The following is a 72,089-nucleotide window of genomic DNA, read 5'->3' on the forward strand; positions in this document are numbered from 1 at the left end:
GCCCCACCCCTGGATCCGCTAGTGGTTGTATCTTCTTATATTTTTCCCTTTTAAAGGACTATTTAATTAAACTACAGGTTTCCCATTGACCTTGAAGCTGTTTACGAACGACTTGGAAAAGGTTGGTTTATCGTCAATTTGCTGATGGATAAAGGTTTGCCACATTCCTGTGCTCAGTACTGAGTTTTTGTTTTACTTTCCATTGTATGATTGATTACGGTTTGAAAACTTTTACGTTTAATCCTTGTAGAACTTTCTTTCAGAAATTAATATTACATCTCAGTTCGGCCAGTTAACATGGGATCCTCTCCTGACAGGAGGCCGGGATATTAAATTCTTAATTTTAGTGCATGCAAGCGAATTCTGAATCCTGTTATGTTAATGGCTAAAAACCTTGAATTCGTTTCTTCGTAGTGTGCTTTTACGCAGAAACAAACAATTTTTTTGTTAGAACTATACTTTTTTCAACGGCAGGCATTCCTGCGCAAAAACACTGTGACATCTTTAGCGCCTGTGTGAAACGAGTGAAAAAAGACTTATAACCCACATCCAGCTTTTTCCAACTTGGGAAATCGATAGGTCTCTGCATGCGGAAATATCTGAACAGAAAACAAAATGATTCGTTTCTCGAATCTTCTTCAGTTGTTCTTCTTATGATGCCAGTCAGGAAATTTAGCGTAAAGCACGTGCTTGATATTGGGGAAAAATGGTATTCATTAAAAGCTAAATGTCTGAAGTTTTTAAGAGGTAAATAAGATGAACAAAGATGCCAAAGACAAAGGGGATGTTCTGCTGAGAAATAATATGGCCGAGCCATTCTCCTGATTCAACTTTGTTGTTGTGTGAAAGTGCTCCTGAGTTACGCTTCTGAATAAATGATGTGTACAGAACATTGTATTCAACACTCGTGATTAGATATTATCATTATTCCAACAATAAACAGTCTATCTTGAGAATGGTGTTTTAAGAGGAAAAACAAGGCAGTGGCGACAATGTCTCCCTCTAATTCTTGATCGAAAGGTGAACATCCTGCGTAAGAGAAAAGTCTCCCCGTGGACGCACATGCTCATATCATTACTGAGAGCACGGCGACCCGTATCCCACACCATAATATGTCACTGTCTTGCACTTGCTCTCTCGATCATCCTGGGTATTAATTAATGCTCAGTCACTCTAATAACACTGCTGCCACTCCGATACATTGTTTTCTGTACCTTCTTCTTCCTCAGAGGACGTCCAGTGCATGCTTTCAGTTTTGTCAATAACATTAGATCTCTTATTTTTCTCGCCGCGATCAACAGCTTCAAAACACTTCATCATTTACTTCCCGAGACACTCGCATTCTATTCTAAACTTAGAACAGATAGAGTTTAGGCCGAAGGCCAAGCGCTGGACCTATGAGGTCATTCAGCGCTTAAACGAAAATGGTCATGAAAAGGACTGAAAGGTGTGACAGGAGGAAAACCTCGCAGTTTCACCATGAATCAATTGTTAGGAGAGAGTGGAAAGTAAGATGGAAGAAAGAGAATGCGAACGGAGGCGCAGTAAACAGAACGAAAGGGGTTGCAGCCTGGGTGCCGAAGGGACGCTGCAAAGAACCTTAAGTAATGCCTACAGTCCGCCGCATGAGGTGCACTGATGGCACTGTCCCTTACGGGAATTCTAAACCTAGAAGAAATTGATAAGAATATTGTCAGACTGCGTAAACCAGTCGGTTAGTCTTTTCCAAAATCCTACTTCCCTTCCTGATTCTGGTACTTATTCTCTCATTTGTTCATCAGCCGTAGCATTTGCTCATTGATACGACATGAGACAGCCATTTCCATTATTGAACTTTCTATGCTAACATTTATTATTAACTGTTCCTACTTGTGATCTTTCCAATGCTAGCCTTCACTTTCAGCTTTCTACTTTTGCAGTTCTCCCTAAAGTCTGTCACCAGCCCCTGCAAATTCTCGTCACTGTCATCAACAAGCAATAAATGATCACCTACATTAACCATTACATTTTCCATTTATTACCTATTCTTTTAATGCCATAGTTTTGCCCCTGCATCTATAAAAACGACGACCAGACTTCACCATTTACTCTTGATTATTTCAATCACGTATCAACTTGATCCACACACACACACACACAAACACATGTCTTTCCCACTCTAAACATAAACGGATTTTTCTTACTATTTCACTTTATCAAAACCATGCCACACACATTTCCAAATATAGTAAACAAGTGTCCTTACAATCCTAAACTCAGCATCTGTCGCCTTTCTTATGCAAAAGGGTTATACAACCTAAAGACCGAATCCGGCCTTTAAATCATTTTTGATTGGGCCTTTGATTGATTTTGGGCCTAAACACAACGTGGTCTCTTTGCCTTTAATGTAGTCAGTGGCTGTATTATGTGCCCTGTACTGATGAAAGTAATTTGAAGCTACTTATAGTTGTTTATTGCTGTTGTTACATGATTATGTGTAAGAAGTTAGATCAGATATCGGAAATCCAAAATGTATCACCTCTGTAATTTCAGATAAAAACTTGCATTATACAAGAGGATCAGCTCTTTAGGAATATCTCCTGCAGAGCAAGTACCTCTCCCACCCTAGTCAGTCACTGAAATTAAAAGATCGTATCACCTGTATCCCAGTTAGAGTGATCATGTTCCATCTTCGGACTCTCCCCACCTTTCCGAACTTCCCAGAAACCAATTTCACGGCTATTTTTAGTCTCATAATCTCCTCCAACTTGTGCAGTATCCCATCCTTCTTCTGTTATGCATTTGCAACGAATCTTCGAACTACTCCATTCGTTGACATAAAACAAAATGCTTTTCTGTGAGGATATTTTCATGTCTTTTGTTTTCCAGGTTCTCAAAGGCATTTTTCTTATCTAAACTCTTACTCAAGATATTTCCCAAAACTTCATCGGCTCCCTCCATTACTCTGTTTTCATTATTTGTCCATATATTTCATAACAATCATATTGCATCATTCTTACCAACAATCCATATATACTAATCTTCCATTTAGCTATTATTATTATTATTATTATTATTATTATTATTATTATTATTATTATTATTATTATTATTATTATAACTCCAATCTTAGTGTATACTTACTATTTTACCCTTACTTTTGTTTCTCTCCGGAATCTGACCTTGAATGACCCCACCAATTTCAAATATAAAGCTTCGAAATTGGAAGCACAATAGAACTACAATAGGGAACCAATTCCTAGGGTGCCACCTCTGTCGCTGGACCCATCCCGTAACCCCAACCAGTAAAGTACCCAATGAATCACTTTCATTTTCTTCACTTACCTAGAGTGCAGCCCCAGACGCCAAAGTTAGATTTCCATTTGTCTAAGTGTCAATTACCAGTAATATTTTAAGGGTCGAAAGTGGTAAGGGTACCGAAATAGATATCTATTATTATTTTATTATTTTTTTTTCTATCAGTCATCCTATTCGACTGGGTGGTTTTTATAGTGTGGGGTTCCGGGTTGCATCCTGCCTCCTTAGGAGTCCATCACTTTTCTCACTGTGTGCTGTTTCTAGTAGCACACTTTTCTGCATGAGTCCTGGAGCTACTTCGGAATCTAGTTATTCCAGATTCCTTTTCAGGGATCTTGGGATCGTGCCTAGTGTTCCTATGATTATGGGTACAATTTCCACTGGCATATTCCATATCCTTCTTATTTCGATTTTCAGGACTTTATACTTATCTATTATTATTATTATTATTATTATTATTATTATTATTATTATTATTTATTATTATTATTAGTGGTGATGCGTTTCATCAGAAAAGATGGCTGGATCCTTTAGTAACGTTGGAATACAGGGATGTGTAGTTTTGCTTTTCTGTACCAAAATTCTAATATACAGGTAAAAAATGGAAAGAACAATAAGATTATTACCTAAACTGACGAGTCACTGATGTCAAACACTAGCTTTAAGGAGCCGTTTCGAAAGACTGCATTTATTTAGTAATGAATTTCCCAAATTCTCTGGATGACTAAAATGTCTTTCTGACTTGACAGCATTATATAACTTTAACGGCCTTCGGTCAAGTAAACCACAGCGAGTTTTCAGCTATGTGTTAAATCTATATCATGAATAACTGTTTTTAAAATAATTTTAAAAACAAAGTAATTTTATATAGTCTTGCTTAGGCGTTTGTTATTACATATTACAAAATCATATTGCTTTTAGATACACCATTATTATAATTACTATCGATATTATAGCATGTATAACTATACGACATTGTTTATAAACCTTCTTATTCATATCCCTGTTTATTGACAACTATTCCCAATTAAAATGTTGCGTCCTGAATAGTGCGACTGTAAGATCTTTGATGTTACTTCTGTCACCTCAGCTCTCGAAGCTCCGAGGAATTCTGTTGCGTAAGAGGAGTCGCTGTCGCCTCCGCTGTGGGCCGAGGGACTCCTGGGCAAGGCGGCTTTTTGGTCCCATGACTCAGCCTTCGCTGATAATATTATTGCCATCTCTATTACTCCGCAACACAAGGCGAAGTGCTCAAGTGATTACGCTCTCCTCTGTCAAGGTTCACTTCTGAGTCCGCTTCTGTTTTAGTCTTCTTGAAGGGGAGCTATTTGGCGTCGCTTGCCTGATGACAGAGCGAGCTATTACGTAGCTGTTGTCATGAATCTTTTTCAGGCGTGAGTGTGTTTCGTGTGTGTGAGTACGAATACATAAAATTAAACCCTGTAGGGCTGTAGTGCCGCCAGTGCACCTCATGTAATGCGCTGTTGGTTGCTTGCAGAGTTCCTTCGGCCCCTTGCTGCACTCACTATTCAACCTCTTGCTTGGCCTCTGTTCCCACTTCCTTTCTCCCATCTTGCTGTCCAACCGCTTTAACTCTCTCTTTTTCATTTTAAGAACTGAATGGCTGAAAGTGCCCGAGTGCTTGGCTTTATAGCCAAATTTTGCATAATTCAATAGACACAGAATTAAATCCTTATACACACGAACACAAATATCTGAACGATTCTCGCTAATACACGATTTTACTATCCTCTGAGCCAGGAATGGAGCCATGGGTATCGGTCTATGCTCAGGTTTGCACGTCTGCTGGGTTTGTGGTTCGCTTCTGGCATATCGTCCTTCAGCAGCCAGCCCAGCTGTAAGTGGGTACACGCGTCTGCTAGAGTCAGAAGGAAATTAGCAGGGCCTGCAACGTTATCCCTAAAGATTTGATAAGAAACCAAATAGCTTTACCCTTTAGGTGCCCCTTCTCCAAATGAGAACAAGATATATACACACATATATATATATATATATATATATATATATATATATATATATATATATATATATATATATATATATATATATTATTTGTGTGTATATAAACTGTACACATACACACACATATATATACAGTATATATATGTATGTGTGTGTGCGCGTGAGTGCGCGTGTGTGGTTTCTTGGTGAAATTTTCTAAAGTTTTACTGAGGTATTGCAAGTGCAGTTCTCACCTGATTTAGATCTTGTCCTTCAAATTTTTAAGTTTATATATATAGAGAGAGATATAGATATATACTTAAAAATTTGAAGGACAAGATCTAAATCAGAGGATAACTGCTCTTAAAATACCTCAGTAAGACTTTAGAGAATTGCACCAAGAAACCACTACCGAGCTGATACGGACATTACTTACATGCACCGTCACACCTAATGCTCATGCTTGCCCACTATTTTCTCATTTTTTGGGGACTTCAGGATAAATATATTTCATAAACAAATATATACGCAGTTACATAAAAATTTACAAATATGAATGAAAGCACTTTTGTTTATATGCATGAAAACATTCTTACTCTGCTCTTTGGTTTCGGTCTCCGTTAAATCACAGCTTATGCTCAGCCCTCCATACGATTCGAACGCGGTCTCTGGGAATCTCGGACTGCCATTCGTCGAGGACCAGGAGCCTGGCAGCCAGGCGTCCGATTTCGTCGCTCGACTTCGCCGCCCATCGATTACCACCGAGGGCCACCCCGAAACCCTCGGTTATAAGGTCGATAAAAGGCTCTTCGTTCGGCGTGTGAGAGGTTATGCAACCATCTCCTGACACGGCTTCTACTTTCAGACCTGCTGGGTAAAAAGCGTCATCTGCACTGCAGCGTCTTTGTGAAACTGTTGTTATATTCTACGTCGTATTCTCCCGCCATGGCCATGAGCTAATCGTTTTGTGAAAAATCTTAATGTTATCAATTGTCTTTATGAAACTTCTTATTATATTCTGCGTAGCATTCTCCCGTCATGGGGATGAGCTAAACGTTTGTGAAAAATCTTAACATTATCAATTGTCTTAATGAAACTGTCGTTATGTTCTACGTAGCATTCTCCTGCCATGGCGACGAGCTAATCGTTTGTCAAAAAAACACTATTACCAAATCCGTTCCGATTACGCAGATTCCAAATCAAGAATGAATAATAAATCGGGAATGCAAAAAAAACACGAAAATTGTGGTCTTTTGATATTATGAAAGGCAAATAATTAAAACTGTGATCTTCCTAGTAACGTTTAATTAGAAAAACTGAATAAAAGGCTTTCCTAGATCAACAGGATAGCCAACAGAGAGACTACGATCCCAGTCAGAACAGTCTATCACATAACTGACATTGCAATCAGTCTGTTATCTAAATCTAATGATAAGTCACTAAAAAGGGGAAAAATCCACAATTAATTTTGTTTTTTTTTAAATCTACAAAAGCTTTTATTCTAACTAATCATTGCTTTGTCTCGCCAGTCACTGCTTTGCCTTCACAATCATTGCTTTGTCATCCAAATTACTGCTTTGTATCCCGATCATTGCTTTGTCTGCCCAGTCGCTGTTTTGTCTCCCCAATCATTGCTTTATCTTCTCTATCATTGCTTTGTCACCAAAATCATTGCTTTGTCTCCCCAATCATTGTTTTGTCTTCCAAATCCTTGTTTTGTCTCCTCAGTCATTGCTTTGTTTCGATGGTCAATGCTTTGTCTTGTCAATCACTGCTTTGTCCCCTAAATCCTTGCTTTGTCTCCCCAGTCATTGCTTTGTTTCGATAGTCAGTGTTTTGTCTTGCCAATCACTGCTTTGTTCCCTAATCCTTGTTTTGTCCCCCAAATCCGTGCTTAGTCCTCCAAATCCTTGCTTTGTCCTGACAATCCTTGGTTTGTCTCCCCAGTCACTGCTTTGTTTCTCCAATCATCGATTGTCACTAAAAACGTTGCTTTGTCCCCTCAGTCATTGCTTTGTCTCGGTAGTGATTGCTTTGTCTTCTCAATCACTACTTTGTCACCAAAATCATTGCTTTGTCTCCCCAGTCATTTATTTGTCCCCAAATCCATGCTTTGTCCTCCCAATTCTTGGTTTGTCTCCCCAGTCACTGCTTTGTGCTTGAGGAAAAGAGACTAAAATTAGTCAGCAAAAGTGAAGAACGGATAAACGAGACTCAAGCCAGGGATCGCATCGTAAAGCTTTATCACTGATCAGGGTTTGGTAAGAAGGATCGCGAAAAATTTTGGAAGTGGAGATTCATGTCTCCTGTCCCGTAAAGACGACCACTGACTAAGGATTGGTGGGTTAGATTTAAGTCAGTGACCGTCGTTAACATCCCATGCAATGGTATTGTTCTTTTGGATCATTACGGACAAAGCAGTTTTATTTAAAAATATTCGTAGGCTTTGCGTCGTCTTGTAATCAAGGCAGTTAAGTAGAAGCTATGTTGAAAGCAGAGCCACTGAGCAGAAATAAAACGCAGGGCTTCTGAACGAATAAAGTCACAGATAAATCTCACATTACTAGAAAAGTAAATAAATAAAGTGAGTTCAACTTCAACGCCAAACAGAGAAACGAAAAGATGTTTTTAAACTCCACTAAGATTTGAGGCTTAGTCACAAATTAAACCTATTAGAAATAAAGAAAAGAAAAAAACACGAAGACTGACCTGGAAGCAAGCTCTTGAGAAATTCGGCCAGTCTGGGCACGCCCTCGGGATGACCCCTGGTGATAGCGTACCATTCACTGATCTCACTCCGCGTACTGATCTTCTTCTCGTACTGACGATTGTGACCAATTTTCAGGTACCAGTGGCCTGGTACATCGAATCTTCATGTCAATGGCTTAACGTATACATTGGAAGTATCAACTATTAAAATTTGCTTAGCAGACTATTACAAAAATTCTCAAAAACAAAACATATTGAACATAAATTTTTGTGATATGTAAATGAACTGCTGCTAACTAATAAATATCGAAATGTTTCACTAAATGTTGCAAATTGTCGAAAACTTCGAAAGCTGTAACAAAGGGACAAAACCATCTGAATCTAAAGATGGCGTACTTACATTAAAAAAATCATCTATAGGAATGATATCTATATCAGATTAAATTTACAGCTTATTAGTGAAAATTAAACCTGGAACACAAAACTGATGCGTACCATCAGGGTATTTTATAGGTGGCAGTCCATAAGCACCGTCAAGATTTTCAAAGGCGTCGTTAGTGAAGAATGTGGGCATGTCTCTGAGAAAGTACAGAATGAAAGAAAATGATGAGGTGCTTATCAAGTCGTTTTTAACATGTGATACAAACACACACACACAAACACGCACACATATATATACCTAATAAAAGTAACTCACAAATAAAACTGTTTCTCCAACTGTCAGTTTTATGGGCTATCTTTATTAGATGGAGCGCTGTTTTAACAAAAACTATTTTGTAGTCACACACACAAACACACACACACACACGCACACACACACACACACACACACACACACACACACACACACACATATATATATATATATATATATATATATATATATATATATATATATACATAGAGAGAGAGAGAGAGAGAGAGAGAGAGAGAGAGAGAGAGAGAGAGAGAGAGAGAGCATTAAGTCCCCAACAAGGAACAGTCACGAGCTTGATTTTCGAACGAACAGGAACGCTTTAGGCAATGTCCATTACAGTCTGTCTCCGCTGACCTCAGCAGAGAATTGGGTACCTGCCTACTGGCGATTGTGAAGAACGTTGGGATAGCATCCTTATACCAATGGGCTTGGTGAGAACTGAGGGCGAATACCCTTAAATACGCATACATACACGCCTAATATATAGACACACACATACATACATACATACATACATATATATATATATATATATATATATATATATATATATATATATATATATATATATATATATATATATATATATATATATATATATATTTAAAAACTTAACATATACGACTAGTCATCAGAGCATCTGTCCTTCCACAGAAACAGGGGTCAAGGACCTCTCTCATTTGTACACTAAAAGCACTTTTGTCCTATGTTCCGCCAAGTCTAACAAGTTTTGTCTCAATACGCTCCATTCCGTCTTTACTCTTTTTTACTCATAGCTTCTTTATACAAGTATTTTGTTCGCCATTCTCTCATCGTGAACTAATTACCCAGTTCACCCTGATCTATCATTTTACCCATACTAACTTTTTACTGTATCATCTTTGCATCTTAACATTAACCCTTTTTTTCTGGCCGTTCTTACTCCATGTCCACCTATACTAGTACATAAATAATGCGTCTCAGCTGTTTCCACCTGCCTTCCCTTATTTGTATTTAGCATTCCTGTTCCACTACGATAAAGTAGGTACTACATCCCAACTTTTGCTTTTTTAAACACTCTCCTTTTCGAGAAATTTTTCAGAGATAGTGCTACAGTACTTTCCTGGCTGCACATATTGACCATATATCTGTTACATTTTCTCCCAAACATTTATAAGGTGAGACCACTTCCAATCTTCCTCCTTGCATGCTAACATTCTTTGGTTCCTGGCTTCTATATACCTCCTCCACAACCTTAGTCTTAAACCAATTGGTTCTTAGCCACGTAAAATAAGCCTAATCCTTCGGGCCAGCCCTAGGAGAGCTGTTAATCAGCTCAGTGGTCTGGTAAAACTAAGGTATACTTAAAATATATTCTCCCTATAGAAACTTTCAAGCTCTTCTGTCAGTCTCTGAAGCTTTTCCTCACAGTCCTCATGTAACAATGTATCATCTATAACCATCAAATCCACCACATGGAACTCTCAGTCCTTGTCTTATACCACAACTTGACCTCCATCTTCTTTTCTTTCCTTTAATTCTCTCAACTCTTCTTATACGAAGTACAGAATAAGCTCAGAGTCATAACCATTCCCCGACCGTCTTTCACATCTGACCTGTTACTCTGCCATCTAAATATTCAAATACAAGTTTCTCCTTCGCCCCATAAACTAATAATCTCTCTTAACCCTTCTTCAACACACATCCCAACATCTCTCACATTGCACCTCTGTCAGTTCTATCATAGACCTACTCTGGGTTCATGTACGCTAGATACACCAACTAAAACTCCTCTTCACTCTTATACTTCTGATACGTTTGTTTCGTAATAAGTGCTAGATAATCCCACCCATTTCCTTGCCTAAGCCCACGCTTATTCCCCCTTTCAATACTTATTATTTTTTATCTGTTTTAGTTTCCTTTTAAAACACTTCTAGGTACTTGGCCAGTCCAGTTCTGTAGCTACCATGTTTTCACTATTCACTTATGACGTAGCTCCCACTTTCTATGCGAACACCAGCAAGGTTTCCAAAAAGCACAATCCACCAGTGGCTATTTTCATGCTTCATTCATCTTCAGTTATTCTTTCCTTTAACACTTCAGAGCATGTTCTGAATCTGTCTATGGTATATTATTTTTTTTTTCATAGAGTATGGCAAAAGATGTTAATGGAAAGTCTAGAAAGTTCATGGGTTCACTCCTCATTCCTGTGAACTTAGCTCTAGATCTGTGTTGATGGGGCAACTCCTGCCCCCTTTTTCTTTTCCGATGTTTCTCAGTGTTTTGCTCTCTCTCACTCTCTCTCTCTCTCTCTCTCTCTCTCTCTCTCTCTCTCTCTCTCATATATATATATATATATATATATATATATATATATATATATATATATATATATATATATATATATATATATATATATATATATATATATATATATATATATATATATATATATATATATATATATATATATTTATATGTCTATGAAACCTCATTCGAATAACCTTTCCATCGGTCATTTCTCATTCTAAGAGTATATCTGGATAAAAAAAAAAGCCATAGTTTCGACAATCCTGAAGTTTCATTGTGTGTGTTTTTTTTTTTTACTTATTTCTTATTATTATCATCACCCCAAATTAACAAACCTTCTTCTGTAGTAAGCATCAAAGGTCATTCATTTGCAAAGATTCCCGTAAAATAGAAAGCCCGCACTTAGAAACAGAGAAAAGAGAGAACAGGGAACGCAAACAAAGCGATGTTTTGGTCAAGGATGTTGAACCCAGAATAATCCTGACATGGTAAGCACAACATGTATCACCTGTTGTTGCCATTAAATGTACCTGTGACAGGTGTGAAACCTTTCTGAGAGCAAAATAATACGTCTGGAGGACTTTTAGTAGTAATTTCTAATGTTCCCAACATTATTTCATATCCATCCGTAAAGAATTCACTCAAAATTCTTTTCTTTATACCGGAAAAATTAATTTCTTGAAGATGTCACCTACGTTTAAAAACTGAGGACGGATAGGACACCTGGTATTCATTAATTGGCGAAACAAGGACACCTGCTTTGAAAATGCTCTTCACAAGATCCAATACAAGCAAAGACTTCATAAAAATTTCAGCAACAAATTTGGCCGATATCATCACAGAGTCCGTACCAAAACACCTCACCGAAGTTCCTAACGAACTAACAAATCTTCTGACGAAAGTGATGAATTCGAGCTAAAATTCTTGACTCTCAACTCACTTGGATATTTAAAGGTGCTTGCTAAAACAGTAGGTAGGTTCACCAGGATTCCGTCCACAAATTCGGCCGCTATATTTGCCGAATTCATATCATTACCTCTCACAGAAAGTCAAATAATCTCACAAATAGGATCCCCCATTACTGCGGTGTTCTCTTTCAAAAAGTCATTTGGTCATTCAACGATGCTTCCTTAAACAAAATGCTAAAAACGATTACTTTTACTCTACTGTCAAGAGAGCACATTGGCACTGTATAGCCTTGGAAACAGGGCTCTGAAATATCTAGGGGCTAATTTAGCTTTCAAAAGGTTGCACGTGGTACTGATATTTCACAGCAATTTATTTAGATTTCTTGTTTTCAGTGTGTGTGTGTCCTCATTTTCGTAAATATTCCACCCTGACAAGAATTATACAAAGAACGAAAAGGTTCAGACAAACAAACAACTAATTGGTTAATATTTTAAGGTAATTTATAAGTAAATGAAATATCAAATATCGAAGTGTAAGGAAACCCATTCAGGAGAAGAATTTAATGTAAGCTTCTAAGTCATCACCTACAGTACTAAATTGAACTCTCTGGAGGTGGATTCGAAATAGATAACTTGGTTACCTATTCCTAATGCAGAATACGGACTTCGCATTATATGAAAATAAATGTTCTTTCAGTACATGAAATCTGCAAGTAGCTTTCAGAAAAGAGAGCTGAGTTTCAAAGGCTGTTTGTTTATAAGTACGAATTGATTTCATACTTTGACAAGGCAACGCTCCCCATATACGTAACTTCATATGCTCGAGACGATCACGAAAACCGGGACAATTTATTCCATTTTGTTGGAATTTACAGACACAACTAAATCCTTTTTGAAGAGAAGTAGGACGTCCGACCGAACTGGACGAAATAACTTGCATTAAGAGCTGTTGGCGATCCTAGATTTTCTATGCGTTTAGGATTTCATATGGATGGGGAATCTCTCCACACTGAAGTAACGCATGAATCAGACTATTCTCTCCACTTTATAGCGCTTGTTTATTATGCAGATAATTCAGACATATGATAGTCGTTACCTATTAAGCACAGTTGTTTTCTTCCACTAGACCAGACTGCCTAGAAGATCCTTGCATTTCATGATCAAAAGTACTCCATTTACAACGCTGTATCCCTGCAATTTGACTGAGGCACATAGATGCAACCATAGTTCATAAGTGATTGTCGTCTCGACGTAAAACTGGATTTCGTAAATTCGACTTTCATTCACACATTACGTTTCATATTATCGAATGGAATCCTAGCATTAAACTAATATTCATGCTTACGGCAGGATTCACACATGAAATCAAAGTTCATTAACCTAACCAGACCCCAAACTGCGCAATGAATTTCGAACATTCTTAAACTTCAAATGACCGAATCTTAATGAAGAAAATAGAATAACAATTTTGAGGGACAAATCATAATTCACAAATAGTTTCTGCGTATCACTTTCCCCTTCAATGTGGACGCCGTTGTCTGGAAAAGAATGCAAGGTCTTGAAACTGTTCGTGCATTATCCTTTGATCCTCGAACTTGTGGTTTCACTGTACTGACCTGGCAGGATTCCTTACAGGAACCTGGAAAGCACTATCCGAAGGGCTTACAAATGTAAGTGGAATTTATAGGAATTCATTCAAATCACTGGATTTTTATTTTAATGTTTTCAGTTCACAGCCAATATGCTTTTGCTTTTAATGTCTTCCCGCAAATGCAGATGTCTTGTTCGTATTTTGATTTTATGTCCTTCCTTCATTTCATGTATTGAATCAGAAAGATATTAATGTTAATCTATTATTAACGTAAGTTATGCGCAGTCCTTGTATGTTATCACACGGTTACATGCAATTTGATTTCCTTTCATTATTGTAAGTAACAAGCGAGATACGTTCAGCTTTTGATCTAGAACTAAGTACAAACCACTTGTCTTCCACTAACACGTAAAGAAACGGCACATGCTGCATTTACAAATAATGGCTTTCACTTTTCTCAAATAAAAGCGATATCTGTCTGTCTTTTCAGATCAAGGTGACAAGCATCACCTGTTTGCCTCGTCGGAGTCACAAGCAACGTCTCGTGTCTTCGAGGTTAAGTGGAATAAGTGTTGATTTTCATGTTTTGAATATGCAAGAGATGTTTATATGTCAATAATACTCTCTAGATTTTCCAGAAACTCGTTTAAGAATCGCAGGCTTAGTCCCATTTCTTATGCGCAAATACACACTCTTATATATTCCATATGTATATATATATATATATATATATATATATATATATATATATATATATATATATATATATATATATATATATATATATAAACACTGCCAAGGATTGCCTAATCGTACACACAGACACAGGTGGAAAACAGCATCGTAATGCGTGACTCATTCATGAAGTTTATACTCATTATCAACCAATTAAAAGCTTCAGCAGATGCCACGGTGTTCATCAATACTGAGATCATAAACAAAAAGGTTAAAATGATCTTAAATCTAAAAATAGTATTATAAATAGCAATTACAATTATAAGCAGCGTGTCCGGAGAAAGCAGAATCTATAAGCTATTATAACTTGATTTTTTTTTTTTTTGTAAAATGCATACGTTTAATTTTATAGTCAACTGAAAATAAGACCTTTTCGCAGGTGCGCACTAAGATCCTGAGACAAGTGGAACGTCTAGAATCTGCTAATCGATTTCCAAGGTAAATGTTTCGGCATCAGAAGAGCAGGTCTGAAGAGAGAGAGAGAGAGAGAGAGAGAGAGAGAGAGAGAGAGAGAGAGAGCGGAGATGTGTTTGTTACACGTGGACGGAAACTAGCAGTTTGCACGCAGTTTTTAAGAGCTGTAAGAAAAGACTCCTAGTTCTAAAATACGCATACACCCGGCTACTTTCTGTTCACGTGTACATCTCTCTCTCTCTCTCTCTCTCTCTCTCTCTCTCTCTCTTTTCTTCGTATCATCACTACTTTACTCTGGAAATTTTCTGTCAGTTTATAATATTTTTCAATGTTTTTCTAGTTGCAGATCTTTCTCTACATTACTATAATCTCAATAGTGTTGGAGTTTTTGCTATCAAGGGCGGCCATGATATCTCCTGAGGTTTTTCCTAAGGTGATGATAATTAGAAATCACATTTATTGATGCTCTTTTCCTCCAGTTTTTCTTTTTGTGAGCTTTGTGATATCAGTAACGGGGAAGTTCCATTATCTAGTCCATGGTAGTGTTTACGTACGTACGTACATACATGCATACTCGTACTATTAAAATGCTATCAGCACTGTTTCATCTAAGAGTATTGTTATTCTTCCAGATTAAATGCCACTACAAAATGTTCACAGGAATATCTAAAAATGTCCTCTTTCGCATTATTGTCTCATCAACCATTCAGGTGCCTCCCTTATAATAATTTCTTTTAAAGATGCAAAAGAGGTTTAAGATGTTCAAGTTTTAAACGGCAAAATACAGTTCTTTAGAGATATGCAGAATGCCATTTTAAAAAACTGCGCCCTCTTAACGTAAGTAATTAAGTAATTTTCTCGTAATTAAGATAAATTTATTTTCATTTGCCATTTTCACTTTCAGTTTTCGCATTTTACTCCGTAGAGTGTCGTAATTGTTAGTTACAAGTTCTAATTCCTAATATTTAGAAAAACTATTCCTACATATTTCATTTTTTTATTCACTTATTTCGACTTTTTATGTCAAATTTCACTTCACAAAATATTTTAAGGGTTTTATGGAGTTCTTTTATACTTATTTATACTTATTTATCCCCATTTCCAATATCCATTTTTTCACACTACACTTGGCTACCAAAAATATTCTAGAGATACTATCAACCTTCTGATGCCTATGATTTTTTTTTTTTTTTGCAGATCCACATTCATAAAATCATTCATGTGTCGATTTCCCACTCCCTTTTATACATTTTTACGTCTTAACAATGTATCGATCACGGTCCGTCTAAATCAGCCTTGGTATTAAAGAAAGGTTCCTGCCCAGGGTGGCATTTGCTTAAAGAGGAACCGGTGTGATCCGCATGTCACTGACCTTTGAGTCCACAAGAGATCGGTGAGGGGGTATTGATCTCAGCGTATCTGAGTGTTATCTTCCCGATAAGATATCAAGGACGCTGACAGAGGTACGGCTTTAATAATCAATGGAAACTTTTGCATTTTCTCGGTCAAAGAGTCCGGTATAAAGGGCTATTTATAAAACTGTTTGTAAAACTAAAATAAATAAATAAATGAATGGAAAAGTGTTGTGAAAACATACCTCCCCTTTCCAAAAGTTATCATACCCTTCGTCATTGTAAAACCAATATAAATAAATCAATAAACAGAAAAGTATTATGAAAACAAACTGCCCGTTTCCAAAAGTTATCATACCCTTCGTCATTGTAAAACCAAAATAAATAAATCAATAAATGGAAAAGCATTGTGAGAGCATACCCTTTCCAAAATTTATCATGCCCTTCGTCATTATAAAACCAAAATAGGTAAATCAATAAACGGAAAAGTGTTGTGAAAACATACCTCCCCTTTCCAAAAGTTATTATACCCTTCGTCACTATAAAACCAAGAACAAATAAGTCAATAAATGGAAAAGTATTGTGAAAGCAAACTTTCCGTTCCCAAAAGTTATCATACCCTTCGTCCTTATAAAACCAAAATAAATGAATCACAAGTCAATAAATGCATAAACAAAAGTTTATCCATTTATTGACATGATTTGTTTATTTGGGTTTTATAATGACGAAGGGTATGATAACTTTGGAAATAGGAAGTATGCTTTCACAATACTTTTCCATCTATTAATATATTCATTTGGTTTTATACTGACGAAGTGTATGATAAATTTTGGGAATCAGGAAGTATGCTTTCACAATGCGTTTCCCAAATTATTGTTATGATTATTTTGGTATGTATAAAATATACATTAATATTTTCATCCAGCCTATTTTACTGTTTTCATCGATCTACTGTAACAATTAACGCTAATCCCACAACTCTTGCTATATAGGAGTCTAGTATAAAGGACTACTTATTTATTTGGTTACACACACACACACATATATATATGTATATGTATAAATATGTACATATATACATATATATATATATACATATATATACAGTATATATATATACACACACACATACACACATATATATATATATATACATATATATATATATATATATATATATATATATATATATATATATATATATATATATACATATATATAATTTATCTAGGTTTTATAATGACGAAGGGCATGATAAAACTGGGAATTAGGAAGTATACTCTCACATCATCTACCTAAATCATTTTGTTATTATCATTTCGGCTTCTAGAAAGTGTACACCGATATTTCCATTCTACCTGTTTTATTGTTTTCATCGATCGATCAAAGCAATTATCAATAATTTTACGACTCCTGCTACTACAGTTACGATTACGATAACGATTTTTTTTTTTTGCGGACTGATAAATAACGAGGAATCACGGCATTCTCACGTGAATCGTGTCTCTCCTAATCATTCACTTGAAATGTATTCAATTACTTAGGGATGCTGCGTTAAGTGGACTTTGTTATCCCAGCCTAAGAATGACTACGCATTATAATTAGGAGCGTAAACCAGGGACTCGATATCAAGAAATAAAAATTGGAGGACAGTCTTCGACAGGGGTGTGGATTTCGGGGACTCGCGAAAAGGTTATACAAGACGTACGGACCTAAAAGACCTTGGGAAAGGAAGTCAAGGAGGCTTTACGCCTTGTTTACATCGAGAGGAGTTTCCATTCCTTGACGAGCTTGTTTTATTGCCGAGGCTATTCTTTCTCTTCTTTCTCTCTTTCTTCTTCTTCTTCTTCTTCTTCTTCTTCTTCTTCTTCTTCTTCTTCTTCTTTTTTAGCTCTTATAATCAGTAATGGTAGTAGTAGCAGCCGCGGAAGTCTTATATTATGCGTGGTAGATAAGTAGTAACCGATATAATCACGCTATAAATATTTTTTTCTCTGTTTCCTCTTGTGTATTTTGCGAATCAGGTTCTGGTAATGAGGGCTGAGTGGGATCAAGACAGTGTTTCCATTTGAAAGGCTTTAGTAACAAGAGACGCAATTTACTCAAGAGCAGAAACATAGGAGGCGAAAGTTTAAAAAAGAAAGTTGGAGACAGTTTAAACAAAAAATTGGAGGAATGACCGGAGTAAAGCGAATAAGAGCAGGCAAGCTTTTGATGGAAAAGACAGAGTTTCATTAACAAGAATAAAAAAGAAGAATAGGAAAAAGAAGGTAAAAAGTGTTTTCAAGGTAAATAATCGTATCGACAAAAATTGAAGAATAAATGAACGTACAAGTTCTGTAAGACTTATTTAAAAAAAGGAGTATGATATCTTTGACAACGAAACGATGGAAGAGGAAGAATAGAAAGAAGAGAAAAGAAAGTTATGATAAAGTCAAAGAGAGAGAGAGAGAGAGAGAGAGAGATGAAAAATAACTATGACAGGAATACAAAATACACAACGGAATAAAGAGGCTTTTAATAAACAAAGGAAATACGGTTCCCTGCACACAAAGAACTTTGATTAAAAATGAGTTATGGTTTCTGAAACCACAAAAGAGCAACAGATAAAGAAACCGAAAAGGAAATAAGTAACGAAAAGTTAAAGAAAGAGAGATGCAATAAGAGACTAACAATAATAACAGAGTAAAGAGGAGAGAGACAAACATAAAGATGCAGAAAGCAAAAGGGCGTGTTCTTTAACGGCTCCAAAGAAAGAGGAAGGAAAAAAAAATAGTAAACAAAGAAGAAAAATAGGAGAATAGTGAGGACACACAGTCAAAAGTGCAAGTCTATGTACCACGACGTCTCCTGAAAAACAAAAATGTCTTTTCCGTCTCTTCACCTGTGCGAGATCCTAACCGAATTAAAGGTGTGACCTGATTAAAGAGAGAGAGAGAGAGAGAGAGAGAGAGAGAGAGAGAGAGAGAGAGAGAGAGAGAGTAACATAAAGTGGATGTTCAGAACTTCCAGATAACAAAATGGTAAATAACAATTAAAAAAGGGTCAAGACAAGGAGAGAGAGAGAGAGAGAGAGAGAGAGAGAGAGAGAGAGAGAGAGAGAGAGATAGAGATAACGTAACCAAAGTGGATGTTCACAACCTCCAGAAAACAAAATGGTAAATATCAATTAAAAAGGGTCAAGATCAGGGGAGGAGAGAGAGAGAGAGAGAAGAGAGATCCCTTCTACTGCTTAGAGGCAGTAATGTAGGAGAGAGAGAGAGAGAGAAGCGAATGATCCCTTCTACTGCTTAGAGGCAGTAATGTAGAGAGAGAGAGAGAGAGAGAGAGAGAGAGAGAGAGAGAGAGAGAGAGAGAGAGCTGGTTGCTTTCGATAAAGCCGGCCTTCTGTGAAAGGTGTGCAAGGGACAAGATGCCTGGTGTGTACCTTAGGACAACTAACAAACCAACAGAGACCCGAGAGAGAGAGAGAGAGAGAGAGAGAGAGAGAGAGGGTGGGTTAAAGGTGAACATATTGATTTTTTTTACACTAAATGTTGCCTCACGTGGAAAGGAGAGAGAGAGAGAGAGAGAGAGAGAGAGAGAGAGAGAGAGAGAGAGAGAGAGAGAGATTTCTCAGTGCCAAGCCCAAAACTGCTTTATCTCAGATTTGTTGCTTAGTCTTTGTGCCAAGTAGTACTGGGAATTCCTCCTTCTCGTTCTGCATCGGGAAAGCTCCGTGACAAATTTCAAGCAGTAAGTCCTAAATATACTTGGGAATAAAAGCAAGCCCAGATAAACTAGAAAAACCGATGGAAATTCACTGGCAAATTCATCCGCAGAAGGGTGCAGAAAAGACCTGCTGGCCACCTTTCTGTATTTCCCGAAGCCTAATAGGTATGTCATTTCGCAAGACAAGTCCCTTCAGCTATTCAGTGACTGGAATTCCTGTCATTGAATGACTTTGACTTTGACTTTGACTTTGAAGGTAAGCTCGGTTAGAGATTAAGACAGAAATCTGGGTGATCAATATTTTTTCAAGGTTAATGTGAGCACAGATCGATTTTATTCAAAGAAGATGGATATAATTGTTAATTTGTGATTGAATGTAGGCTGAAGAAACTATATGAAAAGTAAGAGAAAATACCTGTTATTAAACGAAGAACTAATCACCAACAATGACTTTGAAATAAAGAGAGGGCATTGAAAGAATACGTAAAGAAAAGCCTTGGTTATGTATGATACGAAAGCAGTTGCTGAGAAAATTAAAGATCAGTGTTTGATAACAGCTAAGCTGCTTAAAGTATGCTTATACGTGATTAACCACCATTACAAGCGGAACTAACGAGTAAATGCAGACAGTAAAAATAGACTTAACTATTTATTTGGGAATAAGAATAGTCGTTAAAAGCAAAGAGGGATAACAGAATAGCACAAGAAGAATCAGCCAAAGGATTTCTCTTTAGTTTATCTTTAGTTGGTTCGGTTTGATTTTCACTGCTTGGAAAGCTTCTCGTTTCCCAAGTCTTGTCGATCGGATTGCCAGAGCGTTTTTATTCTCTGATTTTACGTACGATAAAACTGTAGGGATTAAGGGGTTTCCTTTCTACTTCACTCAGAAAAGGCCAGTGTTTGGATAGTTGTTTCACTTTGAAAGTGGACTATATCGTCCCTCTTTTGGCAAGGTGTCGAATATGCGCTTTTTCAGTTTTTTGAGTTAATCTGCACCGACGGTGATTTTATCATTGACAATCCTGTTTCAGCCAAGTATCAAGTGTCTCTCTCTCACCATACATCCAGGATGGCGAGAGAGACTCAGGCATGGTGCAACGCTGAAGCAAGAAGAAGTCAGTGATGAAATTGCCGCCGATGCAGATAGCTCGAAAAATTGGATACAAAATGTATATTCGATACTTTGCCCAAAAAAAAGGACGATAATATAGTTCAGACAGTTTCAAGAATAGGAACTGCAGAGGATATCATCCTTTTTGTCTATCTACACGTCAGTCTTTGTCATCTTCGGCTGCCATATCACTCAGGTATGAAGGTTAACTGAGAGACGTAACATTACGAACTGTTACGAAGTAATAATACGATGTAAGGACAGAGAGTGAACATTAGGCTTCATGTTCTCACAGGTTATTTCACTGCTGCCCTACGAAAGGCCTTCGAGAGAGAGAGAGAGAGAGAGAGAGAGAGAGAGAGAGAGAGAGAGAGAGAGAGAGAGAGACTCTCTCAAACGATACCTATCTCTCGATTCTTGATCTTCTGCTCTCTCCTGGATTAAGACATCTGTGAACTGTTTTTCTCATTCATTTGCATTTTATTTGGAGTTTAAATCTCTGTTTATGACTATTTTCTCTGAGGTGGATTTTAAAGATGTGCTTATAAATCGTCTCACTCTGTTTTCAACTTGACGAAGTGATTTCATGTCTATTTATTTATTTATTTTTTTTTTATCTTGTGTATTGTTAAGAATAACATCTATTTACAGTGCAGTTTCTCTATCTACTTTCATCTGCCTTTAAAACCTGGAGATCTGGAGATTATATTCCTTATTTTTACATCTTAATAAGAATATAATGTCTGCATATAATGATTTATCTACTGTTGATTTCAAATTATTGGTTCTTTAATACATTCTTTGCTTGTAAGAGAAAAACAAAGCCTGACGGATTATCGCCTGTCTAAACCCTCTACTTCCATCTCGATTTAAAGATCGAGGCTGTTTTCTTTTACCTTTTATTAAATCTCTAATCTATTTACACAAACTTTCTCTAAGCAAATTCAGTTGCTTTTTACGCTTTAATAACAACAGCACCTTCTAGTATAATGCTTTGTTTTTTTTTTTTATTTCACATCTTCAAACAACTGCGAAGGAGAGCTCTAGAAACTCTTGCGCTCCGTATTTAACCGAATAAAACCAGATCTGTTCAAGGTGAGAGGATGACCTTATCGCTCCCAGAGGAGGAAAGAACAGCTTCCAGGAGGAGGAGGAGGAAGAGAGAGAGAGGAGAAATCTATATGCTGCACGATTCTACTATGATTTACAAGGAGAAGATGGATGCCGACTTAAGCCTGCTGTGCCCAACAAGGTCTGGTTTTGAACGGAGAAAGGTACTAATGATAATGATGATGATGATGATGATGATGAGGAAAAGAGTGGAATAAATAAATACATTGCAAGAGACGGAGAAGATTTCTCATTATAAGACTAATATAAAATCTATATGAATATCTAGTCTCTGAAATATCAATGGGCAAAATCACGACCGCTCATAGGGGCGCAGATTGATAACGGTCGATGAATTCCTCGAACAGTTCGTTTACTTCACCCTCCTCCTCCTTTTAACATTCATGATTCGACACAGCTTAAGCCTGCGTTCCCTGGATTCACAAGATGTGAAGGATGCAATGCTACTGGTAAAGCTATTTACGATTTGAAATGAATGAACGAAAATATTATGATAGCCGCAACGCACTCACGTAAAAGACATGCACACTCAAAGGAGACTGTTCATATACACCACACACACACACACACACACACAGGCACACACACACATGTTTATATACATATATATATATATATATATATATATATATATATATATATATATATATATATATATATATATATATATATATATATATATATATATATATATATATATATATACATACATACATATACATACACACACACACACAGACACCTGCGAATTGCAATGTCAAGGCTGACAGTGTAGAAAGCTGCGATCGTACCCGTTCACTCAGATAATTTCAAATGGCACACGAAGAACATGACACGGCACCATTGCAAACGAAGGTTTTCCCCAAATACGGTTGAAAATATATCTGAAGAAACCAACAGTGTGTATTTTTAGCGTTTTTAAATGGTTCTATATTTAGAAAAAAAATATGAATAGAAACGGATTTCCTATAAACGAGGATACAATTTATGAAGGTCAGTTTTTAAATGAACTGAGGTAATGCACAGGAAGGAAGTATTCCTGCCCTATCTGGACGTATACGTTCATAAAGCATATATTATTCAAGGTGATAACCTTTTCAGTTTAGGTGTATTTGTCATTCAATTATTCTATAGGAAGTTGCTAATCCTATTACGCACTTGAATGAGACTGAACTAACTAATTATTAGTAAATTTTGTCATATCTGTGCATGAGAATGATAAATAGATACGTAATACACATTTGTGAGGTTGTATAAAAGAGAGAGAGAGAGAGAGAGAGAGAGAGAGAGAGAGAGAGAGAGAGAGAGAGAGAGAGAGAGAGAGAGAAGCATTCTTTTCCACTAGTCATCTCTGAGCAGGTACCATAAACTAATTTTCTGACGGTGTATTGAGATAAATAACGACATATGTTTGAAGAGCATATGGATTTTTAGCGTAATGGAAATTTTCAGTATTGCTGATTGATTTGCATAAAAGCATATTTCCGATTGATCGGAAACACAATCGCAAACAGGCATACAAAAACAACGGAATATCAAATAATAATTAAGCAATACCTATATACTGAAACCTTTGCCAATTGATTTAATTAACTTTTTCTTTCAATCAAGGGCCATTTGCAATCGCGATAAGGCCTTAAAGAACAAAAAAAAAAAGTATATGTATGCAATAATATTAATGACTATCCATGTTTATAAGACAAAATGAACTAATACTATTCAAGACAATTTGTACATATTTGCCATCAATAATACCTACGTGGGAATAAATGTTACATGCGAATGGGGAACAGATTCATTTGATATAAATTATGATATTAAAATAGACCGCGTCATCCGAGCTGTTGGCTGTGGCCTCTCTGGTGGAGTGCCTACTGCAAAGGTGAACGAAGCCAATTTATGCGAACAGGTGCACACCGAGAGTTTCACGGTCGGCGGATCAAGATGGCATCGTCATTCAGGTCTTATCGGGTGGGTACAATTTCCGAGTGTGGTTTTTTTTTTTTTATTAGACACATAAACAATTCCAGACTAAGTCTTTTTAAGTCAAGATGGATTATGAGCAATTTTGCAGTGGATCTATCTACGTACAGGTTCATAAACAGCTCCTGTTAACTCTTCCTTTCTTCCAAAAAGAATAAGTCCCTTTTCGGAAAATCTCTCACATCCGGCAAAGATAAATTAAGTTCTGTACGATTCTTTTACATCTGTCAAAGATAACTTTTGATCTTGTACAGGCCTGTCTTTCTTAAAAAAAAAATATTAAGTTCTGTACTATTCATTTATATCGTTAAAGATAAATTCTGATCTTGTATAGATTTTCCTTTCTTCAAAAAAAAAAAAAAGAATAACTAAGTTCAGTACAATTCTTGGGCATCTATCAAAGATAACTTTTGATCTTATATAGAGTTCTCTTAGAGTATTCCTCTGTATTACTAGAAAATGAAGCATTCAACTCAGGGACCAAGTAGTTAATATTAATTCGAACCCCTTTCACCTAGAAATACCTAAGTTACCAAATATTCCAGACAGGGAATTCAACCTTGGCCTTGGGAATAAAAATTGCAAAAGTCGGCCAACATTCAGCCCTAACGAACACGTACGAAGGTTGAAAATTCCGGTGGGAGCATTTCTATTGTGCAGTGAAGGGAGATAAAAATAGCAAAAGCGGAAAAGGATCATAATGCGTAACTACCAACGTGATCTGAAGGATGTATAAAGAAGGTTCTTGAAGAGGGAGTGTGACTGCAGTTCCATGATCGAGGCAAAGCTCACAATCAGTATTAACAGTTCCATAAATGAGAGTGGTAAAAAGTCAGAAATCTCGTTTTATTAATCACTTGTAATGTCATTCACACTTCAGCACCGCTCCCAAAAATTTTCTTCTAATGATGTTGCGAAATGTCATTAGTGGTCTGGTTAAACTATCTTAATAATAATAATAATAATAATAATAATAATAATAATAATAATAATAATAATAATAATAATAATAATAATACGAAATGTCATATCTCATGGAATTCAGTCAAATAACACAACTGTTCTGGAAGCAACGGCATCCAAAAAACCTTTCAAAAATATGAAGATAAAAAATGATTTCTATCTCGAATAGTGCTAAGTCACCCTCATAATCAAGCTTGTGGCTGTAATACCAATGTACCATTTTAGTAAGCTAAGGCGTCTCTTACCTTAGTCTGTCTGCCTCCTGTTCCCCAATCCTGAGGAAAGCCACCGTTTGGGTTTTGAGTTGCAGGTGGGGTTGCAGGCCCCTAGCTACGTGACGAAAGAGAGGGCGTAAGGAGGCAGAGCCTCCAACAGCAACAAGGACTTTTTGTCCAAGGATGGTTCGGTTGCAGTCTGTCACTATTTCCCACCTGGAGGATGAAAAGGGCCATTTTGAAATACTGTCACTGTCATCCTACTAGACTTCCTGAGAAAAAGATGGTTAGCAGTTTCTGCAGCCACTCCACTTAGAGCAAAAGAGCATACACATATATGTATTACACACACATATATACAGTATATATATATTACATATATTATTATATTACATATTATATATATATATATACATGGTATAATGCAATTATAAATATTTCATGATATAATATAATTAAAGGCTTTGGGAAAAATTGAGAAGGCATTATACATATATATATATATATATATATATATATATATATATATATATATATATATATATATATATATATATATATATATATATATATAAATTATACACACACACACACACATACATGTGTATGTATATATATATATATATATATATATATATATATATATATATATATATATATGTATATAATACTGCCTTCTCAATTTTTTCCAGATATGCCTCCTCAGATTTTTCCAGATATTCTTTTACAGAAAGCCTTTGCTTGCAAAAACAGAAAAATAATGAAAAACGCTTCCTTCGCGGGTACTAATGGAATTCACACTTTCTATGTTGATGAGGTCAGCAATGAACTGTCGTACAACCATGAGGTGTTAGAATTTAATCCAGCTTGTTATGTATATACACTCATCAAAATTTTGAATTTATAGAAATCAAGAACCCAAAAGGAAAATCTAATTATTTCACTGCATAATTCTGACAAATGGAACCAGTAGAATCATTTCATTTTTCCGCTCAGAGCAGACTTCCTAACAAAACATTGCTTTACTGAAGACAGGCTTAGTTTGACTATTGTAGATAGATGTGACTGAATTTGACAGAAATACGTAGGTGTGAGCTGAAATGAATTTATTGTATTTATCCTTCTTGGTAGTGCAGTGGTTAAGCCTTTTACTTGTGACGGTGAATTCAGATCATACACGGGAAGTAAAGTTCCTTATTTCAATTTCAGTTTTGCATTTCAAGGCTTTCAATAAAAAGTGCATAAAATGTTAGGAATGAAAAACGTTGTATATATATACACACACACACACACACACACACACACACACATATACATATATATATATATATATATATATATATATATATATATATATATACATATACAAATATATACATACACACACATAAATATATATATATATATATATATATATATATATATATATATATATATATACATTCACACAAGATGACTTTGAATAAAAGTTGAAAGTCACATTTTCACTTATTATATACTTCATCCACGGACCATTGTGGAAATTACAAGATATATATATATATATATATATATATATATATATATATATATATATATATATATATATATATAATATATATATATATATATATATATATATATATATATATATATATATATATATATATATATATATATAAGTCGAGAATGCTATGACGAAAGGAGAAGTAAATAAAGCTGCAGGAAAGTCAGAGGTAACAATAGAAACGATCAAAGCATAGGGAAATCTAGGCAAAGAGTGGGTGCACACACTATTGGAAAAGAGCTGGGATGTAGAGGAAATGCCAAAGAACTAGAACTATAGTTGGATGATTAAAATGTACAAACAAAAAAATGACATGTTAAACTGTGGGAACTACAGAGGAATAAAGCTTTTGGAGCATGTATTCAAGATACCAGAAGGAATAATAGAAGGTTGGGAGAGATGATAGATATACATGAGCAGTAGTTTGGGTTTATGAAAGGAAGGAGCACAGTGGATGCTATTTTTATAGTAAGACAGGCCCAAGAGAACTATTTAGGAGGAAACAGGAAAGTTTACATGTGTTTTGTGGGTCTTGAAAATGCGTATGGCAGGGTACCAAGAAGAGCAGTTTATTGGTGTTTGAGAAAGAGGGGAGTACCAGAGAAGTTGGTAAGGTTAGTGAAGATGATGTATGAGGGGGCAAGAACCAGTGTATAGACAAAATATGGGGAGACTGAGGCATTCCCTGTGGTGGTTGGCCTCCATCAGGGATCAGCTCTGAGTCCATTCTTGTTCCTCGTCGTTATAGACACTTTGACACTGGAATTAAGGAACAACGAAGAACTGTGGGAACTGATGTTTGCTGATGATTTAGTCATTATTGCAGACACAGAAGAAGAACTGCAAGAAAGGTTTTTAGCATGGAAAGGAGCCCTAGAAAAGAAAGGATTAAAAGTGAACTTTGGAAAGACAGAGCTAATGATTAGTAGTAAAGAAGGAAATGAAGAAGTAAACATTCAAGCGGCAGATGCTACAGTGCTAAAACAGAACGATGAGTTTAGCTACTTGGGATCAATAATAGCAGAGGAGGGAGGTACTGATAAAGCAGTGAGACAGAGAGTGAAAGAACCATGGCAAAAATGGAGAGAAGTAACTGGAGTTGTTTTGGACAAAAAAAAAAAAAAATGCCATTAAGGCTCAAAATGAAGATTTATAAGACAGTTATCAGGCCCTTACTATTGTGTGATGCAGAAACTTGGGCACTTAAGAGGAAAGAGGAGGGACTGTTGGAAAGAACCGAGATGAGGATGGTGAGATGGACTGCTGGAATATCATTACGCAAAAGGAGGGAGAGTCAAGATAGAAGAAGAATGTGAGGTATATGTAATGCAAAGGAGAAGGCTAGGGAAGCTTGTCTGAGATACTATGGCCATGTAATAAGGAGAAAGGATGTGGAGCCAATCAAGAGAGCTAAGAACAGGCCAGTGATGGGGAGGAGGAGTTTGTGGGGGGAGGGGGGGGGGCGTCAGCGGATCAGATGGATGGATGTGGTGAGGAGGGATATGGGTGAGGTGGGACTGGGGGAAGAAGATGCAAGGAATAGAAACAGATGGAGAAAGTTGACTCGAGCGGTCGACCCTGCTATACAGTGGGACTAATAAGGTCGAAAGAAGATAACGACATATATATATATATATATATATATATATATATATATATATATATATATATATATATATATATATATATATATATATATGACTGTGAAATATTTTCTGTTAAAACAGAATTCCATCAAATATAAGGAGCTCATAGAAACGCCAAAATGTGGAAAATAGAGGCTATTTTTCAGAGATCAAACTGTCTCTCTCCTCAGGCAAATAGTGAGGAGAGAGACAGTTTGGTCTCTGAAATATAGCCTTTATTTTCCACATTTTGGCATTTCTGTGGGCTTCCTTATATTTGATATATATAAATGTATATATATATATATATATACAGTATATATATATATATATATATATATATATATATATATATATATATATATATATATATATATATATATATATATATATATATATATATATATATATATATATATATATATATATATATATATATATATATATATATATATATATATATATATATATATATATATATGTATATGTATGTATGTATGGATGTATGTATATAACATACGCATATATACTTTTGCTTCTAGATGCTTTCTCCTTTAAAGTTGAGGTTATAACACGCTGTATTCATCTTATTGTTCTGTATTCTTTTTTTTTCGAGTTTGCTTTTGTGAATTCATTCTTCTCTATATTTCTGATGGATTCACACACCTTAACTCCCTAACTTGAATCAAAATCAGAAAACGCTAACAGAGAGAGAGAGAGAGAGAGAGAGAGAGAGAGAGAGAGAGAGAGAGAGAGAGAGAGAGAAAGTAGAGTGAAAAAAAGCTGCGAGATTCAAGTTCATTCAACTCAAACGCAAGACCGGAATAGCGAGCTAAGAAGTGAAAGTGTTATTTTTACCACTGAGAGCCGTCGTCCATGATTAACAGGCCTTGCGGCACGTCGTTAATTTGAACGTAATATATGTCATCTAAATTAGATATTCTCAACCTTCGGCGCCTCTTACGCAAGTCTTCGCTGACGGGTACCTTAAGGGTGAAACTAATAAATATGAGACGCACAGGTGCATAAGCGCTCTCTCTCTCTCTCTCTCTCTCTCTCTCTCTCTCTCTATATATATATATATATATATATATATATATATATATATATATATATATATAATATTTGTATAATGTTTGTATGTGTGCTTGTAATTATTTATGTACATTCCTTTTCCAGGCTTTAAAATTAAGGTATTAACAGTTCGATTCTCATAATGTTGTCTGGGATGACTCCGCTGGCCCATGCATTTTTATACCCAGACTGAGACACGTAACAGTCGGGTAACCATCAGCCAAATCCACCGCTTACGTCAACACAGAAGCAATAGATTTTTTTTAGGAAACTGGCTCAAAGCCGTCTTCCTCCTGGTCCCTCGCTCTGTGAAGCGAAATTGGAAGCAAAGAGACACTTGGAAACAAAGTCGGCGGTATATTTTCCCAACCAGAAGTGAAATTACTGCCTTCATTTTTGGTGACCTTGGAACCCTTTCAAGACAGAACATATAGTAAGTAATGTTTCTCTTACAGCGTGAATCCGTTTCCCTTAACAGGGAGTGGCTTTAGAGGAAATCAAGGGAATATTTACTGTCTTATTTGTTCTTCAACAGCTGAATCGTGAATGAAACTCTTGCTATCATAGTAATAAGTCCAAGAAACATGTCACCTGCATGAATTTCCTATATGTACTGTTAGGGGAGAGAGAGACAGAGAGAGAGAGAGAGATAGAGATAGAGAGAGAGAAGAAATGAATTACTCCTGCTATGAAATGATGGAAGAGGGGTTTGGGGGGAGAGGTTGGAGATGGTGGAATCGCCAAAAGCAGTGTACAGAAAGAAGTAATAGCACCAAAAACATTCGCGAAATAAGGTATTCCATCAAGAATGACTGAACTAAATGAAGCAATAAATAAAAAAAAAAAACGTTTTTCTATGCAGAGCTCAAGATTGTATTTTCAAAACAAGTATTTAGATCCTGAAATTTAAAAGTAATTTTATCCTGTATTTATCCTGTATTGTATAAATAATGAAGAGTGTTTAAAAAATTAAGTATAATCCTGCTTGGATTATATCACATTATCCTAATATTTTTTTTATTAATATCAACCATCGTAAGGATATGTTGTATCAACATATCAACGTCAGTAGTAGTAGAATAACATTTTGTCAAGAAGTAAAGACCTCTAGAGGAGTAATTTAGCAATATCCATTAAGGGTGTTTGCGACAATTATTCAAACGCTTGAAAAAATCGTCATAAATCTGTATAAATTAAATAACTACACAACTTCCTTTTGGCTCACAATTCTTGTGCGTGGACCGGATGGCTGAATTTTACAGCTCTTAAATCTCTGTAAACAATCCTTTGATATCCCCTGCCAAGGCAGAGACAAAAGCAACTCGAAAAATCGTAAAAATCGCCGATAAAATTCCCCAGTGAAGTGATGCGCTGAGCTACAGACGGCGTTCAGACCACTTTGGCGAATGTTCTGCTGGGAAACGTCCGGCATCTATAATCGGTCTTCTTGGAAACTAATTGGAAGATGTGTGTGAGAGATTGCTCTAATCTCCTGAAGGATTCTCTTGGGAGAAAAACTCTAGCCTGCAGTTTTCTTCTGATATGGCACTAATTGCATGCAATACTGTCAAAAAGCAAAGTCCACATGCCTGTAAGAGTTTTCTGCGAAGGAATAGCTTTAGAGTTTTAACAGTAAGTCTTTTTTCGGATAGGCCTGCTTGTTCTCTGATTCTGCTGATGAAGGGCGGAGTCATTCACTTGTAGGAAGCTTCATATAAACGAATTATATGTCAATAAGACTTTTTCTGATGAAGACCCATATACCTGTGGTGTTATCCTACGATAAAAGCAAAATTCTAATCTGCAGTATTCCTCTGGCAAGGCACTAATTGCCTGTAAAACTGTCAAAAAGCTGAGTCCACACACCTGTAAGAGTTTTCTGTGAAGCACTAGTTTTAGTTTTTATTAGGAAGCTTTGTTTTGTGGATGGATCTGTTTGTCAGTGATTCTTCTGATGAAATGATTAATCACTATTAGCATTTCTCAGACGACGAAGTTATTCACTTGCAAGAAGCTTCATATAAACGAATTGTTTCTCTGCAAGACTTCTCTGATAAAAGCAATGTATCAGTGATATCTACGGGGAAAAAACGCCAAATCTGCGGGATTCTGTTGCTAAAGGACTGATTGCCTGCTAGTCACTCTTCAAGGAAGGGGGCTGCATTTCATGATTTCTTGGGAAAGAAGAAACTTCACACATGCCAGATTTTCTTACAAGGGTGCTTAATTTACCCAAGGACCAAAGAAAACTCTGGACCTTCAATTTACCTGTGCTGTTCTCGTGAGGAAGGATTACAGAGATCCACAAGTTTCCTGGACAAAACACAATTTACTGGTAGGATTTTTCAAAGGATCACTCATTAGTAAGAACTCCTGACAAAGGAACAAAGGAACTATGTACCTGTGGGATCCTCCTGCAGAAGGGACGATTGTTGAAACAACGGCATCTAGAACGACAGCGCCATTTTTTGTCGCTACCTTCTGCTGCGCGGCAACCAAGTTTCGCGGGCTGAGATGTCCAGCACTGTTGTCAAAGGATATGGAAAAGAGCTGAGTCAGTAATGGATAAATAAATAAAAAATTTGAATACAAGCATAGTTCAAAATTTCATTAATTTAGCTCTAATATTAATATATCTCTAATACTAATAATAACTACTGCTTTAACAAACAGCTGTTTTTGTTATTGTAGTTGCAAACAGTTACAGTTGTTTTGTTATTTACGTTACATGATTGAAGAGAAGAACTGGAAGCCAGGATCAGTTACAGACCCAAACTGCTATTATCGATATATGACACTGCTGAATTCTGTGATGCTTTTTTATATAGATATATGGTTACGTTACATGATTGAAGAGAAGAACTGAGATAATGGACAAATTCCGTTACACAAAGAGACAAACTTTATATATATATGTATGTATGATTGGATGTATATGTATATATAAGATATATATATATATATATATATATATATATATATATATACATATAATATTTGTCTTTATATATATACAGGAATTTATACGTTAAAAATATTGAAGAGATAGATGGACAAATTCCTCAGTTCTTACTCTTTAATCATGTAATGTAACCATATATATATATATATATATATATATATATATATATATATATATATATATATATATATTATATATATATACAGTATATATATATATATATATATATATATATATATATATATATATATATATATATATATATATACATATAAAAGTTTGTGTCTTTGTGTAACAATTTGTCCATATCTCAGTTCTTCTCTTCAATCATAACGTAACCACACACACACACACACACACACACACACACACACACACATATATATATATATATATATATATATATATATATAATATATATATATATATATATATAAATATATATATATATATATATATATATATATATATATATATATATATACTGTAGATACTATGGCAAAATTATTGGTATCACTTGTAAAAGGACAAGATATAAAGAAATTAGTGAATGATCAGCCAACGTGACTTGAGACTGAAAATGACAAAAAAAAGAAAAAAAACGGAGAAAAATGTTTAAATAACAGGAGCTGATTTGGAATGGAATGCAAGTAGATTATACGCTTATTAGAACCACATGGTGCCTCGTCATTCGCTGCATCATCTTGCCAATAATAAAAAGAATTAGATCTGCAATAAATTCACCAACTCCATTCCTCAAGTTGCGTACATCATCAAACAATTTGCTTGCTTGCGTGTGAAGGGAATTGTTGATGATGAAACTTAATAGGTCAAGAAAAGTACTCTAGAGGGTTTGTGGTCTTTCACAAGCCTTCTTTAATTTCATATTTATTCCACGAGTCTTCATCATTATTTTTAGTGACCGTTTCCGTAAAAGGAGAAAATAACAGCGTTTTATTTTTAGTTTTCTGTAAAAGAGAACTATTGTGCCGGTTCTGTCTGTCCGTCCGCACTCAGATCTTAAAAACCGCTGAGGCTAGAGGGCTGCAACTTGGTATGTTGATCATCCACCCTCCAATCATCAGACATACCAAATTGCAGCCCTCTAGCCTCAGTATTTTTGATTTTATTGAAGGTTAAAGTTAGTCATAATCGTGCAAGTAGCAACGATATAGGACAGGCCGTGGTTAAAGATTCATGGGCCGCGGCTCATACAGCATTATGCAGAGACCACCGAAAGATAGATCTATTTTCGGTGGCCTTGGTTATACGCTGCCCAGAAAACTCGACTGCGCTGAAGAAACTTCGGCGCATTTCTTACTTGTTTTGTCGTGTGACATGAATCACCGTTAGACTTCAGGCGACTTCCCTGTTCAACCAAGGAAATATTTCAAAGTAAGGTTTTTAAGAAGCCTTTAACAATTTAGATAAACACCTCAAGAACGTTGAGGTTTGAAAGACCTCCATTTCTGCAAAAGACGAAAATCAACGAAGGTGAGGAATTAAGGGGCCTTGAGTTGGAGGGTGTTGCCCTGAAAATATCTAAGGGAAAATACCTCCATTTTCTGACGTCAAGGCCACTAGCCAGTCGAAGGTCGAGAGTTATTGATTTTTACATTAACTCGGTAATTCATTGAAATGACGATTGTCATGGAATAAGTGACGTTGATTGCATTATTGATGCATTGATTTTAGCCTTCAAAGAAACGAAATAAGATTAGATTGAGATTTACTGCTTGGAGCAAATTAAAGTTAACGGTAGCGTGGAATTTGGCAAAATGCTCTAACAGATCTACCGCATTCATTGCCTTGAGAGAGAGAGAGAGAGAGAGAGAGAGAGAGAGAGAGAGAGAGAGAGAGAGAGAGAGAGAGGGGAAGGAATTAAATTATTTCCAAAGACAATTTAAATGAAAAGGAGAACATTCCATCAAAGTGACTGACGACGGAATCCATCTTCGCAGTTCTAAAACGAGAAAGCCGATTGTTTATGAATAAAAACATGATTCGCCGGCTTCGGACGTCTACATAAGTGTAAAGTGCCACGCCACTTGCATGGGAAAAAAGGGTACGACTTACAAGTGACAAAATATAGCCACGTTAACCTTCAATGAGATCGCAACCAAACATCCGCAATTCTTTATAAGGCTGGCACTAGTGTTGGCAAACAGTTTCAACAGACATGACTGTGATTACGTCCATGTGCAGTATAACAACTCACCGCGATCTGTGAACTCTTATTGCTCAAACTCTGACGGACGAGTTGGAAAGATCAGCTTATTTACTCTTCAAAAGCTATTTATTAATTCTTTTATTTGTTTTTAACTCGGTTTTTTTTTTCTTTTCATTATCCTCGCCTCCTTGTGCCTTTTCTGTCTCCAGCATTGACATTTTTATCTATTATTTTTGTACTTTTTCGAAGCGGGAAATGATGATAATTTACCGGTTTACAATCACTTCGATAAAAGAACGGTACAATAAAACAGTTAATAGTATGAAAAAGTTGCCATGAAAGAACGATTCGGAATTTACTGTGCAAACATAAAAGGACACATATGAACACATTATATATATATATATATATATATATATATATATATATATATATATATATAATTATATATATATATATATATATATATATATATATATATATATATATATATATATATATATATATATATATATATATATATATATATATACATATATATATATATATATATATATATATATATATATATATATATATATATATATATATATATAAGCACAAGGATATCCGTCACACACACACACACACACACAGAGGAAGACTGACTGGGTTCTACTGGCCAAGTGTCCTGGCACTGAAGTTTATCGGCGCAGTAAATGGATATAGCCTCAGGGAAACGAGAACATGAACTTCGAAAACACTAGAGCCTCTTACTTCGACTTCTCCCAAAAGACAAACGAATCCTCCGGAAGGTTGAAATGAGGAAAAAGGTCTTTCCAGTTGTGAGTCACTTCCAGAGCTTCCAGACCCTGGCGACGAGAGCATTCCATCAGCTCCTGGAATTCAGCCGGATCTGGAGTGGCGTGAAGGTAGCCAACTTCATGGTAGAACTTGATTCCTTTAGGTGAGAATCAGAATGGTTAGATTTGACTCAGACCGCAAAATATATTGTATTTCTTAATGGTACTTTAATGGTGGTTACTTTGAAACCTGTTCCTGTTTGGAGACAATTGATAGGCATGGTTTAATACATATTCAATACTCTATATTGGTTTTATATATTTAAGTAAATTGCTTTATGGTAACGTTGAAACTTGAGAGAATTTCATGATATTTAGGTTGCTTAGATTTAACACATGCTGGAAAAACTTTATATTTTTAAATATTATTTTATGGTTAGTCTGAAACTTCGTCCCGTTGGGAGAGACACTGGTTGATTAGATTTAGCACAAATAATACTATTTTACAGCTACTTTGAAACTTGAACCGTTTTGGAGTGAACTGATTTCGTTAGATTGAACATGGATAATAGGCAGATTTTATGTCCTTATATTTTATTTCATAGACATTTTGGATTACTTTCGGGCTTCAGAGAATATTTCAACGAACAATTTGGATCCTCAGAGAATGTATTAATATTCTTGTAACTCAGCCGGTACCAGGAATACTACAGAGTTTGTACATTTGGTAATTTCGTATTCATCAAAATACATTGGCATTCGTATGGCTATGCCATTTAGTTGCTTTTGAGTGTTCAAAAATGTGCAGACTTTTGTATATTTATATATCTACATTTTTACTCTTGAGAGTGTCTGATAAATTTGCTTTGATTCTTATTGTAGAATTTTGGGTCCTGACATTTTTTGTTCACGATATAGCTTTATAGATTACATCTTAACTAACCTTTATATCACTTTATGGTTATCTCAGATTGTGTGACATATCTTCAGAAAATTCAAATCTTTACAATGCCATTGAATTCTTTTTCTTTTTATCACTATGAATCAAAATGATTTATGCAATATATTCTCTGCTCTTGCTCTTCTTTTGAAAATAAGTTACAGTATTTCGACAATATTAGGTAATAACCCTTTTACTCCTGGACATAAGATACTCTGGTCTAGACATTCACAACCAAAAGAAACAGCATGTATTAACGACATGTAAAAAAAAAAAAAACATGGGTTATTATTATTTACAAAAAGTTGCAATGGAATTTTTTTCTGTCCCAGATCTAAAACAATCACAAGACCTCAACTACGCAGTACTAAGAATGCAGACCAGATCAGATCCTGATGATTACATTCAATTTCACACTCAATTCCAATCAATGTCAGTTCTGAACCTCGCAAGGGTTATAGGGGTACTAACTGCTCTGAGGTAGTCTAGACTGGCTAAGACGAGTACAGAAGTTCAGAAGCAGTAATCATGTTTACTCTAACACTTGGCCCTAACTAAAGGACCGCCGTTGTGAGAGGGCCCGTGATGGAATAAGGCCAACAAGCCTTCATGCAGGTAAGTCATGGACAATGTTTGTCGCCATTTCTTTGTGGCATATATATATATTTTTTTTTGATGTGGAGGTGTTAATTTTTTCGTGAATACGATATTTTTTTTACTCATCTTACTCATTTCGTTTTTTATATTTTGATGTAAAGTTATAATTATATACACATGCATATATATATATGTATGTATGTATGTATGTATGTATGTATACACACTCACCTCACACACATATATATGTATATGTATAGATACATAATATATATTATTAATGTATATATATATATATATATATATATATATATATATATATTTATTAATGTATATATATATATATTATATATATCATTAAGTATCAAGGTTGATAACTCATATCGTTATATGATTCCTATGAATATGAATTATACATACATATATATATATATATATATATATATATATATATATATATATATATATATATATATATATATATATATATATATATTATTATTAAGTATCAAGGTTGATAACTCATTTCGTTATATGATTTTTATGAATATGAATTATACATATATATATATATATATATATATATATATATATATATATATATATACATATATATATATATATATATATATATATATATATATATATATATGTACTTAATTTGTCTTTGTTGATATTAACTGCTTGGAACAAAATTTTCTCTTACTTTCACTTGCACTAAGTTTTTCTAAGAATTCAATAATAATATAACATTGTTTTGATGATTCTACTCTGAATAAAAAAAATGAGGAAAGGTATCTTTACAGGAACTTATCTTGAATGTTAACTATGCTTTAATTCTAAATTTTAGCCCTCTGCTAGATATAAGCGACTGACATTCAAAATGAACGAATTATTATTACCATACAATAAGAAACTAGTCATATATGTAACAAAGATAACATATTTAGATGTAGCTAATAACCCAAAAAGATAAGAGAGAGAGAGAGAGAGAGAGAGAGAGAGAGAGAGAGAGAGAGAGAGAGAGAGAGAAAGTAACGGGGCATGAGGGCTTTTATTTTAGGCATCAGTTTAATGTAGCAAAATATCTCTCATGTGTGAGACTAATATATCTTATCAAAGATAAGATATTGGCCACATGGATTTTGTCGTAAGAATATCAGTTACTTCTTGATAGTGACTGACAAACTTAAGTAATGATAAGATATGAACATTATGAAAGTGCTACTATTACTGCATAACCCGCACTTCCTACTATCAATATTAGTAGTAACTATATCCGCTGATTATCTAAAAGAAAAGAGTAATTTGTTTTTTAAAAAAATCATTCATTGTGCGTGAGAAAGTTCAAGTTTTAACGAACAGAAATTCACATGGGGCGTAAACACGAATGACAGCAGCGTCCAAACCACGTCGAGAAGAAGAAGAAGAAGATGTAAACAAACTCGAGGGAAAGGAAGGCTTTTCTGAGATCGGTTACTCACACCTGAAACTTGTCTTACTACAACTCCACTCACCCGAGAGATCTTCTATTTGGCGGTACCTGGCAACCGACTCGGTTGCTAAAACGGACCAGGTATGCTGAGAAGCGATGCGGCGATAGACCCGACCTTCGTCATACCAGCATCCGAAGATATCCCGCGATGCCTCGCGGTCCTGCGTGATAGAAAATGTCTCTTTATTCTTTGGGCTCTCCCTCTTTGATTATTGGTTATTTTCTTTTACTTGCTTGTTTAGTATGGATTTTTTTTTTAAATAACAATGGCCTTGTTCAACTAATCTGGTCCTTTGTTCGCCAGGCTTTTGTTTGCTGTACCTGCAAATCATTTGTTTTTCGAGGAATTGAATTCGACAGAATAAAATTGTCACGGTTTGCAGATTGCCGTCTAATTAAGTTTACCTAAATAGAAACAAAAACCATTTACCATAAAAAGACGCATTTTGTTCACTTGCCAATTACAATAACCGAGCTGGAAATAATTACATAACAAAGGTTTTGATTGTGATGCATTTTCATAACGACTGAAAACTTTCGCTTTCATTCAAAAACTCTTTTTTTAATTGCTTCTGTGTTTTACGAACATATCAAAGCATAATTTTCAATGCTGTTAGTGATTTGAATGTTAATTAGACGCCGACAAGAACTAAAAATAGGTCATATTAACTCATACAACATTTTAAGTCTATCATCACACATGTATGATACATACGCACACGTTACCTAACGATATTTGTGGATGTGTACAAACAAACATTCTGCAACCATAAAAGTGTTCTTAATTATGTCAGTGCCTGTACTTAAACGAACACAGTGTACAAGAAAGGAAAAGGTGTTCATTACATATTACTATGTACACACTCTCGCACTTACAAACATGCTGAACACATAAAGGCTGACATGAAATTGATGTTGAAACATACGAGACACCAATTCGATATGGCAGGTCTCAAGTAGAGAGCGCCACCTTTCGTCCAAGTTTACTTTACCTTAGGTTCTCTCGGACCCACAATGCACACGCGGGTGCCAGGGATCATGGAGGCATGTCGAGCGGCAGCGGAGCCCATTAACCCGTTTCCCACAACGACTAAATCAAAGATCTCCTGATTATTCGACATTTTAGTGAGCTGAGGTTTAGCCTTCCCTCTGAACTGAGTTTCGTCTTCTCCGATTCCCCTCTTCTTTTCTTTTTCTTTTTGTTTTGAGTAACGGGGCGCCCCGTTGCGCAAAACGCTCTTCTGCTGTCCAGCCTCTGTTGTTGATATGATTACGACGTGGTGATTGCCTTACTTCTTCTCGAAAATCTTCCCTTTACCTGTTGGCAGTTAGTATGAAGTATCTGACGTTTATCGTTATTTGAAATTATAAAACTTCTTCTTTAATTGTCACAAATTATGTATAAATACATATATATATATATCCTAAAAAGTACTACGGCTCGGAATACCTACCAAAAGTGAGATAAAAAGCATACAATAAGCAAATGCACCTGGTTATCCTATCTGATACACAAATCACAACTCATTTTTGTGTGAGGTCAGTTACATAAACCATTACCTCACATTTAATTAAACAGCACAATAAAGTAAAGCGGTAGCACAAAGTCAGCCGGCAACGCCTTCCCCTGACAGTAGCTAAAGTACCCTGCTCACTTGGGAGAGACGTGAATTACCTACTTTTAGAAAAATTATGTTCAAAATTTCATACACACACACACACACACGTGTGTATATATATATATATATATATATATATATATATATATATATATATAATATATAATACACACACACACACACACACACACACACACACATATATATATATATATATATATATATATATATATATATATATATATATATATATATATATATATATATATATATATATGTATATATGACAACAAACCAAGGTGAAAAATTAAAAGAATAAAAATGACCTAGGCATTTTCGTCTATCTTACGCGTCCTGTGGGCCAAATGAAGCAACATTTTCTCTCAGTAACAAAGAAACCACCGATGACGTAAGATTAAACAAATCAGTTAAGTTTGATTGAGAGAGAGAGAGAGAGAGAGAGAGAGAGAGAGAGAGAGAGAGAGAGAGAGAGAGAGAGAGAGAGAGCATTCTACGTGCACTTTTCTGGCAGTAACCCGAGAATGAGAAATAGATATAAAATTTGCCTCAAGGTTCACTGTTTCTATGTAAGCTGCCGCGCTGCTCAGCTACCGGTCTGCCATCATGACGTCACGGGCATAGCGGGTCAATCCCGGAAATGGATCTGCCACTCTGATTGCACCGGCAGCTCTCCAAAAGTGGTTTGAAAAACGTTTATTTTTCCTCACTTGATATGGGCAAATGGGCATAAATTAGGGTAATTAAAAATTTTCGGTAAATAATAAGTGCCAGACACCACTGAGACCCTGTAAGGATGTGGGGGTGGGTGATGGGGGCGGGTTACTTTGATTTGGTGGCTTATCCCTTCCTTCATTAACCTCCAAAGATTTATTTTTGCATCTTTTCCTTGTCATGAGGCTTTAATTCCACCTTTCGAATTAGTCGATAAGACTGGGTTAAAGGTCCACAGCAGCCTTCTTACTCTCATAAACACCTTGTTAAAATTGTTAAGAGTTAATCCTAGCAAGCTGAATACCCACATCTTCAAATAAACTTCACTGGCTGAGGTTAGTGCCAACAACAAGTCCTAGCGTCCCAGAAACTGGTTCCGGATTCAATCGCCAGTCAAGAATGCGCGCTGGGCCAATAGTGGCCCCACTTGTTACAAAATCTTCCATATCACCTGTTACCACAGCCACGTTGAGAACGTGGCCTGAGAACATTTGATTTTCGTTTGAATTTCAAGAACGATGCTGATGCATCACATAGGCTCTAAAATTTTACCTTTCCAAAAGTCCCTTGGAAACAACAGATGTCGTTTCCGAAGATATATTGTGACCCATTTGGCTACGAATGAATTAACCACAAGCTGATTTCAGGAGTAGCTGAAGTGTCAGTCAGATATTTGGGGCTTCCCAACATAAAGGAACAGCAGCAGTTGATTTTGTCCCTGAGGTGCTTAGATTGGGTCAGCAATAAATACCTTTTTCCTGGGTCCTGTTCTCAAGAAGATGCATGATACATACCCACGGGGAATCGCTAAGAGCCAACTGACTCCATATTCATTAGTTAGCTGTCCTATGTCAATCTCTTCTTGCTTAGTGTTTACGGTCTGCAACAATAATTTTTTTCTGAGGTGTATATATATATATATATATATATATATATATATATATATATATATATATATATATATATATATATATATATATGTATACATGCATACATATATATACATACACACACACACACACGCACACACACACACACACACACACACACACACATATATATATATATATATATATATATATATATATATATATATATATAAATGCTTCAAGCCAGTCGCTAAGGACGACACAATTCTAAAAAAAAACCTTAGTATAGGCCTTCATAAGGATATACGACATATCGAATATCTGCCTATATTTTGTACATGCGAATCAGAGTGCTGGCCTCTTCAGTTGAGTTATCATATATTTCATCCATGTTTGTGAATTCCACATTGAAAGTTCAGCGGTAAGACTGCACACACAACCTTTCTTTGCCATCGATCGTTTTCCATTTTTTATGGCGGTCTTTTCCGGCTGACTATAACACTGAGCTATACTGCTCTTCTCACTGAACAACCTCACTTCATTTTCCAATAAGGATGACAATAATTACATTTCAACAGAGTCCAAATGTATCACACTGTCACGAATTGAACATCGATCTGAGAACAAACAAGACAAAAGGCTTATTCGCTACTAAAGCTTTTGGAAAACTACGTAGCTCTATCTGACCCAACTATATCTATTACTGACGTCGCAGTCCGCTGGGTAGACGTACAGGGACTTGGGTGGCTCACAGATATATTATATTAGTTGCTCAGATTATCTGGTGCCGTTACGAGACATTACGTAAAAATAAACGGAAGCTCCACTTTTCTAACCACTCAACACTTTCTACGTGATCTATGTTGGGTGAAAACGACGTCACTTCTTTCATGTGCAAATGATTTGATAAGGAATGTTTCATGAAAGAAAAGGAAAAGAGTATTGTAATCAATAGGGTTATGACGTCAGAGGCGCCTCTCATTGGCTAAACGCGGTATGACTGATCTTTCTATTCACGTAAGTCGATTTTTGGGGTATGTTATTTGTAGAGATGGCGACTTGGGGTCAACAGCCTCCTATCTTTCTTGAAAGGAAGGTGATAACATCTGGCACTACCTCATTTGAGGGGAGAAATATGCCTGGACGAAAGAAGAATATATCTTTACTGGAAAAAGCAAACGAGTTACATAAAAAAACTCTAGGGTTACCTTCTACTATTGTTAGATTAGGGTGACCTTACGCCAGCGCAGGGTTTCCTTCTCACGATGCATCCCGTAACCCCACAATAGGAAACGTTTGTCACGGCCGCTGTAGACCGAGACTGATTCTGGATTTGAACAACATAGGCTATGTGGTCATCATCGGACCTTACAACGATTTTTGTTAGATCAAAGGCCGTACAGTCTGGGTACCCCGACACCCTTTCCTAGCCCAGGCCCGAAGAACACAAGCAAAAGTGCAAGGAAGGAAGAAAGTTGGGGTTTAATTCTGAAAGGGAAAAGGGCTTGGTTGTTTTTGTTTATCGCATATCTATGGAAAATTGTGAGTGGGGGGTTGTGAGGAAGAGAAGAGGAGGGGGGTGGGGTTGTTTGAGAGCCGGGTTGGGAGGGATGAAGAGCTAGACCTAACTTTGTAAGTAGCTATAAACTATTCCCTTGCAAGGTACACTGTCATACCAATCGAGAAAAATGAACTATGGGAGAGAGTTCCAAAGCTTGCCCGGCATTCTCCGAGGCAGAGGATGTGTTACGTATGCGGAAGAACTGAAATTCGTTGCACCATGATTCCAAGAGAAGAAGGCTCCCTTCCTCAGCTGCTCAAGAAGCGGGAGGAAATCGTACTATTTCACAGTACTTAAAAGATAAATCTCTATTTACGGAATTACGTAGCTTTATCGACAGAGCATTTGTAATATAGTCAAACTGTATTCATACAACAGACGATCTATTTACATACACCCAGGCCCAACGGAAATGAATTATCTAACGCAATATCGTAGAAGCAAATATTTAGGAGACAACAGGCTATAGGAAATTATGAGGATGTTTCTCATCGAGGAGAAATGAATTAAAGATGTGTTATGATGCCAGGGGACACAAGTGGTTCACGAGTCTTTACCAGCTTCCTGAAGGGCACTATGTTATCGATCCTGACGTGATAATCACGTCATCAGTGTCCTTGGTCATAAGAGAATTTAGCAGACGCAAGAAAAAAATGAGGCATTCAAAATCTTAATTACATCCAGTGATACGGCAAAATGCATCTTTGAAGTTCCCTTTCCTCCTAGTTACAGTACATTCGGCAAAAAAAAAAAAAAAAAAAATTAGGAACCCATGATTCCACAGATAATTTCTGCTACTACTACTACTACTACTACTACTACTACTACTACTACTACTACTACTAATAATAATAATAATAATAATAATTATTATTATTATTATTATTATTATTATTATTATAAAGTTGCTGAAAGAACAGGTAATGAAACATAAAAGATAGATCGTGCATTCATACAGCGCATTCATGTATCAAGTCTTCTGTATTCCTAAGAGGATAACTTGTGAAGGAGACATATACTCATGAAGAAAATAAACACAGAGAAGCCCAACGTTAAAAGACTCTGCGCCACTGTATATGAATCAAAGGAAGAATGTAGTAGAAGGGAAAAACTACGTACGAATCAATAAAAGACAGAATAACACGCGGCTAAAAGGTGCTACAGGTCAAAGAAGAAAGACAAAAGCATCAGGGGACTGGTTTCCTCGAGAAACTCGAGGAATTTCTGCAGCTAAGGTAAAAGATCCATATGCAAATAGATATAGGCACGAAGGCAAACAAGGTAATTAGGAATCTCTCTCTCTCTCTCTCTCTCTCTCTCTCTCTCTCTCTCTCTCTATATATATATATATATATATATATATATATATATATATATATATATATATATATATATATATATATTACTAAAAGGATCTCATTCAAACTGGATGGTATCTAATGGAGTCTTTTATTCAGAAAAAGTTACAAGCTTTCTTGTACGGATACTTGATAATGTGGACCGTTTGTCCAAGAAAGCTGGTAACTTTTTCTGAATGAAAGACTCCATTAGATACCATCCAGTTTGAATGAGGTCCTTTTAGTAATTCTACTAATGCACAGAACAATTGTGTATGTGATAAACTTAATATATATATATATATATATATATATATATATATATATATATATATATATATATATTACTACAGATATGTATATTGGCATTAAGTACAGGAAATAAACTCCCGCACATCGGAATGGCTATGAGTAGATGAGGAAACAATCCACTCAGGAAAATAATATACATTGCAGTTCGTTCATATGGTGCTCCCAGAACCATATGGAAAAACTATAAAAACTCAAAATTCGACTATTATTTTTTTTCTTGTCTCGAAAAGTCTGCTCGTCGAGATCACTGAGATTTTATTGGATATTAAAATGAAGAATACCTAAATCACAGTGCAATTTCGACTTGTGTTAACTGCATCTGCCAATGGTACGTCTACACTACAGGCTTTAGCTAGATTTCCTCCAGACAATGTAAACAGAAGTGAGAGCGCTCTAACTAGAATCTTTCTCATCTCTTGTTAGAGATGTTTTAGTCTAATTGCTTTTATTTTTCTGAAGAGAAAACTATTGTGCCGGCTTTGTCTGGCCGTCCGCACTTTTTTCTGTTCGCACTTTCCTGTCCGCCCTCAGATCTTAAAAACTACTAAGGGTAAAGGGTTGCAAATTGGTACGTTGATCATCCAACCTCCAATCATCAAACATACCCAACTGCAGCCCTCTAGCCTCAGTAGCTTTTATTTTATTTAAGATTAAATTTACCCATACTCGTGCTTCTGGCAATGCAACAACACAGGCCACCACGGCCGGCTGAGAGTTTTATGGTCCGTGGTTCACAGAGCAGTATACCAAGACCACCGAAAGATATATCTATTTTCGGTGGCCTTGATTATAAGTTGTACAGAAAACTCGATTACGCCGAAGAAACTTCGACGCATTTTTTACTTGTTTACATTTATTATGATTCTGAGCGCTCTGAGAGACTGCTTCTCAGTAGATTTGTTCATTTCAATAGATTTGTCCCCATCCAGCTAGAGTGCTACTTTTGAGAAGTCATCCAATGCAAAATACGAGAGGAATGGTGGTAAAAAAAATGCTTCTGATACAGCAACGAGCAAGGTTCCTCGAACTGTGGAAATGTCATTAATAGAATAACGCAATCATGAAAAGAGGGCAAGTGTATAAAAGAAATAGCTGTTATTAAAAGATCCTGAATTTTAAATCACAAGGAAGTGGCACAATCTGAGTTGTCAAATGAACAATGAAATAAGAAACAATGAAACTGAAAAGGATTAGGGGCAGATGGTGAAGAGCACATGGGAATTCACTGATGCCCTTCACTTCGTGACTGGATGCCCTAAACTGCAAGGAACCACCTGAATTTTAAATCACAAGGAAGTGGCACAATCTGAGTTGTCAAATGAACAATGAAATAAGAAACAATGAAACTGAAAAGGATTAGGGGCAGATGGTGAAGAGTACATGGGAATTCACTGATGCCCTTCACTTCGTGACTGGATGCCCTAAACTGCAAGGAACCACCAGTAGATATATTAAAAGTAAAGCCATCTGGTTTAATCATATATATTCGAACCGTACATATCCTAAATGCGACCAAATGGCATTTATTTAAATCTGAAACATAGGCACCACGTCAGCGTGGTCGAGAGTTTGAGGAGAAAATCAATGCCAAATGGTCAACTGGTTTTAATAAAGAATGTATTCTAGAAAATGTAACGTCATAGTATTTCAATATATATATATATATATATATATATATATATATATATATATATATATATATATATATATATATATATATATATATATATATATATACATACATGTATATATATATATATATATGTATATATATATATATATATATATATATATATTATATATATATATATATATATATATATATACTTACATATACACATATATGTATATACATTATAAATATATATACGTATATATATATGTATATGTGTGTATATATAGATATATACATATACATATATATACATAAATGTATATATATGTAGATACATATATATATATATCTACATATATGTGTATGTATGTATGTATGTATGTATGTATGTATGTGTGTATGTATATATATATATATATATATATATATATATATATATATATATATATATATAAAGAATTTCTAGATCAGCCTGACTAAGTATTCCCCGTCATATACACTCCAGTGTACACGAACAGCACAGCCATGTGAACAGATTTAAACCGTCTTCAACTGGACACTCTAAAGACAGGAAATTTTGTTGCAATGTACACTCACCGCTAGAGTAATCTCTCTAGACAAAGCTAAGTCCAACCAGATTTTGCTGTAAAGTTCACGCCAAATACTAGACAGGTTCTGAGCAACCGTGGAAATATGAACTGGAAGCTGTCATCAGGAAAACAGCCTTTAACTCAAGTATTCTGAGGCAAAAATCACAGATCTAGATATCATATCTACAAGTGGTAAGTCAATAACCGCACATTTGCTTACGTTTGAAAGTGAAAATAAATCGGTCATGTTATTTTTTTCTATAAAGTTGATATCTGTAACAGCCCTGAACGCCATTTATATATTGCAAAAATATACATAAGCGGATTTTAATTTTTACTTGAGGTGTTTTTATTTTCTCATTTTCCATCATGGGGAGAAGTCCCAACGCCATGCCTATTTAAAGTGTCTTTCCTTTGGATTTCCCGAACGTAACTTCTTGTCAGGTCTCAGTCAAAACTCGGCACAAGTTAGCTCAGTCTAAAGGTCACCTCTGCCTGTACTCATTCAGAAGTTCAGCTCATTCGCCCACTTTCCATGCTGTCAAAAAAGTAGGCTTCACTCCCCAATGGTTTATTACGAATGTCTTCTGTCTTTTTACATTCGTGAGTCAGTCGCTTGTCCTTACCTGTATCTTTTAAGAAAAAGACTAGAGATATAGAAAGAGAATAGTAATACATTAGCGCCATAAAAAAAAAAATCTTTAACGATAAACAAGTTTTCAAAAGTTCTTTTTTTTAAACTTCATAGCCAGCATGTGAAAGATGATGAATATCTGACACTCAGTAAGGCTATTTCATAAATCTCTCGTTTTACACAATGCCAAATTTTGAAGTCCATCCGTCGTACATGTCTTATCATAACGGAATAAGATTATTAAATATTTTTTTTAAAATCAACATAATTATCAAGCTTCGCTCATTACCGTTACCAGGTAAGCAATATCACTCGTTCATGAAGTTTAGAGGAAAACGTTTTCATTAATTGTTCAGGAACTTCACTTGAGCTTTTTTAGAAATGTTACAATTTGGTTAAGAAAAGTCCTTGTGGTATTACAGTGGCTCTTTGAATAAATTCCTTTACGTGACAGTGCCATTTTTCTCAGACAACGCGATTTCCTTTGGTTGGAGATCAAGGAACGTCTGAAAATAAAACTTTTATTTTCACGAGGAATTCTAATCATATTCCCCATCCTTCATCCTTTCTTGTGGTGAAAATTTTAGAAGAGAATTACGATGCAGTTTCCCATATAGTGGAATGTTACTTTAGTAATATAATGACAGTGTTTTGCTACGTATTTATTCATTTATCTATTTATTATTCACTTATTTACTTATAACATAATGTTTGAAGTGGTCTCTCTCCGTTTATCACAATCACTGACACCTTCCCTTCGTATGGCTTCTTTCTACAAACGGAAGAAAACAAACTGCACTTATTCGAATACTCTTCTGTATAGCTTACTTTATTAGTATTACTGTCGCGGAATATCTGAAATACGATTAAAATTGTGGCATGAGTAATACGCAGTGTTTGTGGATGTATAAGAGAGAGAGAGAGAGAGAGAGAGAGAGAGAGAGAGAGATTGTGTACGTTCAAGTACCCTATACGACGCACTTTGAACAGTGAAATGATTAGTCATTTTTCGTATATTTCATATGCCATGCCTCATATATAACAACAGTGACGTAAAACCTCTGATAAGCTTACATTTACAGTATCAGAAACAGTTGATAATACGAAGAGGGGACAGATAAGAGACGGTACGTGTATGGCATCATATAGCTTCGTTTACTATTCTTTCACTTCAAGGTATGTCAGACGTGTCATTAATATATCGCTAAGCTAACGCTAATTCAGCTTCCCTACAAAAATACCGAGTGGTAGGGTCATAAGACTTTGGGAAACGTATCAGGCTGTTTTGCAGTGCAACTGGTGACACTTTATATTTGGTGAATATGACAACCCCTTGGGTTTTAGGATGGTCTTTTAAAGGTTTAAACTCCGTTATATACACAGACACATAAGGCAATTTGTAACAGATTTTGTTGGCACCGTAAGATAACTTAATCATTTTATTCGACAATGACTATCATAAATTCTGGGATGGGTTCCATATACAAGCCAATATTTCACTCTTTTTGCGAACCGTAGTTTACGATGGCTGCAGTAGATAGTTACATGATTTTTTTTTTTTTGTACTTTCGAAATACGTATCTTTTCAATTACTATTTTTTTTAACTGAGCCGACGGTCACAATGTTCATGGGAATGAGTGAAAGAGGGATACTAACAATCACATTCCGCGAAAGAGACGGAGAATATGTTAAAGAGTTCGAAGAAAAATCACAGCGTAATAAAGCAAAACTGAGACACGGCATTATGTACAAGTCAATAGTCTGTGAAACTTATTTCTATTTGATAAGACTTACCACCCTCTTTTGCTGTAAATTCCAGACAGCTTCTGAAGCCAAACCTGTGATTACCGATGCCATCTAATCTCAGGATGTTTATCTTAGCCCATTTAGGTGCCATGTCACTAATGTGAACAAACACTGTAGAAGTTTACTGACTGCTATCTGAACACCTAGTGAGAAATTACAGTCTGAAAGGGTTTACTTCTGACGTTGGAACAAATTCTTACGTGAATACACAGCAGATCTACGAAAACTAACTTGTTTGAAGCAAAGAAAAAAAAAAAACTTCGTTTTGGTAACCAGTTAACTCTTACGCAAACTGATAACGTAACGCTGCAAATCATCTGCCCTTTAAAATTAGATATAACCAAGGCTTTAAGGGCATCTGTGTCTCAAGGGAAAATTATCCAGGTCTTGATACTTATCAATCAATGTTATTATTATTATTATTATTATTATTATTATTATTATTATTATTATTATTATTATTATTATTATTATTATTATGCAAAAGATGAACCCTATTCATATGGAACAAGCCCAAAGGGCCCATCGACTTGAAATTCAAGCTTCCAAAGAATATGGTGTTCATTAGAAAGAAGATTTCGAAGCCAATGGGAAATATAGAAAGGAGAGATCACCTGTTAAAAAGAAAATCGATAAAAATGTGAGTAAATTATTAAATAAAAGGAGAACCTCGGAAGAAGGTGGGAGAGAGTCAAGAAAAGGAAAAATACGATTGGCAAGACGACCGTTCTGTGAGGAGTTAGCTTCATTTTTTTTTTTACTCAGTGCTGGATGTGATGTCATATCCAGTGATTATAGTAGATATCAGAGGGCATACGAATATTTTCTTTTTTACTGGTAAACATCAAAAGAACATTATACAACGTTATCGAGCTAAGGACATCCTAAAATAAGCAGAAAATGAGGGAATGGTTGATTTTGGAAACAGTGTTTTGAAAGTTTATGCGTACAGTTCAAAATTTATTTTGGGGCAATTGGTAATCAAGAATTAATATGACAAATTGTAGACCTTTGAAGCTGTATGAAAATAAGTTTGAACTGAGTTAAATGCATTTCTAGGTGAAGCGAGATTAGTTTATAAAAGGCATTCTGGTAGGTGGCTTCTGGAAACATTTATATTATTCATGTGTTTTCCTTATTTGATGTAACCATTGAAGAACTTATATTTACAAACAATATAGATTGCGACGAAAAAAAATATGCATTTCTCAAGATGTAGCTGATATATTATCTTTAAATTATTATGGGCAAAAAAAAAAAAAAGGCTTATTTCTGTGCAAATCTCATTTGGTTTTCATTTCATTTCTAGTATTGGGCAGAAATCACTTCGTCACCTGTTGAGGAAGCTCTCATTCCGATTAGTAATGTTTATCCAGTAATGTGTAGCCAAGGGGAACGTTTTCTCTTTTGGGAAAGACGTTTCAAAGAAAATTAATTTTATGGGTGACTTCTTCGGTTTTCGTCTGACTCTCCTCGCTCGTCTATGAGAGCGGGTTTTGCCGCTGCCATCTATATTTTTTTTGTTTTTTCTTTTAATTTTGAAATTGTGTTACTGATATAAATTACATAAGTGTTATATCAAAATAAGGTAGAACTAAGTATTAGCTCCGCGTCGGGTATTACCTTGGAAATTGGCTTTTTCTATAGTATTTTGGTTGCTTATCAAGAATTTACCGTTATTTTTTGTCGCTCGACTGTAATTAAGCTGTAATTAACCTTAGAACTGATTATATTTTTGCCATTGCGCATGCGCAGTGTTAGGGGAACTTTTGGTAAAAAGTAGTTTCCTTCACCAGGGGGTCTGGGTGGCAGAGCCCCCCGGCTAAGTAGCACGGCCTACTAGGTTAGGTTAGGTTAGGGTACGTTAGGTTGGTATAGTTCCTTTTATAATAGATTTCCTTAGCCAATCCCTTCTTGAAGATATGGCACCCTAATGTCTCTCGTATTCGCGGAACCGTTCCATACAGTCCGTGCAGAGCTAATATTTAAAAATACCCAAAATAAAGCTATTTGTCGCTGAATGACCCTACTTTTTAACCTAACCTAAATCAAACACACTAATACTGAAGAAGCTTATCTGCATAATTATACCATAATAAAGTCAGTTGTATATTTCATACTTTAAAAGATCAATGGCTCCAGATGAAAATAACCGTACACCGAATTTGGAATGTTGTTATTATTATTAGTATTATCATTATTATTATTATTATTATTATTATTATTATTATTATAAACAACGTTTCAGCCTTAGTTGGAAAAGCAGAATGCTATAAGCCCAAGGGAAAGCAACCCAGTATGAAAAGACCTTCAGAGGTAAAAAAAATTATGCACCAAAGATAATTAGTAAAAAAAAAAATGGAGTGAAATTTGTCAACTCTTAAAAAAATAATTTACACTAAGTTTGAACTTCTGCAGTTCCAAAGGCTCTGCTGCGTAATTATGAAATCCATTCCGCAATCAAGTCACAAATAGAGGAAAACTTCTAAAAAAAAAAATTGTGTAGTATTGAGCCTCGCTTAAGAAAACGCAAAACTGTTTGCGTTAGCTGTATAAAGCACTTCGTACTGGATGATACAGTGTGGGAAAATCTGAATCCAAAGGATGATCAGAATTTCGAAATATTTCAACCAGAATGCTCCATGAGCTAATTGAACGTCAATGCCAGAGATTAATACCAAGATCAGGAACTGGAAATTTAATGGAACTCAAGTCTTCTGTCAGCTTTTGAGGACCAAACCGGGAACAACATTTGAAACATGGAAGAATAGGACATTTCAACGTCTTCTCAAGATAGGCAAGTCTCAGCAACTTATGTAAGACTTTCTTAGTGTATCGATTTTCTGGGCAAACGAAGAAGAGACAGACACTGGACGTTTCTCAAAAAGTCGTACGGTGTTGATTTTCGAGGAACCATTAATCATCATAAACAGGTAAACTGAAAATTATCTAATTTCTTTTTCTTTTATGATGCCTCAGCACATACACATTTATATTTGCACCCAGGGTACCCTAAAGGCACCCAAAGGAAAGCGAATACAATAAGTTTAATATGATAAAAAAAGATAAAGAAAATGTTTAAAGCACTGGAAAAAATGTCTGGTAGAATTATAATGATTTTATGTTTTTATTTTCTTGAATATACATACACTGAACACAGGGCATAACCCCAATTTATTATCATCTTGGAATTTTAAACATAATGAAAATATATTAGAAAATCTCTATATGAGTAACTGCAGATAATTCATTCCCTCGCTTATGCGTTCAGTTAAAACTAGATTCTGCAGCTTTCAAATCTTCAGCAAATAACACCTGTTTTTCACTTATGAAAAATGTTCATGATCTGATTGAATTGAGAACATTTCAGGAATTATATCAACAGAATAAATTTATTCTGCCTCTCTCTCTCTCTCTGATGCAAACTTCTTCTTCTGCAATAGAATTACTTCTTTTTAGAGACTGAAATGTCTATTGCCTCTTTGGTTAAGTCCTACCATTTTTATTTTAGCCAGAAGAGAGCATTAGGTGGACCAGTCCAATAACCTTTTTAATTAAGATATCTCTAGGGTATCAAATTACTTTCCCTCTTGTTGAAAGATCAACTGATACATACATACATACATATATTACACACACACACACACACACACACACACACACATATATATACACATATATATATATATATATATATATATATATATATATATATATATATATATATATGAATATATGAATGTATGTACGTAGACTTCTGTTTATACTTTTATTCCCTCACGTTCAGAAAATTGTTCTCTGTTCTTGGTCTTTAACAGCTGAAAAAAAGACTCGAGTTCCATTAAATTTCCTATTCCAGATCTTGATATTCATCTCTGGCAATGACGTTCAATTAGCTCACAGGGCGTTCCGAATGAAATCTTTCAAAATTCCGATCATCCTTTGCATTCAGATCTTCCCAGACTACATCATGTCCCACGAGGCACAATATCCAGGAAATTGCTAACAGTCTTCAGTGTTCTTATGGGGGATTTAATGCAGCAAAGCTTACAGGGTTTTGCTCCATTGTGACTAAATTGCGGAATGAACTCCCAAACCATTTGCCTGAATTATTAGAACGTCAGAAGTTCAAATTTGGTATGTATATATATATATATATATATATATATATATATATATATATATATATATATATATATATATATATGTATGTGTGTGTGTGTGTGTGTGTGCATTTATCTTTATCTCTCTCTCTCTCTCTCTCTCTCTCTCTCTCTATATATATATATATATATATATATATATATATATATATCTATATATAAATACATACATACATACATATATATATATATATATATATATATATATATATATATATATATATATATATATATATATATATATATATATATATATATATATATATAAGTCAAAGATAACTTTTTAACCTATTTATGTTTTGAATATTGTTACCTGATTTGGTCTTCAGCAACTGACAAAAACCTTAAAATAATAAAATAATATATATATATATATATATATATATATATATATATATATATATATATATATATGTATAAGTATATGTATATATATATATTATAAACAGAGGATTCTGAGTGATGATTTCACATAGCTACAGTAATGTGGACGAAGTCATCGTATTTTCGCCTGTGGGTATGTCACAGGTGAATTGTGTTAATGCTTTTACCCTTCGTATTGCGAGCGAAATACTAGCTAGAAAAGTAAAACAACTACAACATATGTTTTAGAGGTTTGTTAATGAAAGTAAATGTTTGAAATTTCATAAAGCATTTTGGACCTGAAGAGCTGAGGAAAACATTTGGTGACTGAGAAGTTATTCCTAAATCCGCAGACGTTCCTTTGAAGGCTGCCAATTGTCTTAGCCTTCCTTCGAAAAACAGCCTAGACGCTGTGTCATTCTTTTCCTTCCCATCAATTATCTGTTTGTGCACTATAACAAGTGTCAGCCTGACGATCAGCCACTGGGAGCATCGTCACCACAAGACTTTCACTTTCCGCTTTGAAAGTCTCTGCTTAGGACGTCGTATTTACATATTAATGAAGCCTTTTCCTCGGCCACAGGTTTTCTTTTCAGACCCTCTTCTTTATGTCTCCTATTTCTCCTCCCACTCCCCCTTCGCCCTCCCTCCCCACCCCCGCCCCCTTCCACTCTGTTTATGACAGATACCTCTGATCAGGGCTATAAATGGTCTTCATTAAGTCCTTTATTTAAGGAGGAATTTCTATGCCTCCTCCTTTTGTCTGTCTGTCTGTGTGTCTGCCTGTCATATCAATTCGCTATTCTAGTTAAATTTGTCAACCGGTTGGTCTATAAGCATTTCTATAGAAATTAAACCTGAATAAATATATTCTTAACCAGTTTCTTCTCCAGCTGTTCTATCAAATGATTATCAGCCGCAATATTGGTCGTACAAATGCTTCTTAACTAATATTTTCAGTCTTGGTCAGAAGATCGTTTAAAGGTATTTTATTAGACATTTTATTTGTGTGTCGCTGCTGCCTATCACTTTTAGCTTTTGTTCAATTTATACTTCATAACTGTCATTTTCTCTCTGAATCTAGATATATGTTTATTTATTATCATTACTTTGTCAAGGCTGACTGAATTACCAAGACCTGCTTTCATAATTTTATTCTTTCTTTTGTCTGCTACTGTATAAGTATTTGCTAAAATACTTTAATGTCATCATCAACAACAACAGTGAAGTCAGTTAGAAATAGCAATAAATTCATTGGTTTTCCACCTTTTTCCTCTCAGGGTAAAGTAGCCAGCACCATAAACTCCAAAAAATCATTAAGCTTATGTCTCTTAAGGGTTCTATGTATCTGGCGTTCAGTGGCGGTAACCTATCCACGTGCAATTGTGACAAATACTGGTTAGCTCCTCTGATTGGAAGACCAACGGTGAAACGAGTGTGTCACGGTCACTGACAATTTCGCATTGTGGAGATAATAATAATAATAATAATAATAATAATAATAATAGACCAGAAAACTACGAAACACATGACAATAAACAAAGCACTACACCCAAGAGCAAATACAGACAGACTATACATAACATGAAGAGAAGGGGGAGAGGGCTACTAAGCATAGAGGACTGCGTCAACATCGAGAGCAGAGCACTGGGGCAATATCTGAAAACCAGTGAAGAGAGTGGCTAAGGAGTGCATGGGAAGAAGGATTGATAAAAGTAGACGAAGACCCAGAAATATACAAAGACAGGAGAATGAAAAACATAACAGAGGAATGGCACAACAAACCAGTGCACGGGCCAGTACATGAGACCTTCAAAATAATTCGCCAGCGATGAAACATGGCAATGGCTACAGAGGGAAGAACTCAAGAAGGAAACAGAAGGAATGCTAACAGCGGCACAAGATGAGGCCCTAAGAAACAGATATGTCCAAAGAACAATATATGGAAATAACATCTCACCCATATGCAGGAAGTGCAGTATGAAAGACAAGACCATAAACCACATAGCAAGCGAATGTCCGGCGCTTGCACAGAACCAGTAAAAAATGAGGCATGATTCAGTAGCAAAAGCCCTCCACTGGAGCCTGTGCAAGAAACACCAGCTAGCTTGCAGCAATAAGTGGTACGAACACCAACCTGAGGGAGTGATAGAAAACGATCAGGCAAAGATCCTCTGGGACTATGGTATCAGAACATATAGGGTGATATGCGCCAATAAACCAGACGTGGCGTTGGTTGACAAAATACAAAAATAAGTATCATCATAGATGAGAAAGAAAGAGAAAAAATAGATAAGTATCAAGACCTGAAAATCGAAATAAGAAGGATATGGGATATGCCAGCGGAAATTGTACTCATAATCATGGGAACACTAGGCAATATCCCAAGAACCCTGAAAAGGAATCTGGAAAAACTAGATGCCGAAGTGGCTCCATGACTCATGCAGAAGAGTGTGCAACTAGAAACAGCGCACATAGTGAGAAAAGTGATGGACTCCTAAGGAGGCAGGATGCAACCAGGAACCCCACACTATAAAAACCACCCAGTCGAATAGGATGACTGTGATAGAAAAAAAAAATAGTAATAATAATACAGAAAATCAATACAATCACATGTGCGGCAGAGGACCATGGGTTCGATTTCAATGTCAGGTAGAACATTTTTTTATAATAGAAATAATGATAACGCGTAGAGAAACCCCACGAAATACGCGGATGTTCGGCTTTGGGGTTACTGATAAATATCCGCTATTGACCAGTGATTTACTCGAGAAATTTATCACTTCTTTTGATGCACTAAATTGTATGTTTATGAAAATCTACTGCAACGATATATGTTGGTGTACACAAGCAAGTAGAAGAACGTAGTATAGGTCTATAGAAAGTTATTAAGCATACACATAAAAGGGTATGACTTTTGACCTGGGTTTCAGACTTTACCTAGTTACAGGTGACGTCCCTATGATTGTAACGCTCATATATTGTAGCCTATATATTTGTATATTACTGTGAACACCTTCGTCAATGAAGGATGAAGTTAGAATTATGGACAGAAATTTCCTAACGAAACGTTTCACAAGATGTTTTAAAACACGAGGATAGGTGTGCATGTATGTGTGTACATAAACGAATCCCACAGGAAAATGACAGACAGACATTCAGTAGCAAGCGCTTTCACGTTTATTAACGCATCGTCTGGTCGTTAATAAACGTGAAAGCGCTTGGTACTGAACTTCTGTCTGTCATTTTCCTGCGGGATTCGCTTATACACCGAAGTCACGTGCATCTACTGAGATTTTTTAAGCATATGTGTACATACGATTTTAACGTAATGTGTGCATAATCGCTTAAGGCACTAAGAAATCGTGATTTCAGTGAGGTTTGCATGGATTACGCATACGGCTCAAAAAACGGCTGTGTTTATTCCTAACTCCTGTTTTTTAACTGATATAGACGGACAAGAGAAGAATAATGAACAAAAAATAATAAAAAAAACAGAATGGGTGATGATTCTCTATAAAAACTAATGACCAATGAAAATAAAGAGAAATACTGACTTGTGAGAATATTTAGCTGTGTTTGAAAGAAGAGAAAAATTGATATGAAACTTAGCAAGTATAAGGTTAAAGGATAGAAAGAAAATAGAAAGATGGAAAAAATGATAGTGGATGTTAAACGAAATGGGTATACCTGCATAGCTGCCTGAAACCCAATGTTACCAGCAATGGCAAAATTACGGAGGAGCTGATTAAAGTAACTGGGAACGCTGATTAACCTGTTGCATGCGGAGCGCAGAGCCGAGACGACAGCCTGCCTGGGGAGGCAGTGCTATATTAACTCCGCCACTGTTGTACTAATATTTGTCAGAAGATCGTCAATAGGATTTTGTTGTGGCGATATTTGTTTTGTCGTTGAATTGGAATATATATCTACTGGAGACGATGTTAGACGATGGGTCTTACTCGTTCTGGTTATAAGTCAGGCTAATCTTCTCAATATTCGGCGGTCATCAAGATCCACAACGGGCACAGTAAAAAGATGTGCCCGTGTGTTGCGCTTTTCTTTGACGAACGTACCCTTGGACTTTGTCCTGGAAAGCCTTGGAAAGTTTCGGAATCCAATATTTTCACCCCGCCAGTTCCACTTACAAATATTCTCACTAACAGTATCTCATTAACTGCATGCAACTCGTTAAGGGTTCTAGGTGTCATTCTTGAGTCTTTCAAGATTTTTTGACATCTGTCTATCCTTAGGAAACGTTTTATCTTTTATTCAGCTACGTTTCGAGTATTGCTTCTCGGTTTGGTCTCCAGCAGTTGATTTGCGTCTTAAATGGTTGGGTGAATTGTTCCACTAAATATCTTGTTCCACATCTTAGTGCTAATCTCTAAAAACAGCGTCGTCCAGTGACCCCAGTTTTTTCTTTAGGAAATTATTCCCACTTCTGATCATAATAATAATAATAATAATAATAATAATAATAATAATAATAATAATAATAATAATAATAATAATAATAATGGCAAATAATAATAATAATATTGGTAAGGTCCCTCTTTCAAGCAAGTGCTTTTGAAAGAAATTGCTGCATCAGTTGCATTGATCTTGTATAGAGTCTACTCTATTTTCCTTAAAACAGTTTTCTTTCTGTTACTCGCCAGTCGTAGTAACAGAGAGAAAACTGTTATAAGAAAATAGAGAAGACTATACAAGATCAATGCAGCTGATGCAATTTCCTTAAATAATAATAATAATAATAATAATAATAATAATAATAATAATAATAATAATAATAATAATAATAATAATAATAATAATAATAATAATAATAATAACTGTGAGACTTTTATTGTGGCTAAAATTTTGAGGGATTCTTACGTAATAAATGATGTTTTAAAGATTATTTGCGATGGTTAACAGCTATGATTTTCTGTGAACAATTGCCCTTTGTTACGTCTGTTTGGAGGCATCAGATACAATCGCCTTAACATAATTAACAAGGTATTTGTAAGAACATTTTGAAAACGAGTAAAACAAATTGCACAGAGCTTCTCTCAGATCGCTAGTGCTCGAGCTCTCTGCAAAATCTGTAGCAGCTCGACGCGAATATTAATGAATTGAATTGAATATAGAATTTAGGCCAAAGGCCAAGTACTGGGACCTATGAGGTCATTCAGCGCTTACGGAAATTGACAGTAAACGGTTTGAAAGGTGTAACAGGAGGAAAACCTCGCAGTTGCACTATGAATCAACTGACAAGAGAGGGTGGAAAGTAAGATGGAAGAGAGGGAATACGAACGGAGATACAGTAATAGGAACGAAAGGGGTTGTAGATAGGGGTCGAAGACACGCTGCAAAGAACCTTAAGTAATTTTCCTATAATTCGCTGCGACCAATCAGGTTCAAATTGAGAACGTATAAAATGCAAAAATAAGTTTCTATGAAATAAGGGGCATATTCGACAAGCGTAAGCTCCAAAATCTCGATATGTCTTTAAACCTCACACTTTTAAATACTTCATTTTAACAATTTTCTTATTTCGCAGAAAACAATCTTCTTATTTCACGGAAAACAATCTTATTTCACAGAAAACAATTTTCTTATTTCACAAAAAACAATCTTCTTATTTCACAGAAAACATCTTATTTCATGGAAAACGATCTTATTTCACAGAAAATAATCTTCTTATTTCACAGAAAACATATCTTCTTATTTTGCGGAAAACAATCTAATTATTTCACAGAAAACAATCTTCTTATTTCACAGAAAACATTCATCTTATTTCACGGAAAACAGTGCTAAAATTTGTACGGTAAAGGTAAAAGAAAACGGACCATTTGCTTACAAATCAAAATCTTGAACAAATACGAATGTAATTTCTTAGAACTGCATTACAACAAAATCTTACAGGAGTCATTATTAGCACTCCTATCGGAAAGATGGACACTAACACAAACGAAATATTCTCTGTGTTGGTCAATTAATAATACTGATAATAATAATAAGCTTTGCCAAAAAAAAGAGTAATTTATAGAAAGCTCCATTAACATTGAAGCTCCTGAAAGAGACTTTTATTTATGAATAATTCACTCAAGTTCATCAAAGAATTTGTGGGCAATACTTAACTGTTAAAAAATCTAAAAATTCTTTTATTATCAATCCCACAATATAACTTCCAAAGTCCTGATCATCACAGGCCAATTTGCAGTATACAAAGAAAAAAGGGTTTTCGCCAGGTGAATAACGATTATGAAAAGGCTTTCACACTCATTTTTTTTCCTCTCTCTCTCTCTTTCTCTCTCTCCCTCTCTCTCTCACTTTACCGAGGATGTTTTGTTGGTGGGTTGAATTCTTTCGTATATGCCAATAAGAAATTAGCCGGGGCAGAGATTAGATTTGGAAGGGTATGCGAGCGGTGGGGCAAGTTGCCCAGAGCCCGGCAGAGCTGGGTAGTATCAGTTTTAGAGAAACGCTTTTTGAATGCAAATCATAATCTGGGCAGTTACGTAAGGATGGGTACCAGTTCCTGGCTTATGCAAAAATCTGACGGACAACCCACAAAGGTGCACATACTTTCTAGGAAAGTATTTCCAAACGACTATATATATATATATATATATATATATATATATATATATATATATATATATATATATATATATATATATATATATATATATATATATATATATATACATATATATATATACATATATATATATATATATATATATATATATATATATATATATATATATATATATATATATATATATATATATGCATATATTCATACCATGAAGATGAGATATGTCAGTATAGTCCACAGGAGAAAAGAGAATAAAACACTCTAATAGCTCTATAATTTCGTCTTCCACCGGGCCTCTTGAAGAGGCCTGGTGGAAGGCGAAGTAACCGAGGTATTAAAGTGTTTTATTCTTTTCTCCTGTGGACTATATATACAGTATATATATATATATATATATATATATATATATATATATATATATATATATATATATGTGTGTGTGTGTGTGTGTGTGTGTGTGTGTGTGTGTGTGTTTATGTGTGTGTGTGTTACTCTATAAAATAAGGATATCGGAAGGATGAAGGTATTCCAACAACACTTGTGACATAAAAAAAAATTACCGAGCTTCTAGGCAACGTTTACGTGCCTCGAAAAAGAAGACTGGAGTCGAAGTATTGTCGATAATTCAAATTAGTTAATTAAACCGAAACTCTCGTGTATAATGGATATTGCCCTGCATGCTGGTTCCTTTTCTTGAATGTTTTTAATAAGACGTCAGTCGATATCTGAGGGCAGATACTAACGAAATACGTAAGGAGAATTTATCTTTCATCATTTTCGTCGCTGAGTCATAACATGGAAAAAATATGAGTGACTCTTGAAAACCAGAAATTTCTTTCTCTTAACGTAATCAGATATATTATGATTTCATCTTAAAGACGTAAAACAAAACTATAAATATATCTGGGAAGAAAGTTATGTTGGTTGAGTCATATTCTTGGCTGGCCAAACGAATGTTAAAGAGAACCTTTGTCAGTGCTGTATATTGTGTGCAGGTCCTCACGAGATATGAAAAATGATTTGCTGGCACTCCGTGATTCATATTCTCTTTCCTCCACCCATTTCTCCTCTTCCTTCTCTTTCTTCCTCCTCTTCTTCTTCTTCTTCCTCTTCGACTTCAGAGTTTTGGTCTGAACACATTATCATCAGCCCTAAGGGACTCGATTATTCACCGCTGGAATTATGTATAACATTTGATCTGTCAGAGATAGTTGGCAGCCCAGATTCCTCGACATCTCGGGGGTTTTTCAGAATTTAAATATCAAGCAAGAGGCCAGATTTTTCACCCATTGTGCTCCCTGACTCTGCGAAACGGGTCTCATCCACCGGGCGCTCGTTACCGGCCCAGCCACTTGATGAGTGATGTATCCTATTAGCGGGCGTTATTTCCCTTATATTATCAAGGCAAATCCAATCCACGCTGGTCCGACCAATCTCCGAGCGGACGAGCCGGGTCACATAAGGGTCATTCTCGGGACGAGGCCAGTGAGATTTCCGACCTTCTCGCAAAAGCGCCCTTAGGATCGTGTGACCACGAGGCAAGTTAAATTGAGCTGTTTTTGTCGTCTTTGTTTACTTGTTCGAGATTAATAGAGCGGAGTTCGTCGATGATCAGAAGAGGCTGCTGGCAAAAATGCCTAGTTGAAAGTTCGTTGTGGTGATGGACGTAGATTCAGCTATGAATATTTTAGTCTATTCTCTCCTTCTCCCAGTCCGCAATTACCAGCGACCGGCCCCACCTCATTGCAACCTGCACCTATTCCGCGACTATTCGCCTTCTTGCAGAAACAAACATAAAAATGTTTAAGAATTTGAGCGTAGCAAGTTAATGTTCTGAGAGTGATGTATGGACGTTTGGTATAGCTATAGCATATAGAACTTGGAAGCAATGATAGTTTATATCTGTATACATATATATATATATATATATATATATATATATATATATATATATATATATATATATATATATATATATACTTTATACTGTATAATAACCTGTATATCTTCACGTTTGTGTTTATGCATACACGTTTATATGTGTATATGAAGGTGTATTTTGATGGGCTTGCAAATGTATTTAAATGTTGTTGATCAAATTCCTCCTACCTACTCTGCATCACGTTACAGATTTACTTTAATAACATCACGTGTTAAGTAGATAATCATATATATATATATATATATATATATATATATATATATATATATATATATATATATATATATATATATATATATACTGTATACACACACATATACATGTATATGTATATATATAATATTCATTGAACTTGGTCACATGCACAACTGTTCTGTGCATCAATAAAATTGATAACAGGGCCTCATTTAAACAGGATGGTATATAATTGAGATATTTATGGAAAAAAACTAAAATCTTTCAAGGAGTTTCTGACCTCATTGTCTGGTAGCCGACCAGACGAGGGTGACAAAAAGCCCTTGAAAGCTTGTAAATTTTTTGGAATGAAAATCTCCGTTAGATGCCATCCTGTTGAAATGAGGTCCTTATTAATATATATATATATATATATATATATATATATATATATATATATATATATATATATATATATATATATATATATATATATATATTGTTCTTCTCAGTTCTTAGCACGTTTCTATACGCGGTCGCCGTTTTAGATGAGCCGCTTCCATCTACCTCAGTGGTGCGCTTCTGTTTCGACAAGTCCATTCACTCTCAAGTCCTGCCTCACACAGTCTCTCCATCTCTTTGTTTGTCTCCCTCGTCTTCTTCTACCCTGCACTTCCATCACCATAGCACGCCTTCCAATACGGTCTTCCTTCCTTCTCAGTAGATGTCCATACCATCTAAGCCTCCCCTCTTGCACTTTTTTTGATATTTCAGCCACCTTTGTTGACCTTGCAATATACTCATTCCTAATCCTATCTTCCTTCGTTATGCCAGACATCCATCTTAACATTCTCATCTCTGCCACGTCCATTCTCTTCTCCTCCTCTGTCTTTGTCATACTTGCCGTTTCTTTATCATATAGCATAGATGGTCTTACCACACCCTTATGGAACTTTCCCTTTAGTATGAATGGCACTCTTTTGTCACAAAGGACTCCAGAGGCAGCCCTCTTGATATCAAAGTTTCATGAACCTGATGACTGACTAGACAAGCAGTGCAGCAATACCTTTAAAAAGCAAATGGGAATAGTCACATTAGAATTCTCGTCAGTCATATTTCTTTTCTTTTACTTTTTTAAGTAAAGTATAAATTCTGATGCCGAACATCCCTACAAAACCGAAAATTATGTTAATTGAGTGGTTTTAAACATTCACTCCACTTAAACAAAAGACCGATGTAAATTGTGTGACGAGAGTTTATAATATGCTCTGCAACGACAGGTCAGAAACATAGACTTTTGTCCAATACAGGAAACAACGTTTACTTGTAAGGAGAAGGTAGAAACCTCTATATCACATTACAGTAGATCCTTCTGTATTGATTAATTTTTTTAATTTATAGTCAACGAAAACACTGGAGGTACGACATGATATGGCATACGGGTTACAATCATTTTATCGTATAGCATGATTACATAACCTTCCTTTGCGACTGAGGGCATGTAAATGTGGAATCAGAAAATAGTTTCTCTCTCATTTCCATCATCCGCGCGTCAAGAGGATTTTCTCCCTCACACCTCCGTCGGCAGATGAGTCAAAGGAAAATAGTTTCAGCAGAATTACTTGTCCCCCACGCATCATCATCCAGCGAATCAGGGAAAATATTTTTTTGTTACTGAAATAAAGTTTCTCCCTCACATCGCCATTAGGTGAATCAAAGGGGAAATAATTATTTTCATTTGAATAAAGTTCCTGTTTCGTATCACCTTCGCTGAGATGTTAGCAAATCAATTACCACGTAGTGGTGTATAGTATCTGTATGTGGCCGTCTGTGGTTAGTAATGTAACGAACATGATTTCATACATACAGTACACACACACACACACACACACATATATATATATATATATATATATATATATATATATATATATATATATATATATATATATATATATATATATATATATATATATATGTGTATGTGTGTGTATTTCTATAGCAAATAGAAAGGCGATCTGGATAAGTTCGAAAACTGGAAAACATTTCAATTTCTTATAATGAAAATATTTTGTGGATTCCGCATACATTGCTAGTCAGCTCAGCAAGAACTCATTTGAATAGAGCAAGATTTTCCAGACTTAATCTGTAGATTTGGAGAAAGCAATTAACCCATCAAAGGGAAATGGTACCTTTGTATCAGATTAAAAAAAAAATGCCAGGGCGATTAATAAGACTGATAATAGAAATATTCACGAGGAATAACCGAAGTCAGGCCATTGTTTAGTGATAATGAGAGGTAAGAGAGGAGATTAGGATGACGAATGGAATGTACAGAGATAAGATGAAGGTAAAACAGGAATTATGTTAGAAAATTTCATGAATGAGAGTTTTGGTGACATCGTATTTAAGAGCGATAGTAATTTCTGTTCATAATGAGTTTGCCGATGTGTTGAGGTTAAAGGAAATGCCTCAAGCAGAAGACTTTGCATCAATGAGGAATTCAGGTGTGGTACAAGAACTTGGAAAGTGGCGCTTTAGAGGCATGTGAAAGGAACAAAGTTCTGGTATGGATTCGAGCGAAGAAGAGCAGAATATCCCCAACAATCTTTAAGAGAAGAAGTAATAGGTAAGATGTTTTACGGACATACGGTATAGATGGAGTAGAGGCAAACGGGAGGGAGAGAAAGCTTCTTCGGTGGAGCTAAGGAAATAAATGAAATTCTAGAAATGAAAGTTTATCTAGTTTTGAACTTCGTCTCTGAAATGTGGGCTTCAAGTGAGGGAAAGGAACACGGTTGAGTGGGACAGAAGTAAGGATGCCTTTATGGGCAAATGAACTTGAAAAGAAAGATAAGGAGAAAAGATGTTGCGACAAGACTGTTTGAAAATGTAAAAGAGGGGAAACTGTGATTGTCTGGGAATATCTAAAGGTGACCTGGAAGAAATGGCATAAGTGCAAGGCGATCAAGAAGAACATGGAATTACAGTAAAGGATAAAGTGAAAGGAGGTATGAAGTGAATAGTGTTACAAGAAGCAGATTAAGGATAAAAAAAAAAACCGAAATCATATACCTGACACTTCTAACACGATCTCTAGACATAACATTCGTAATATATTTTCTCCTAACATTATCCTGTCATTTTCGTCGAGTTTTCACAGAGAACTGTAAACGCTAAACAGTAATATTTATGCCATCTCAATATAATCGTCTGATATGGAACTTACTCCTCTTCCCTGCTTTGAATTTATGATCTGTGCATGGATTTATAATATGCGCCCAGAAGAACACAGAAGAGTGTTACAGCCACCAGAGGACATTAGTAAAAAAACAAAACAAAAAAATATTCCTTTAGCTTCCAAGTGCTTAAAATTTTCTCCAAAAGGTGTGCGGGCGTATGACTCACGAACATTTATATAAAACCTACCCGCTGCTTCTTCGACAAATTTTCCATGTCTTTCAAAACAAGTAAAAAATGCGCCGAAGTTTCTTCGGCGCAATCGAGTTTTCTGTACAGCCGCTACAGCGTATAATCAAGGCCACCGAAAATAGCTTCGGTAGTTTTTTTAAGATCTGAGGGCGGGCAGAAAAAGTGCGAACGGACAGACAAAGCCATCTCAGTAGTTCTTTTATAGAAAACTAAAAACAATAATTAAAACTGGACTCTCCCTCCTCAGTTCTTCCGTTTCATAGTCCCTCTTTCGATTTAAAAAAAAAAATTATTTTCTAATTCTTGTCCTCGTGCAGTTTTTAACTTTTTTCCCCCTCTCTCTTTTATTCGTAAATGTCCTTTGTATATTTTTATCCTAACTACTATTCAGTTCCAAACTCTAACCAGTCAAATAATTATCTCCTGCCTCGTTCTCTTTTGCTCCCCTTCTCTTAACCTTCTCCTCTTACTCCCCAATCCCCATTCTTCTCCTCCTTCTGTCTCATCTCCATCATAATGACCAAATGCAGAAATGATAACGCATGAAGTGGCGCCCCTTCCCCTACTAATAATTACTCACTAATGGATTTTTAATGTTCGGAATGTCGAATGGCGTGAATGAGTAAAAGGCGTTTCAATGTAATTTCTCCAGACAGACTGAGTTAATTGAAGAAGAAGAAGAAGAAGAAGAAAAAACTTCCTTAGATTGATTATGGTCAAGACAAGCCAAAATCGGCCGTAAGACCGGCGACCCCACGCCACAAGCCACGTCCGCCTCCCGTTGCCAGGAGTAATTTGATAATCAAAACCAAAGTATCTTTGGTGGGTGGAAAAAATACGAATAAAACTGAATGAAAATAAAATAAGAAGGGACGGCACGTACTTGTCTGCATGTGCGTGGAATGCAGGGCCATTTTTTTTTTTGTTTTCGACGATGGTTGCCGCTGCAGCGACGGGCTCGTTTTTGCAAGGCGTTTGCACGTGGTTGGAAGGTATGCGGAGAAGAAGCTGTTCGTGGAGTTTGTCCACAACGAACGATTCTGGTTCTTCATGAATGCACTTGTGCGCGTTGTTTGCACGCAGAGTTTCGAATCGGGTGGAAGATGGGCGGATGGGAGGGCTCCGTTAAAATGTGTTCTATTAGGTACCTAGTATCTAGTCAACTGTTACGGGTTGATGGCAAGAAGGGAGAAAGCTTGAGGATAACCTCATCCCAAAAGACTTGCAGCCATTCGGACGGTTTAATATTTATACTCGTATATATATATATATATATATATATATATATATATATATATATATATATATATATATATATATATATATATATATAGTACCTAAACATTTTTATCAGGGAAGAATTTTTAAAGTGTTTAGGCGCCTGGAAAATGTTTGATATTTTGTCCCTGAAATACAACCTCCACAGAATTGCCAGATTGAGAGAGAGAGAGAGAGAGAGAGAGAGAGAGAGAGAGAGAGAGAGAGAGAGAGAGAGAGTCATCAAATAGTTTTAACCGACTATCAGATTTCCATGTCTAGGGGGCAACAACATGTAAAAGGCAAATAAAAACTTTTCCGCTCTACTTTTCCCATCATGCCGGAGCGTGTAACAATTATCCATTTTGTTTGCTACCTTACGTTGCATCCACAACAAGCCTCATAAGACAGCCTTAGCACTCAAAACAGATGTGGAATTCGTAAAGGAATCCGTTTTCCTTTATTCTGATTCCCTAGAAAGTGCAGCCGTGCATATTATATGCTAAAACGAATACATTCAAGAAATTTATTGCAAGAGTTTCCGTTTCCAAACTAAAAAGAGAATTAACAGATGCCCACGAAGTTGTGACTAAAACCAAAACTCAGAATGATTGCAGTACTAAGTACGATTCTAAAATCGTTTCTCTTGTAACTCCAGTGTTGGACTTTTTCAGCCTGCTTCTCGTCCTTTGCATGTAAAAAATTGATATGAGTTAAAAATAGAAAATGGTTTCAATGCTAGTATGAAACGATAGTCACCAGAGCTTTAGTAAAGTACCAGAATAAAGAACCCTGAACTATTTATTCGCTTCTCTCTCTCTCTCTCTCTCTCTCTCTCTCTCTCTCTTATATCCATTGACAAATACACATCTGTGGGCGGAGCAAACAATAAATTCTAGTTCCCGGTCAAGGACTGCAGTACTAAACGGCATTTGCATGGATAGAGGTATTCAAACAAGCCTTCAGATATCCATGCTTATATCCGGTCAGATATCTCTGCATTGGGCAAGAAATGATTACATAAGACATCGACACTACTCGAACATTCTAGAATCGTAAACAAATCCGTTTGACTGAAGGTTAAACGTAGTATCACAGACGATAGAAACTCCAACCGGGTTTCGCAGCCTCTGCGTACATAATGTGTACTGTACCTATTACAGTGCAAAGTAATACTGAGAGAGAGAGAGAGAGAGAGAGAGAGAGAGAGAGAGAGAGAGAGAGAGAGAAGTCGAGAACAAAAGCCTTCAATAATCTTCTGTCGAATGGAATGTGACACAAGAAAGCAGCAGATCAATGACTTCCAGCCCTCGTTCTCCAATTGCTGCCACTAGTGATTTGAGACCTCACCCCTTTTGATACGTCCGAAGGTGCCCTGGGCACCTTGTGGGGCATTTTCTATTATTCTTCCAGACTTATGGCCCATCAAGATGCCGTTCGTTTGAGGAGCCAGATGAGAGATCAGTAATAGGAAGATAAGGCGAGATGGATCGAGGAGACCTTTGGGGGAGATCTATTAGAATCAGATGGAAAGGGGTGATAATTTCTCCAGGTGGCATCTGGCGAATGCGAGGTTGCACGCAAACGCACATAAACACACAAACACGCACACACCCACACACAGGTGGCTGGAGCACCTTAGCAACTCCGGAGGGTGGTGTCCCCCCCCTCTCCGCCGGGGGCCCCGATACCACTCATTCCTTGCTTGGTCATCTCCGCCCTCTGAGCCCTGCCAAATCGAGCGCAGTGCTTGCCAGGCAACAAGGAATTTTCTCGGACTTGCAAGAGGTCAGTCACCTGTCTTAGAATTTGACCTATGGAGCAGTGTCTTTTCGCAGTATTTATTCTCTCTCCCTCCCTATGTTTCCCTATGTTTATATATATATATATATATATATATATATATATATATATATATATATATATATATATATATATATATATATATATTTATATATATATATATATAGATTTATATATATGTATATATACATTTATATATATATATATATATATATATATATATATATATATATATATATATATATATATATATATATATATATATATATATATATATATATATATATATATATATATATATATATATATATATATATATATATAAATGTATATATACATATATATAAATCTATATATATATATACACGTATATATATATATATACACACGTATATATATATATATATATATATATATATACACACGTATATATAAATATATATACACATACATATACATTGTAAGGTACCCTATATCACCCATGATTCGGGACTACTTTTCACTGAGGGATAATGTACAGATTTTTAAATTAAATACTATCCAACCTCTTTGTAAATTGCTACACGGCCTACTTGTGGGATTCTTCTAAATTCTTTTGACATGCTATCTAATAAAATTTTGTAAACAGGTCTCAAGTATAAAAAAACTACAATTTGGTTTACTCAAATAAAAAAAATTATTCCTTGCAATTCTGTCACTATAAAATGATTATCAGTATACTTTGATTGTAATCTACAGTACTTCACGTGACGTACAGATAAAAATAAATGAAATGTAATCTTACCCCTAAATAACTTTCATTAGGTTTGTGAGACTAAAGGTAACTATTCAGTCTACAATGTACCCGAATCACAATCTCTTCATAGGTACAAGCGTTAGGAAACTAGCGCAGTGACTATTGGTCTCTGCAAAAGGCCAATAAATCTCAGGATGTATTTCACGTGATCCCAGATTCTACTTAGATGTCCAAACTAGCTAAATTTTGGCAGTAAGATACCAATTTATAGACGAATCTTAAAATCTACACATACACAAATATCTATCCATCTATCTATCTATATACACAGATATATATAGATGTATATATATTTAAATATGTATGCGTGTGTACATAGAAAGAGGGATAGATATTTGTATATATACTGTACATACACACACACACACACACACACACACACACACATATATATATATATATATATATATATATATATATATATATATATATATATATATTGCAATTGACTTACTGATTATATAATTCAACACTTAGGTCACGGGAAACTGCATATGAGTTTTTCAAGAAACAGATTAAAGAGAGAGAGAGAGAGAGAGAGAGAGAGAGAGAGAGAGAGAGAGAGAGAGAGAGAGAGAAATACATTATTCTTTGTGTTTTAATCAAAGTATGCATCACTTACTCCATAGAAAACTGTAATTTCATCGTACACCATTCAGTGAATGTATAATGTAAGGCCACAAACCCACTTCTTTAAATACCGCGATCTATGAAATTCAATTCCTCAGCTTTTCCCGACGTAATCGTGGGTGGGACTGACCACTCAGCCCCTCATCCATACACTGGGAAGCCAGCGATATCAGAAATTAATCCGAAGTGGTCAGTTATGCTGTCAATCAGATGAAATATGTGGATCAAATTGATGGCCGAGATATCCGGAGCATCAATCTCTTCAACTCGGCCCTACAGCCCATGCTATAACAAGCTCTTATTTATATGGAAAACAGTCGTATTTTGGTGGTTCTCTCTCTCTCTCTCTCTCTCTCTCTCTCTCTCTCTCTCTCTTTTTCTGGCCTCTTAGTGCGAGTTGTAACGCGCCTGTCTCCTAAGTAAGCTGACCCACGTTTGATCCCTGAATCGGGCGAGGACAGGAACGGTAGTATTGGGTCTCCTTTTAGAATGAGATATATCTGTGTATGCTGTAAGCGAGGAAATCAGGTACTTGGTTATTAGTTGACCATGGTGGGTTACAGCTGGGGAGAGAGAGAGAGAGAGAGAGAGAGAGAGAGAGAGAGAGAGAGAGAGAGAGAGAGAGAGAGAGAGAGAGTACGTAAGTGACTGGTACTCCATCAAAATGCACTCCACCATTTCTTAACTGTAAACGGTAGGGCCTGGACGAGATAATCCTCACTCCACAAGAGTGAGACCATTTGTAGGAGGTTCTTATGAAAACAATGATTCTCTCTTTTTTTGGTGAAAACTGTTTCTGGTTTACACTCTCCACTATTCATCAGCCATTACTTCCTCAAGCCCATTTTTTTGTCGTTCAGTTCTCTCTCTCTGCCTTTCTGTACGAGTACGTAAATGTAAATCATTTTACACAAATCTCTATAGCATTGGGTTTTGATGACAAGGGGGTTCAAAAATTTTTTTACTAGTGTAACTTAACTTTTAGTACCTAACAGTTTCTTTTTTTAATATTAATATAATGCTGTGTTACAATACCAATATTCCCGATTACAAGAAATAGACTTTGATATGACTATTTAACTTATCTGAAAAGCGCATTATTTTCAAAATACAGTAGTCATGATATTTTTTAACGTTTCTTTTTGCTTTTACCTTATTTTTCAATTTGAACTAATAACTCATCAATTTTATTTGTATCATATATATATATATATATATATATATATATATATATATATATATATATATATATATATATATATATATATATATATATATATATATATTTTTTTGCAAGTGATGGACTTTCTTTTAATATGCTCATGAAATATCAGTATTTGTTTATTTACAATTATATTCTTTATAGTGTCCATTGTCATTCGTTCCAAAAACGCGTACGTGTATATATTATACACAGTGAACAGTTTTGGGAGCATATGGTGCATGGTTTCTATTGTCATCATTATTTTACACCGAAAATCTCATTGAGTTCTCATTCTCTCTAAATATTATGTTGAATATTCATCGCCGATAAAAAAAAAAAACTTGCTGCTGCAACTACATCTATTCGACAGCCTTACAACAACAACCTGTTACTACAACCAC

At 35.5% G+C, this 72,089-nt stretch overlaps 1 protein-coding gene across 1 annotated transcript; it reads right to left on the reverse strand.

Moving 5' to 3' along the window:
- Positions 1-4,049: 4,049 nt before the first annotated feature.
- LOC136843585 (monomeric sarcosine oxidase-like) lies at positions 4,050-39,572 on the reverse strand. The gene is made up of 9 exons (XM_067112089.1): positions 39,252-39,572; positions 38,282-38,420; positions 35,202-35,385; positions 31,715-31,837; positions 25,099-25,284; positions 8,464-8,546; positions 7,969-8,115; positions 5,856-6,126; positions 4,050-5,153 (listed from the first exon to the last, which is right to left on the reverse strand). The coding sequence occupies exons 1-8, from the start codon at positions 39,378-39,380 to the stop codon at positions 5,885-5,887; spliced, it is 1,233 nt and encodes a 410-aa protein (XP_066968190.1). The 5' UTR covers positions 39,381-39,572; the 3' UTR covers positions 4,050-5,153; positions 5,856-5,884.
- Positions 39,573-72,089: the final 32,517 nt, after the last annotated feature.

This window comes from Macrobrachium rosenbergii, chromosome 11 (genome assembly GCF_040412425.1).
Source record: "Macrobrachium rosenbergii isolate ZJJX-2024 chromosome 11, ASM4041242v1, whole genome shotgun sequence".
Classification (NCBI taxonomy): Eukaryota; Metazoa; Arthropoda; class Malacostraca; order Decapoda; family Palaemonidae; genus Macrobrachium; species Macrobrachium rosenbergii.

What these genes read in the sequence shown, in the direction of transcription:
- LOC136843585 (XM_067112089.1), bottom strand. Translation starts at nt 39,380, where the DNA reads ATGTCGAATAATCAGGAGATCTTTGATTTAGTCGTTGTGGGAAACGGG. An exon ending in GTCTTTTGGGAGAAGTCGAA is followed by an intron (nt 31,838 to 35,201) that starts GTAAGAGGCTCT and finishes CTTTGACAACAG; the next exon opens with TGCTGGACATCTCAGCCCGC. An exon ending in ACCTATAAAATACCCTGATG is followed by an intron (nt 8,116 to 8,463) that starts GTACGCATCAGT and finishes TCGATGTACCAG; the next exon opens with GCCACTGGTACCTGAAAATT.